Below are 61,544 nucleotides of genomic sequence, written 5' to 3'. Positions count from 1 at the left end.
GGAGGGCGGTTGTGTGGTTTTGTTATACGCCCTAACCAATCAGTGGTGGTTGCCAGGAGTAGTGTCATGATGATTGAAGAAATGTAAAGCAGTTTAAAGCAGCATTTCTTTCTTTTATGGCCAATTGGAGGCAGTCGAACAAACTATAAACACAACCCGGACACATTATCATATAATCTCACACATCCAGCAGACACAAAGCAACATTAGCTGTCCTTTGGAGCGGTGTTTGTGTCTACTCGACAAATCTGAGTCCTATTTTCACTGCCATTTTGTCTCTGCTTTGGTCTCCACCAACTCCTGAACAAAATCTAGACTCTTAAGCTGCTAAATGCTCCTCTCTGTTCACCAGTTACTGTCTGTTGTAAGTCAACTTACAATGACCTTGCATTTTTGTGGCAATGTTTCTGTTGCTTTTTTTAATGGATACAGACATTCTTCTGGCTCAGGCATAGAAGGTTCAAGTCCCTATTTCTAACCCCGCCTACAAAGCTCTGATTGGCGGGTTGTTTTACAGCTTGTTTCAGCTCACAGCTAGCAAAGAGCACAACACCAGAACTTTTAAAATCTTGAAAGAAATTGTAGATTCGAGCAGCAATTCAGAGGTCTGAAACCTGCCAACGAAAACTTAAACAAAAGTCCATATTTTATGCATCACACCGTCTCTCCAGTCTTTGTAATTCTTAACACAACAAGGACATCGCTATTGCAACACACTGCACACTCTAATTTGACCTACATGTCAACACATTCAATTATTTTTTTACTGCACTCAGACGAGCATCGCACTCTCTGTGGCAGGCAAAATGTCTGTTATTTGGAGAAAATGGCAAATAAGCCACTTAATCTGTATTCTCAATGCATCTCATTGATTCCACAGGGACATACGCTAAAAGAAACACACAGAGTCACTTCCAGATAACCTCCAACACCTCAATAGTCTCCTACAATGAATGTCTGCCTGACGCAGATGAGCTGGCAGAGACCTGAGCAACCGACTGGAGGGCGGCATCAGACCCGGGAGCGGTTAGAATGAACCTACGGGTTGCCTGTTTTGCTGGCGTGAACAGTGTTTATTTTGATTCTTTCAGTTTCCAATGTGTTGGCTCGCCCGGCTAGTCACACCTCTCACTGGCATCCACTGGAAACTCCATTATCTGCTTCATTTGCTTCCTTAACAGAGGGATAAAATCTCATCTGCCTCAGTCGGAGGCGAGACACAACGTTGCTCTGTGGAGAGTGTTTGTGTGTGTGTGTGTGGATGTGTGTTTGTGTCCAGCAGGGTACCAGACAAAATACACCCACAGCTTGTGTCACAAGTTTGTATACTTGTGATGTGTGTGTCTTTGTTGATGCAGTCAGTGATTTACAGAGCTGCTCGTGAGTGGACATCAGTGATCTGGGGATAGTTCAACTTCTGGTCAAAGAAAAATGTATTTTGTTGTATTTTTACATCAAAATCCGCATTAAAGCACCCGCTACTGCTTAAATATGCTGTGTTATTGTGAGATACGTCACTGTTCAGACGCTAAAGACACACTAACTTCTGTTTCACTTGGACTTTTAAGTGAGCGAGTGAAGTGGAACACGTCTAGTTTAACTATAGTCCCTCCGAAGTGACCTCCCGTCATCAACGGAAAATGTCATTACAGGTGATGCTGCAAAAAACATGAGCACCTTTGTGTGATCTCGCTCCACGCTGCTGCCCCCAAACATCTGCCTACATCCATCCTGCAGCAGTTAACCTTGTGAAACTGTGTGTGCATGTGTCGAAAGCGAAGACGAGCGCTTGCTCATGACACAAATGGCTTGAAAAAAAAAAGTCCCAACCTCAAAAAAAACCCTGAGTCATCTCTGAAGGGATCCATTTGTGTCACTGCACAATTTCAAAAGTCCTTTGTGGAAACACTTAACGTTTGCTTTTTTATGCTTGACACATGCTGGGCTCTGTCGTCAATGTGATAATAGCGGAAGCTATTTTCTGGCAATAACAAAGTCAGAGATGTTTGAATCGTACAGGACTGTGGTGAACAGATGCACACCCAGCCGACCCGTTCAGTGATTGGAACTGCTTTAACATTTATCGTTGCCTGAACGTCGCTCGTTCTTTTCTTTTCTCAAACAACTGTAAGATGATTTTCTGAGAAGAGCGAAAAATTCTTTTTTTGTGTTTCCACTTGATTAGATCAAAGGTGACCTTTTCACAATAACTTAATGCTGGAATGTCCCGTGTCCCACTAATGTCCTTTATTGCTCTTCCTCGAAGCTCTTGGCTCTCCTACAGTGACTCACACGTGTCACAGGAATACAGTCCAAAATATTTGTACAGTTTTTGGAGTGTCTTGGGGCTCAGTTGGCCCCTCTCTGCATGACTCACTCGACATAAAGCATGACGGGATGATATTGCAGCCTCTAAACTGTCCCCTGTCCACTCTCTTTGCAATTTAGAGGAGGATTTGTGGCCGCTTGGCTCGGCTGCGTCCTGGTGTCAAAGTGCTAAAAGCTGTCAGACGGGGCTATGAGTCAGGGATGGCGTCATGAAGGTACCGCAGTGGTCTTCAGCCATGTGAATATGTGTGCGGTGAGGCGCCGGGGTAATGGGCCGTTTTATGGCCAAAATATCGGTGATGCTATCAGAGGCTTTATTTCCACAAGGTGATTATGGAGGATGGAATGATATGAGTCATGAGCCACTCCTGGTTTCCTATTCCATGATTATACAAAACTGCATCATCTGCATACATTTGTGTTTGAACTTCAGTAAAAAGTAAATGCATGTCATTTGTATGGACACCAAACAGGAAAGGGCCTAATATGGAACCTTGGGGCACACGGATGTTATCCTTCAGGATCAGAAGAGCAATCCGCAAGATATCTAGTGAGAAATCTACAGCTTAGCGACTAAAATGTCATGTTTGACTTAAGACGTTAAATTACAAAATAGGACTAAATGGCTTGCTAAGAAAATGTATTATAGTGTATATATGTGTGTGAATGTTTTATACTGTATATTTTAACACTTAAAGTCACATTAAGACAGTACAGCTCTGCTCTGCATGTGTTACCCTGCAGGTAATTCCTTGTCTGCATCCCTCCTCAGAGACCCATGCTGTAGCAACAACACAGGGGCATTACTGCTGTTGCTGTGGTTTGCCTAGCACATCCTCACCTCTCTCTCTCTCTCTCTCTCTCTCTCTCTCTCTCTCTCTCTCTCTGTCTCACCCCAGAGAGGTGAAGCATCATGGGGAAACACAACAGCAAGCTGGCTCCGGAGGTTCTGGACGACCTGACCAAGAGCACCGAATTCAACGAAGCAGAGCTGAAGCAGTGGTACAAAGGCTTCCTCAAAGACTGTCCCACTGGCATCCTCAACCTGGAGGAGTTTCAGCAGCTCTATGTTAAGGTGAGGGGCAGAAGAGAGGCATGAAAAGAGGCATGAAGTAGCAAGCCGGAGCCTTTGAGACGGCACAGCGACAGAGAGAGGCTGGCTGATTTGTCATTGATGCACAAGGGTCAAAGATATTTTTTATCAGTTTTTCACGTGCATATGGTTTGTACATCAGGTATTAATCTGTCGAAACTAAATGAGACCATTTTTCAAAAGTTGTTTAAGAATATCGGGCTTGCAAACTCTCCTGGCCCCACATAAGCGGCAGGAAATGGATGGATTAAGTTCCAACTGCATTAAGAGTTCAGATGCATTTTGTGCACAAGAAGACTAATTGGCCCTTTCGCTAAGCCAACGCTGATCCAGCAGATATTGATATTTAGTCCTTAGTTTGGGTCAGACAGTGAAAGAACCCTGGCCATAATGCATTTCAATAGCATCTTTCATGAAGCACAATGTAACTGTCACCTTATTTTTCTTTACGCTCCAGTTTTTCCCGTACGGTGATGCCTCAAAGTTCGCCCAGCATGCATTTCGGACATTTGACAAGAACGGCGACGGCACGATCGACTTCAGGGAGTTCATCTGCGCCTTGTCCATCACCTCCAGGGGAAGCTTCGAGCAGAAACTCAACTGGGCCTTCAACATGTATGATCTGGACGGGGATGGAAAGATCACACGCATGGAGATGCTGGAGATCATCGAGGTATTGTTCTTGTGAGGAGGGAGTGTGAGATTGTGAGGTTTTACTGGTTCTCTTCATAAATCCTCATGAAGACAATGTCTCACTTTCTCCCCCCCCCCCCCCTGCAGGCCATCTACAAGATGGTCGGCACTGTGATCATGATGCGTATGAACGAGGACGGGCTGACCCCGCAGCAGCGCGTGGACAAGATCTTCTCCAAGATGGACAAGGACCACAACGATGAGATCTCCCTGGAAGAGTTCAAAGAGGCCGCCAAGTCCGACCCCTCCATCGTCCTACTGCTGCAGTGTGACATGCAGAAGTAGAGAGAGGGATGGGTGGAGAAACAGAGGGAGGGGAGGGGAGGGAAGAGTTGAACTGAAACAAGAGAGGGAAGGAGGATGTGAGAACAGAAGGGGGCTCGGGAGGAAAGAGAGGGTTGCAGTTTTGGGAGGAGGAGGTAGGGAAGCTTTATTTTTTCCTTTTTTTTGTTTTGAAGCAGCGATGACAGCAGTTGTGACGCAGTGGACCTCTGATTGATGCCATTCTTTTCCTATAGGCCGTCCCGCCGTGCAGTACACTCGTGCAGCACCTCTGCTTCGCTCTAGCTGGGTGTCTTAATAACTAATCCAATCTGATGATCTGTGAAAAGAGGACATTCCCTCAGCTCCTTTGTAGTTTTTTCTCCTTGTAGGATTTCCACACTGTGTTACAATATACTGCAGGTGCAAAGGTTAGAAGACGAGCACGTTCATCTTATTCCTCCCGACTGAATGGTTGGACAAGATCTTAAAAAGATTGAATTGCAAGGATTGATACCACTATCATATGTTAAGCTACAGCCAGGAGACGGTTAGCTTAGCTTGGCTTAGCATTAAGACTGAAAACGGGGAAAGAGCTCGCCAGACTCCGTTCAGAGGTAAAGAATTCTGTCCACCAGCACCTCTACAACTCCCTTATTAACATGCGATATACGAAGTGTAAAAACGATAAATTGCATTTTTACAACGGGGCTTCGTGGAGTCAGTGCTCTCCGCCAATAAATAGTTTGGCTTATAACCCCTGGTGCAACTACAACTGGTCGTTTTTACACTTTGGGTTTTTCTTTAACTTCTGGACAAGAGCGTGGCTAACTTTTCCCCCATGTTTCCAGTCGTTATGCTATGCTAAGCTAAATTCTCCTAACGTTTCCTGGCTCCAGCTTCATATTAGTGTAACAATATGAGAGTGATATCCACCTTATGTCCAAAATGTTGAACAATTTGTTTAATGTCTCACTCTAGTGTAATCTCTGGCACCCAGATACTAATGTGGAAACACAGCTGGTGTTTGGATGCAGTGCACCATGGGATAGTTTTTAAAAAAGGAATGGCATTAAAACCAACAAAGGGCCTGTTGTTTGGTCCACCTGGTCCAGGTAGAGTTAAAAAACGGTTTGTTGATAGAGAGAGAATTATGTAAATGACAATACCAGAGGCTTTGTGTGTGTGTGTGTGTGTGTGTGTGTGTGTTACGGTGCCCACATGTTTGTGAGTGTGTGAGTATGTGTGTGTGGACATTTCACGGGCGAAAAAATACACTTTGTGAACCCAGATCAAACTGGCCTCTCTGCTTGTGTCTGTGTGTTTGCGTTCACTTGTTCCATCAACAGCCAAATCCACAACCAGTCGCATGACGCCTAAAGAAAAGCGTTTCCGATAGATCACAGCACGGTGTCTGTGCTCACGCGTTTTCCCATCCGTGTGTGAGGCGGGCAGGTGACGAATGTCTCAGACGGCCGCCTCCAGCAGCATGGTGAGGCATACTGATGTGCTGCTCAGTGGCTTCTGGCTGCGCCTAAATCAATATCTTATCAAAATGATGACTTTTTCTGTTATACAAAGGCCATGTAATTAGGTTAGAGTGAAGCCGGGTCCTTCGCTTAATGTTCTCTTCATGTCTCTCTTTGGGATTAGCTTTATTTTAATGCCAGTTCAACCAGGAAATGAACATTTGACATTTAACTTCACATTACTAATAGTATATAATAATTGTTAAATTAAGAAGACGAATGACATGAAATCACTGCATCAGCTTGTCTTAATTAAAGCCCGCGTGTAGATTTTAATGTGATTATCTTCACATTTTTCTGCTGCCATTAGTTTTTGCTTGCAGTAAAGAAATGTTGAAAACTGACTGATGTGTTGTTTTCCGTGGAGTGCATTTCTATCCCAAAGTCAGAAATGTGTAAACATTACACACTGCAGCTTTAAAGCCCCATCCAACTTCATCTTAAGCATTTCTTTACATACTTTTTACTACTAAATCGGCAAAAATCAAGGTTCAAGGTTGGGAAAATAATATCTTGACTTCTTATTTATTAAGAGTTCAACATCCAAATTCTTATTTTCAGGACTGTGTGGTTCTGGTTTAATCAGATTTGAAGAAAACAATCTTTATGTTTTTTTTAAATAAGGTCTGTGGTTAATGCAAGCTTAAGAGATTTTATGGTTTTGTTCTACGACATAAAATCAGTAATTACATCAGTAATTACCCACTCTTTTGAATTTTGTGAAGCGTCTTCAAAGAGGCGGTTGCTAACAAGTGGCTAACGTTAGGTTTTTACTTTTACATTTACTCTTTACTAATCATAAAAGTGGTGTTCATTTGTGAAGATCATCTGGAAAAGCGTGAATGTATCGCAAATAATTGTTTGCCACACGGGCTAATTTTCTGCAATGATCCAAAATCCGATGATGAAACGTTGTTGGATTATTGTCGAAGGAACCAGTGCGATGAGATTCAAATCTGTAGAACAGCACAGTGAAAACAGCAATGTCTCTGTTGAAACAACCAAAACGTGGACAAATAGTCGTGTTTATGCAGAACTCAAACTGATTGATCAAATGTTTTCAATGCCTTTAATGTATCAGAGATGCGACCGGTCTTTAGCTGTTAGATCACAGATCAGAGCTTATTCTTAAAAAAAGAAGTTAGTATTAGTTTTGGTAATTATTTAATTAACATGTTTAATTAGGAAAGAGACCTCTAATGAGTTGCTACACTATTACTGAACGTTGGTATACATGCATGAGGCACATTTTAACTGTCTGCACCAGAAAAGAAATTCAGCTTTGTGTTTTCTGTCGGGGAACAAAACTCAACTATTCTGTCAACTCTGACATTTAAGCAGAACCAGAAAAAGGTAAAACGTAAAGAATAATATTAAACCTGATCTCGTTTCTCCAAGTCCAGCGATTTGAGCAACCGAAGGAGCAACTAGAACAATGTGGAGCGGCGATAATCAGGACAGTGACACAAACGGTAGTTCTCGGAAAGGCCAAACCTGCCGCCGCGATTCATTATCGTTTCACATGAAAAGCTGATATGGACGTCTCCCCTCTTCCTCTCTGTCCTGCTCTCCCCTCCCCCTTTTTGTCTTCTTCCTCCCTAAATGTCAGAGAGGAAGCGCTTTGATAATAGGTGGAGGGAGAGCAACTTTGCTGAACTCAGCTCAGATCTAAAAAATCAATTTGAAAAAGAGCAAAAGGTTGAAGAGGAAGCCTTGGGTGCTCTCTGTGTGTGTGTACATGTGCTCACCTGTACATGCATGTTAATGATGGCAGATAACTAGAGCAGTGTAATGCTAGCTGTACATTCAATTGAAAATTGTTATTTGTAGTTTATAATCTTACAAACTACTAATACTAATAATCTGAAAATGACCTCTTAGCCACAAGAATCTTCTGAACAGATAAATGATGTCTTTTGTTTAAGATCTAATGTTATGTGACTTATACAGAGTGCTGCAGGGATGAGGGTTGTTTTATAGGACAAACCCCAGAAAATAGCATCGCACTGGTTCCTTCAACTCAAATATGGGATTATTGCAGAAAATAAACTCTGTGCAAAACACAAATTTATGACACTTCAGCAAGATAATCTTCACAAATGAATGAACTTTCATGATGTTTAAAGCCTGAATGCTTCCTATTTAGTGTACAATTAAGCATATTCCTTATTATGTTTCAAACTATTGTTATCACTATTGTTATTGATGGTGTTATGTCAACACTGTATATTCACAGAAATAAATACACACAGTATTGGCTGCAGATTTTCTGTTTGCAGAGACCCAACTTTCCTTAGAAATGGTGATGATCGACATTATTAGGTCGTAGGAGAAATAATGAGTTAAAAAAAGATAATCAGCGCAAAGAGAATCAGACAGAAGTTAGTTTGTGAACAACTGACCAGCCTACAGTTAGTATTAGTGGCTAATAACTTCCAGGTCAGTCAACTCGTCAACAACTCGTTTACTGAATCCCACGAGTCTTGTATTAATAATTCAGACTCGTTGGGTCAGACCGTTGCGCTTTGTCTGGCAGGATCAGTCAAAAATTTCAAATTTTCATGACATCTCTGCATTGCAGCAAAGAAAACATTCGACTTCCCTCCTGTCAGCCAATCAGATTCATCTCCTCCTTCCCACCCGGCCAATGAACATGCTCCCTCCCCGAAGCTGAAGAACGAGCCTCCTCTCTAATGTAATGATAAAACTCAATGTACATTGACGATACGAGTGTAATCGTATTTATGAATATAAACAAATATAATATGTAAATGTTCCACTAGCTTAGGTCTAATTTCATACGATGACACAGCTGTGTGTGTGTGTGTGTGTGTGTGTGTGTGTGTGAGAGAGAGAGTGTGAGCCTGAGTAATAACTGAGTGTGTGCTGTATGTCGGGACACTTTTGCGGCCGTGTGTTTTGTATTTGTATCATTTGTGTAACAAGAGATGCCTCAGTTTAGTTTAACTTTGTAAAAAGTGTGTGTGTGTGTCACACCGAAGCACTGAGTATTATTATCCACACCTGCACTTGCTTTTCGTGGTCCGCTGGTATTCGGTTTTGTAGCGTCTCCAATAAGAGACGCGTCGCTTCGTTTGCTGTAGCCTACTGTTGCAGTTCTACTCACATAGGTGTTCACCAGATGACGGGGGGGGGGGGGGTTGAGAGGAGAGGGGTGTCACCCAGTGGACGGAGGTGTAACGTCACGCCTCACAACAACTTAACTAGTGTTCAGCTCCCTTTGTTTATAATAGAGGGCCTCAAAGATCAAAACTGACAACGTTATTATGTGATGCAAACAACCTCATTAGTCCTTTCAGTCTTGTGTTTCAGTTTGAGGGAGATCAATTCATCTTTAAATCTGATTTTTTTTTAAATTATCTTTTAAATTGACAAACATCATATGTAATACATGGCATCTGTGTCTCTCGCCGTTAACTACCGTAAATATTTTTTTTCATAAATAAGGTCCCACGTTGTTCAACCGAAGGGGGCGGGGCTTCACCTCTCTATGGGCGTGTTGCACACGTACGTTAAAAGAGCGTCGCTGACCAAGCTGCGTTATAAAACTCGACTCATGGGCGCTTTTAGTGAAGAGCATCTCACTTAAATGGCAAATGTCTTTTTGCACGTACTTAAGAGAAAAACGAAGACATAAACTTAAGGTTGACACAACTAGAATGAACGTCTTGCATATTGTTTGCGGCGTACGAATATTGTCACCCATAAAGTATCGTGTTCTGACTCACAATGTTATCGCCATAGACTTGGTTCATCAGACTATTTCACGTTGTTTGATTAGAACAGATTGGCTCACAAAGTGGCTTCGCCATGAGATGATCTCTCACACTCCTCCGCTGATTAGCTTCTGTCCGTCCTCATTAGCACTGGTCCAGAGCGAGAGAGACACTTTGACTTTCCTCTCCAAGATTCCACACACAAATGTACTTTTGTATTGTTGTATTGATTGCTTTCACATCTGCTGTTGTTGTTTTTTTCATGCAATATCCAATTCAAAACTACTTAGACTGAATTCAATATTTACTCCTTAGATTGTATGTGCCAAAGATGGGATTGAACTGAGATACGATTGCTGTGGTTGTGTGAGGTGGAGTTAAACATGAAGTGATGCAGTGCATTAGTCCTCATGAATATGAACACGGATATTTTACTTTTATTTTGACGGGGGGGGGGGGGGGGGGGGGGGGGTCATATGTGCTCGGTTGTGCAATATAAATCTATTCTTCAACATTTCTCTATGATGTTCATGTAAAGGTCTATTCGTCCAGTCTGATGATTTTGCTTTTGTTCTCTTTTTTTGTTTTCAATATTGTTATAGCTCCTAGAACAAAGACAATGTCATTATTTTTGTTACATAGAATAAAACACATGGATGTCGAGAGTTGTTGTTGTCTCGTCTTGGCCCGAGTGCCTCCTATGATCGCATCTTCACGCATCTAAACACACACACACACACCCGCACGACAGTGAGCCAAGAGTATGAGTCACCATCCAGCAATGATGTCACACTGCTGCAGTGATGTCACCAGTAATGCTGTTCTCATGGTAACCATGCTGAGGCCGCAAGGCAGGGAGTCGAGCACATGAACACACTGTCACGCCTGCATTACTACACGTATTTAGACGGAAACGCGCGCGCGCGCGCACACACACACACACACACACACACACACACACACACACACACACACACACACACACACACACACACAGAGAGTCGGGATTTATAGTGAAACTTAATGACTGCGCAATTTAATTTTGCCTGTGGTATCTGTGGACGCTCATTTACTCAGCTGGAGAGCGCTGGAGAAATAATTGAACACAATGAAGTGACTCGTGAAGATTAGGCTTTGCCTTTGTGACTCAATATGGCCGTTAACTACCCATGAGGGACGGAAACAGCAACAGAGACTTTTTGTTCTGAATACAAATGAAACCTCCTGTTGCTTTGTTAAAGGACAACGCCACTCAATTTATGCTATAATTTGAGTTATGTGTGTTGTTATAAAAGTCTAATAGACCCCAGAAACACTGACAGCACTTCCATATAATGAAATCTAATTTGCTTAATTACAACTTGTATTAATTCATCAATATTTTACGTTTCACAGTTTTTTTTACAATTGTAGGTCTTTGCTTTCAGGGTTCAGTTAATTCCCCTGTTAAAATGGCCATTTGGCTAAGCCGTTGCTTTCCAGTGCCCCTTCCCCAGCCAGCCGTCACGGATCAATATGAGTCTATTCTGAGCCTGTTCTGTATCAGGCTTCAGCCCAGTGGAAAACCAAACATCACAAATGTGCCCACAAAGGCAGAGCGGTGGAGAAACAGTGAATCACACTGCAGCAACAGAGGTCATGCTGCAAGAAGTGCAGTGTGCAAGAGCGGCCATGGGATGGGGCTGTAAGCTCAGCAACACTCAGCGTTAAACGTCCCGACATCCTGCCACATGCAGAGAGGCCGCGCACTTGTCAGTCTTTAATTAAGTTCATTACGACGTTATTGTGTCAAATGAAAAACAAAAGAGAAAGCACCAAGGTGAGACAGACACGGAGAAATCTTACATTATTATTTGGGGGGAAAGAGGACGACAGACATTAGCATTCAACTGCAAAACAAAACATTTACCCAGTGAGTCATCGTCACACATATGACCATGCAGACGGACGTGTTCACGAGTACAAATGTAAAGTCACAATATAGTAGCCTACTACTGTTACCACTGCTACCGCCACTAAATACTTTATTCATTTAGTGGTGGAATGTAACTAAGTACATTTACTCAAGTACTATACTATAGGATTTCCATTTTATGCTACTTTACTAGTCCACCACACTTCAGAGGCAAATATTGTGACAGCTTTAAATGAACAGTGAAGGTCTGAATTCGAACACAGGCTACGACATCCAGCTATTATTAAAACACACATGCACTAAATAATCACAGAAACTGCTCCTTAAAATATAACAGTGTAATCACTGAACACTACTGATTAAAACTAATAATATGAATCAACAAACATCTATTATACAACTACAAGCAGACTAAAAGCAAACAATCACGAGGTGAGGAGTGTGTGTGTGTGAGTGAGTGTGTGTGTGTGTGTGTGAAGAAGGGGGGGAGACACAGGAGAGAGGGAAGGAGCAAGACGGCTACGCAAAACTCCAAAAAATGGCGACGTACTCTCGTGAGTGATTACTCCACGCGAGACTTAACAACGGCTGAGGAGAAATTAACAAAGAGAGAAGCAAGAAGGCGTACGTATTCAGACGAGGAATCACGTCATGAAATACTCCACAACGGCATTTGGACCTTTAACTAATAAAGTACAATTTACGAACACAACGAAGCACAGCAGTGTGGAACAACACTATCACAGCAACAACAAGCACAACAGTGCACAACAGTGCGCCAACTTAACGGAAGTTGGCGTTCTGTAAAATACACAATAGCACTGTAAAAGTACAGTTAAACTTAAACCAAACAAGGTTACAAACACACTACGACCTATCTCTGCCCAGACAACAGCCTCTTACTGGAGATTGCTTTGTAAGAGTTAAAGTGTTTCTTTCAAATTTCTATCTCTATTCGGGAACCGGAGCACCACTGGTTTGGCGAGCTACGTGGCAAACAAATCTTCCGTGTGACAGGGGGAATACATTTTGTACAACTGGCAAATGTGAAATTCATCCAGCGAAGTGAAGACTATAAGCTAGGATTTTTTATTTTTTTTGAAGCATCAACGTCGTCAAATCTCACACAGGTGAGATTTTGACGCCTGATGGTGGTTGGTGCGGTTAAACCAATGCAATGCAGGCCTCTTCCTTTGTCAGCCACATGGTGATATGAGCATCTGTTTTATGTCACAAAACTCTTTTTAATTAAAAGAACTTAATTAAAGGTGATATTTATTAGTCAAGATATCAGAACATTTCCAGATCAAATGGAACGCAGCATGACATCCGCACGCTCACACGATAACAATAACTACGCTCAGTTTAGCATGCTACTGTGTGATACTTTACACCAAACACAAAGTCCAGCTGAAGATAGTGGGAATGTGTTCCTCTTTGCTTGTAAAGTATTGGAAAAAGAAGTGACCTTGACGGGACTATTTTCATCAGCACTCCCCGGCAGGTTGATGGCACAGAGAAAAGCAGGTAATCAATAACACGACATAACCACTACTCCAGACTATGACAGCATGTTGATCGTCTATCATCGCCATCCGTAGAGCCACACCGCTAGCATGCTAAAAAAAAAGAGCAAAGTAAATCACATTAATATCATTATTATTATAAGTGTTCATTATTATTATTATACTTGTGTTGTTGTTAGTGGAAAATAATACAATCAATACAGTAACATGCATGGAATAATTAAGCAACACAATGATAGAAGCTCCACTAGTGTTCATTTTCAAAATGTGCTGCAAAGGTGATGACGCAATTCAGAAGTGGCTACTTCACGACTCTGGTAGACTCTGGCCAGTTAACTTTCTCTTCCGTTTTTATAAAAAATCTGGTCACACTCGTTATTTTTCACAAACTACATTTGTATAAAAAGTATATCGACGAAGCAGAAAGACATGTGGCTGTTGTAAGCGCTGCTGTATTCAACATGCATGAGTGAGGACACTAATGGCCCTGTGTTGAACTCGGTGTACAACCTTTGTTTTATATGAAGGTTAAATCCATTATCTGCTACCTTTAGGCTAACTTAACTCCCCATTCCCCGATTAACCCCTCCCGTACTCACCCTCATTCTCTCAACCTACTATCTTTACCAACGGACACTAGTTTTTACTTTCCTCTGCCTTCTACTTATTTCCTTTTTGTTACATTCCAACCACTATAAATGACTAAAAACCTCATGTGAAAATGTATACTTCACCGTTCAGATACGAGTGAGTATAACAACAAAATATATGTCAGTTAAAATCACGTACAAATTCAAGTCAATGTTCAAAAAAAGAAAGGAAAGAAAGCGTCACCTGATTTTCCCCTTCTTTCATCATCATCTCACTTATTAAAAAAAAATATGATTACACTCCAGATTAACTGCCTCATCACAAAAGCTATTTTTTGCTGTGTACTTATGTGTCCTATGAGCCTCTTGGGCAAATTGCACCATCAACAAGGGAAAGCGAAGGGGGGGGGGACAGCGAGGGGGGGCGGAGCCATGCTGAATAAGGAAGCAGGGCTGTGATTGGCCAGTGGGAGGACGGAGGGGCAATGAGCGAAGCCAGGAGCAGAGAGAGTGAGAGTGTGACAGAGAGGGAGGGGAGGGGGGGGGGGGGTCACTGAGCGGGGAAAGAGAGAGAGACATTCAGAGAGAGCAGCAGATGGACTGCTGCACAGCCTGCAACACACTTCCACATAGGACAGACTGCACGTGTGACAGTGTGTGTGGGAGAGTGCTTATGAATGAGTGACGGTGGAGCAGCAAACATCTTGCATGGCATCTGGAATTGGACGCAGTGATCAATAAAGAAAGGATACAGACAAGTGAAGAGGAGACAGAAGAGTGAACGCTTCTGCTCTTCACACTTCAGCAAAACTACTGTAGTGAGGCCGTCATCAATGGGAGTATCTCGATAAATGCCACGGACTGCAGCGGGACATTTTGCTTGTTGAGCTTGTTGACTTTGCAGGAGACGAAGATTGTGTCTTCATCAAAAGGTCGAGGAGTCGGGAGAGGTTGGAGGGGCGCCCTTGGGACCAGAGAGAGGGTGATTCTCTATGGTGACGATGAGTCTGGACCCTGTGCAGGTGATGAGCGGGCAGGTCAAGGAGCTCAAAGTTTCCCCTTCGTCCAACGGGGACAGCAGAGGATCATGGGAGGAGAAAGACGAATTTGCTCAGGACCACTTGGGCCTCGCCACCACGACAAAACCAGTAAGTCTCACTGACCGGTCGTAAATCTCCTTCCACCTGCACCTCTGTCTGTGTTTGTTGACAGTCTGGATTTTGTTTATGCCAAAGCTAGAATGTCCAGCTCTCTTTACTGGACAACAAATTCTGTTCCAAGATACTTCTGTCCTCCGCTCTTCTATCCTTTTACTGCTTTCCCGAGCTAGTCTTTTTAAAGTCGGATGTTTACGTCGTCCACGTGCAGCTCAAAGTGTAGCTCATGAATGGGGTTAGGCGGGTCAGATAACTTCTTTGAGGTCAGAGGGGTTTGCGTCAAACATCTCTTCTAACCTATGAATGGAATGGCAGACACATACAGTATGGAATCTAAAAGTAAAAAAAAGAAAGAAAGGAAGAGATGAATGAGCGGAGGAGCCACAGAAATGCAGTTGTTTTGGAGAGTGGCCATTCGCTTTATTCAGAGCGCATTAATGAACATGAAATTCATGATTTTAGAGGCTCAGCTAACAAGCTAACCAACAGTTGTTATCCTTATTAATCATCTGAAACACTGGACTTTAATCTGAAGGCTCAGTTCCATTTCTTATTTTTATAATTAATTACAGTACTTGTCATAAATCTATAGAAATTGGTCTGTATTTCAGATTAATAAAAATATATAAATTCAATATTTTGCATGTAAATGACTGAATGCTACAGCACTGTTCTACCGGACTGGATCTTACTTCTGACACGTCAGTTGTTTTTCAGTGAAAGTGACTTTAAATCTAATTTAGCTTACTGTAATGCATAATGTGAACAATTTCACGACTTTCCGTATATTTAAATTTTGTTTTTAACCCACCAGTAGGGCCATAGTTTTCCAGCAGATTTACTTCTGAGAGACTTCTGAGAAGAGAAAGTCCAGTTTGCAAAGGTTAATATCAATCCCAGCTGACATTCAGTGGTCGGGTTCAGTGTTGTTTATCGCATTGCAAGACGTCAACATACTGTACAGGACACACCAGCATTTCCAGGAACTCAGGGGACAGCATGCTGAGCAGATTTATTGCAATTGGGTTCCTAAAAGTAAACAGATGAGTGACAACGAGGAAGAAAAGAGAGAAAGGTAAAAATAGAAAAACATCAAAGAGTGAGCAAAGTACTGAGCGAAGTGAGGGCAAGGTACTTTAAGCTAAAAGTAGCTAAAATATGAGTAATCTCTGCTGCTTGAGGATTAGTGGTGTATTTTCAGACTGTAAGCATCCATTACATGACAGTTTTACTGCTTAACTATTCATCCAAATATTACTGCTCGACATGATGTAATAGAGATATGGCCTAATGGACAGTGCAGACAGCAAGTGCATGTAGAATTACGTGGCAGTCTGACAGGTTGTAACTGAGCATAATGAAGGCAGAGATGATGTTCATGTTAGTCCAAAGTCCCATTAATACCACCACATTAAGCCTGATGTTTTTTAGGATGATGCATACTGTATTTTTAATAATTTCCAAGCTTTTGATCTGTGTTAACACTTATCTCTTTCTAGAAGCTACATATGTCCAAAACGTCATTTATTTAGGTATTTTTACATTAGATCCCCAGTATTTTCTATAGACTGCACATACAGTATGTTTAATTGTAGCCTGATGTACACTAATTAAGTGGAACAACACATGTTGGCTTAGTATTTCTATTCTAGCAAAGACACATTTAGTCGTGACTTATTATTTACCTCTAAATTACTGTTTTACAGTAATTTGGGAATTTTTCTTTTCATGTTCATGGATAATATGGGATGTAAATGGAATGTGTTACATTGCTTTAGTAAAGGGAGTTTTTACTCAACAACTAAGACTTCATTCATTAAAAAAGAAAGGCATTAATTCACTACTTCTGTCTTTTCATTTTAATTTTCATCATTTGAATTAACATTAAACAGCCAGGTCATTGTAATTAAGTAGCATTCATATCTAATTTAATTAAGTATAATTAAATTAGCCTCCTCTTGTCTAGCCTACATTAAAGGTGAGGCCCAAGAAGGGGAAATTACTCTGTAGGTCAACAACAAAGTAATTAATAGAATGAGTGGAAAGAAAAGAGCACTGCTCAAAAAACAAACACACAAGCGCAAACATGTAAGGTGTTTATGGATTTATAAAGAGAACTGTACACAGCGCTGGAGGCGGGGCCAAATTCGTTCCTATGACGTTGCTCTGTGGCGCATGAAGCAAAAAAAAAGTTTGACTTCCATTTATTAAAATTAACAAGATCTCCTGCCGATCTTCTGCAATGGCCCATAGAGCCGGCGGCTCGCAGCTAACAGTGGATATGAGGATGAAAACATGTTGGCACTAATTAAGTAGTTAATCGCTCTATTCAGGTTCATTTATTTCTCTATAAGACACATAAATTAGCATTGCTGTTACTGGCAGAGTCACAGTCACCCTCCTGTGTTCCCATATCTGCCAAGGCCTGAATAGACTGCATCATCACTGGCCTTTTACTTATCTATAAATATCAGCCCCCCCCCGTCACTCTCTGCTCACACTTTAACCTGTTTATTTTCCCCTCTCTTATGTTTCACTCTGATATCTGAAACGTGAGAGAGAGCACGTCTTTCCTCTTTATAATCTCGGATGGATGGCAGGGATGTCTCACAGCCTCAGATGTACAATGCTTAGACAGTTGACTCATGGATCTGGGTTATGCACAAACACCAGACCTGCTGATCTGGCAGAGCTCTGACAGGATTAATATCCAGGGGGAGGAGAGAAGAAGGGGAAGGTTGAACGACAATTTCCTTATTTTGAGCTTTATGTAATTCCCAGGTCCAACATAAAATATACTAACAAGGCCAGTCTTCATTCCCAGCGGGTTTAATTATATCTACTTGCCTAATCAATAAGTAGGAGATGATCATGGTAACTGTGGGTTTCCCCTTGCAGAGGAGCCTTGTGATCGATGCATTCCCAGTTGGTAAGAGGCTAACTGAGAGGGCAGGCTGTTAACACTACCAGTATCAAATCACAGCAAAGAACTGGCCTCTGGGATCACACCCGGACTGAGTGACACGTTATTCATAGAGTAAACTGACTCTAACGGATAAGCTGCACCAAAGGTCTCGTACGTCTGCAGGACTGTGTGTGAGCAGCACTCTTAAAGACACCTAAAGGTGCCAAAATTCAAAAGTCAGAGCATTGATATAGCAGCAAACAACTATTTGAGATATAGTGGAGTAATGTCTACCTGAGCAGAGAGTGAAGTCACACTCCCTCTCTGTTGTTATACAAGTTTCTCTGTGCTTTGTTTAGCATAGCCGGTCCGGTTGCGCATGCATGTAAATCCCAGTGTAGGTGCCCCACTGGCTATTTAATCAGCAATACTTTGCCCTGCGCTCATACGCGGTTACTGCTGATAACGCCATCCGGTCTCGTAGCGTGGTCACGGAAGCCTAATGCCCACCCATTCGCTGTTTGTGCACTGTTAGCTGCTATCCGCCGGCCCAGCTGTTGCCATGTTGAGAGCCGTGAGGAGCCAATCTCTCAATCATAGTGGAGAGGCTTGACTTGAAAAAAACAGGAAACCTATAAGCCAGTGAGGGGCTGCTGTACCGGTACTTGATTAACTGACACGTCACCTTTTTGTGTCATATCAGTTGAATAACTCACATCTCAAACGTCCGTAGCAATAACGTTACTCAGTGTATTTATTTGCACACTATCAAGTCCATCCACAGTGTTGAACTTATTTCAATAAAAACTTGCATATCAAGCAAACACATGTCCTGTTATACACACCACGGCTGCACATGACGGTCAAAAACGGTGTGCTTCTTCTGGTAAACAACACACCTGCTCTGCTTTTACTGGTTCAGCTATTTATATTTCCCCCGTACTCCACGTACCACCTACGAACAACAAGTGAACACATATTACTTCATATACAGACACATAATGAACACGATACGAAAATGGCTCCAACACATAGATATGCTAAGAATTGAACACTTTACACACTGCAAACTACACAACACATTGTGTGTTCTATGTCAACTGTCTTCATACAGGTCAGTTATGTAAAAATAAAAAGATTCTATACAAGACGGAAATTCAGATGCTGTATATGTGGGTGGGTTTTGGGATTGGAGGGACTGTCAATGAAGCTTAGTTGTAAATAAGTGTTCTCTGAATAAATAAAAACAAACATGTCATTCTGCTAAGGTGACAGGGAGACGAGTCCGGAAGGTGGAGGGAGGCGTGTTTTTTGTAAGTATGTCCCATCATCGTGAGGTTACCTAATGACTGTCACCACTGCTTTTTCACCTTCTCTTAACCTCCTCCGTGATGGATGTCAATGTGCCTGCATGATCACGGACACGCCCACTCTACTAACCAACAACCTGACCCGATGCATCGTCACGTGTGCCGTCATGTTGATTCATATTGTACTGGATGGTTACAGGCTGGACTGAGCTAATGCACCAGAGAGATGAGTTCTTAGCACTTCAGCCACAGAGAGACACGACTCTTTGATTTGTGTTCTAATGCTACTGTTTTTTTAAATCTTTTTTTTAAATATTAGTTGACATATTATACTGAAAATAAAGACATTTAAAAAAGATTCTCCAAACTTTTGTGTAATGCACGCACTGCTCTCATTCGAGCGTTACAGCCAGTGTGCGAAATAACCAGTGGCAATCTGGGGCACCCGTCGTCCAACACCAACTCCGACACGGACCTTGGCTCGGCTTCTTCTCGGGGCCCGATGTCCGGCTTTGATTCCAGGTTCTCACGAAAGGCACTGGATCAAATTTGTCCGATGGGGGTCCATTTAGGTCCACAAAAAGCCGAGAACACAGGCTCGCTTCGTGCAACCTGTTGCATCTCTGAGTGTCTGCGTCATTTACAGCCGAAAATCGTCTCTCACACTCACTATTCATATTCATGAATACATGTTTTGCCCTTATAATAATGAAAACTGCAGGGCATTAAGTTTTTAAAAGACATTTTGGTGACTAATAATTGTCTTAAGATTTTAGAGACCTTTCAGGGGGTCTCAATTGTCAATCAAGGGATCTCGGACCACCAGAGACCCCCCCCCCCCTGTATTTCGCACACTGGTTACAGCTGACAACGCCCTCCCAACTCACGGCATCATCGTGAAAGCTAGCATCCACCCTTCAGGTACCTTCAAGTAAGCTAGCTCTGTTAGCTGTTAGAACTGTTAGCTGCGAGATGCTAACTCAGCCTGAGCTATGTTCAGAGGCTGCAGCAATGCTGCCTCTCTAGCCGCTAGCTCACATAGCATTGATTGTGTACCGGTTGCATTAAGACATCTGTGAGGACCCATTGAGCTGTTGACACACTTATGCACTTGGAAAACGTGAGTTTCCAAATTATGCTAACAAGCCTCATTTCAGAAAGTGAACCCAGTGTGCTATTGTTACCACTGATTTCCACTTATAAAGCAGTTTTTTATGACTACATGAAGTTTGATCCAAGTGAAAATGTTATAATTAAATGAGCATAAGAACAAACAACACATTTGTGTATTTTTGGCCTGTAATTATTTTTACCCTTTCCAGACAACCTTCACATACATCCAGGGGAGAACCTCTCTCTCTCTCTCTCTCTCTCTGGTGACAAAATAACACCAATCTTGTCAGTGTGTGGTTTGTACCATTTGTACCATTATTTTTCCATACGCCTGTGTTTGGATAGATTGCCATATGAAGGCAAAGTCTGCAGGAGGGCGATGTGCGTCTTTGTGTGGCAAAAGCTTTGTTTCATGTTGCTCCATGATCAAATTGATTGAGTCTAATGTGAACATTCAAAACAAATGTGTGCCTCACAGCCAACTGTGAATACAAAATAATGTATGACATAAGACGGCGCTCCAATTGTTTACAGTAAGCATGTATATGAGTGTTATCATCTCATCAAATTTTACTTTTAATCTGATTTGGATGTGCGTCATGATTAATCCTGTGTGTGTGTGTGTGTGTGTGTGTGTGTGTGTGTGTGTGTGTGTGTGTGTGTGTGTGTGTGTGTGTGTGTGTGTGTGTGTGTGTGTGTGTGTGTGTGTGTTAGCAGGTAGGTAGGTGACAGTGAATCCTTTCCCCTGTCCAGCCTGTGGCCTATTTACCAGCACGCAGCCATGGACACTAACATGCATGTGTTTTATTACACAGATTTCTGCCCCACTGCACAAACACACACAGACTGGACGTAGACACATATTGACTCAAAATCATGCGTTATCCATTGCTGTTATGTGCTTTTGCCTTTTTGGATTGCACACATTTTCTTTTTTCCAGTAAAGTATTATACAGCAATGAAATGAAAGTCTCCATTATTTCTATTATTAGATATATTTAATCATTTCATTACTACAGGCAACGTGCATGATTTAGAGCCAAACAAAGGATACTTGAACTCATATGTGACACACTGTACAGCACATTCAACCACACATTTAGGCAGACTTGTGAACACTGGTAGAGGCCTCACACACACAGACTTTCACAAGCACATTATTGTCCTTTAAGTTAGCCCCCTCTGCCCCCTCAACGCTCTACCCAACAACCAGGCATCATCTAAGTTCAGCTGCCAACTGTGGGCATTAATGCCCGCTGCCCCCAGAAGAATGCAGCCCTCCCCTTTGAAAACTGGCACCCGAGTGTTAACACATGGCAACCTGAGGCCACGTTGCAACAAATGTTCGTTAGAGTTCATGGACACACTCTTCACAACGCACTTCTAGCCCAGCATGTCAAACTATAGTCGCTAGTTAACGCGTAGTTCAACATTGAGAATTGCAACAAAACAACCTGGTTAGATTGTGGAAATAACAATTGAACTACACGCTAAACATGCATAGGTGTCAGACGCCAAGGAGAACTGACCAAGCTGTGTTATTTGAGGAGTTGGGAGTGAGAACGTGTTGGGACGTACATGCAAAGTACTTCTTACCCCCATGATTAGAGAAGACACCATTCTACTCACGATAGCTCTCCGTTCACACAGTTTGTTGACGTTGTAAAGTCAACAGATAACAGGCCTGACAGTAAGTGAAATGTATCATGAATTCTGCCCCACAGGCCTCTGACACCTTTCACTTCTCTTCCCGGTCATCGTCTCAATGGGTCATTACTGCTCGCTCATCCTCCCTTTTTTCCTGTTCTTCTTTGTCCCACCATCATCTATCTTCTTCTAATTTTTCTTCAGCCAAAGCCCGAGAACGCAGTGACCATTGCGGTTTCTTCTCGGGTCTTGTTTCGGACCGAGCGGGAGCAGAAGGTGTTCGAGCAGAAAGGCGTCGAGGAGTATCTGAGATACCAAATCGAACACGAGAACGAACCCTTCGCCCCTGGACCCGCCTTCCCTTTTGTCAAGGTTAAAAGTCACACAAACATACACTCACTGACAAAGCACGTGCAGTACAGAGATTAATCTGCAGACTGAGTATTTAAATGTTGTGCTGTCCAGCTTCTTTAGTTGACTGTTGCTGTATCCTGACAGGCTCTGGAGACGGTGAACACTCGTCTGCGGGAGCTGTACCCACAAAGTGAAGAGCTGTTTGACATCATTTTGGTGACATACAACCATGCTCACGTAGGAATCCGGCTCATCAACACCATCAACCATCACAGTGAGTTAAGATCAGACATAATCACAAGGATATGGCCCTCACTCACTATCGAATGATACGATGTGGCAGGCAGAACAGCGGCTTTAAATAGCTTCCTGTAGTGGGGTAACAGCCCATTGATAGGTTAGTAAGATATCAGATCATTATCTCACTCCCCATGAAACTGCACATGGATATTGAATGTAAATGGAACAATATGTGAGAGAAAGATTTAAGACATCACAACTATAAAGGCCTTTACACACTGTGAAAAAATACAATTGCAGCACTTTTTCAATAAGAGATTGACAAGATTTCACAGTCTGTCTGAGGTGAACTGCTGTATAGCCTAAAGTACTGTGAGACGTTTTTGAGTTTCTGTTTCGTGAAATGCTTTGAGTGAACTTGAGTTCCCTCTGGTAAAACGCTACGCAGTGTTTTAGTCTGGTGCTTTTATTGTGAAAGGTCTGTGCTGTCTTTGTGAAGGTTGAAAGAACTAATAATGTTTGACATCTTGGTTCGGACTATAACACTATAGCGTACCTTTTGAATATGTCCGTTCCGAAGAACGTGATTGGCAGAAAAATTGACCTCGCTCTAAAAAAAAAAAAGAAGCTTTTTCACTGAGTAAAATTTGCGTTCTGTGTAAAAGTATTCATGACAACACCAATAGTTTAAAAACAAATACTGATGTCTGAATTAATCTCATGGAAAAAATGGCTCCTGTGTCTGAAGGCCTTAAGATGTTAAGACATAACTAGACAGGAGCTGGATACTGGAGCTGATACAAAAAACAAAGTGTGTGAACAGCTGACTGAAAGGGTCCTTCCCAGGGAAATCTCAGACCCTCAGACCCTCAGACCCATCTTCCTCACAGACCACTTCCTGTTCAGGCCGGGGTGAGTTTATGTCCTTCGGGATTGTAAAACTAATCCAAGAGGCCCCAAACAAAAACAGGCCAAAGTGGAGCCACCAAAGCTGCACGCTGCCTCCCAGATGCTTCCATGTTAGATCTCGCTGGTGGCTCTCTGCGTGAAGGGGCCTTACCAATTTGACCTCTGACCTTTCCTACAGCGCGAGAGGAAAACATGGCCTCTCTGATGTCACAGGGATGAGAGTTTGTTGAACATGCTGTGTCAACTAGCAAAGTGTCTCGGCATGTGACAGAGTCATAAAAATGATTGAGAAAGAAACACGTACTTGTTCCTTAGCTTTTCACCTTTGAAACTGAATGGGGGCACGTCAGACGAACATTCAAATACTAATTTATCGCTCATCACCTGCTTGCTATTTTTAACATTTGCAGGATAAGGGATAAAGTTTCTCATTGCATTTTGGTGACTGGGGACAACGATATAGTTACGACATGGCTGTGAATGACAAGCATAAGCGCCTGCAGGCCATAACAAAAAAGGGAGATTCACCATATGAACATTTAACAAAACTAGCTTCAATTCCACAAATTAAACCAAATTAAAATGTTAACCGTATGGAGTAAGGAAATCAGTGGTGTCAGTAGTGTGTGTGTGATTCATGAGTGGAGGATGTGTGTGTGTGTGCGGGTGTTGTAAAGGTGCAAAAAAACAACCATAAAAATAAATTAAAGCAACAAAACTAAACCTAACAGGACAGAAGCGAAGCTGCAGCAGCAGCAGAATGCCGGGTCAGGCGGAGAGAAGCAAGCTGCCAGCTGCATGCAGTCTTAAAAAAGCTGGTGTTCCCAGTTTCCCGAACTATCACCTGCAGCAAGAGCACAGACTGGCCTCTGCGCAGGCACCTCTTGTCACCAATGTCACTGACTGTCTCGAAGCAGGTGGGAAGACTCTCTTGTGACGGTGCCAAGTTATTTTACTCATCTAATTTGCATGTATACAACGTAGGAGGACCCAAGGGCCAAGATGACTGGCAGGTGCTGTAATGTGCTCTGTGCGCAGCAAATTGAGATGTCACGACGTGACATGATCGTTCCCAATGGAAATCTAAAATTGGAGTCACAACATCACCTCATACATGGCTACTATATGCATAACATCCCACACGGACATGCAGCTAACTGCTATGATTGTAAAGTGTTAAACTGTACAACGAAGCTGCTCATTCTTTGATGTGACGGCGGTGTCTCTGCAGTCCTGCTGATTTCCTATTACCATGTTTCAGATCTACCGAACAAGCAAATAAATCATACAGAGATAGATGATATGAAGACGGTTTTGCAAAGGGAAAGAAAAAAAGATACAAAGACATCAATGGTGAGGATTGTTTCCATTGAGGGACTCCCACGCTCCCGCGCCAGTCTTAAAGGCAGGAGGACACTTGGGAGGTTTGAAATGATGCGGTGCAGTGAAATGTGGGGGCCAAACCCACCGTGGTCAGACTACAAAGCTAAATAAACCATAAAAGAATCTGTAGAGGACAGTTGGTTCTTTGAACTCTGTTTCTCTTGTTTTTTTTAGTCTCCATCACCATCTGCCTTTAGCCTGTTTATGAGTCATATTGTAGCCGCTTGTCTTTGTATCCACAAGTCTTAGTTCTTTTAAAACCGCACTACGTAACTTTGCATTTCTGCTAATAGAGTTTGGGGCATTTGTCTCGACAGAGTCGATGGCTAATGGTACAACCTACAACGATTTCATTCTATGTGATTAAATGAAATGGCAATAGGGGAAACTACTACTCTGATGAAGGCAAAATAGCTAAAAAAGGTTAAATATTAGAGCTTTTAGTGAACTGCACTTTGCTGTGTCTGCGTTCTCAAAGTTAGAAAGAGGAACCAGACACCTAGTGTGCAGAGTCACAAATGTAAAAGCTCAATCACTTCAGTATAATGTCTATTTGTAAAAAAAAAGACACCGGGCAAGCCGGTTAAATGAGCAAAAGGCGAGCTTTGAATAACAATAAGCTGGTAGCAAAAATCAAAAGAGACAGGAAACAAACACTGAGGGTGAAGGCTGCAGCAATACAAAGAAAACACACTGAGGACTGACCGGTACGACACGAGGAACACAAGAAACAAACGCCGACACTGCAGAGGGAAATCCTACGCACTAAGTGTACACAAGGGGAGCCGGTTGATTAGACACAGGTGGAACAAATCAGGGCAGGGCAGACAATCACAAAGACAGGAAGTAAAACAAAGAGGAGAGGAGACTATGACATGATGAATACTTTACATTTGAGTCATAAAAAGACCATTTCCCACCACTTTCCGGCCTAACTTCCACATTTTATTCAGGCAGGCAGCATTTATTTATACCAACAGAACATCCTTTGTTGTTGTCAACATTAGCATTTTCATAAAGACCTCTACACCTCTTTGTCTCAATCCTCTGTCAGTTGGAAACTACAAAGCTGTGCTTCACAAACCAACATCTGGTCAGGAGCGGGTGATTCCACCTAATTCCTGAACTGCTGCTCAGATACGTCGCTCACATCACAGATCCATGAGAGTAGCCTAAAGTTGTCAGCAGGTACAGCTTAATGACAGCATTTTGTGCGATCAGCTCTATTCACAGTTAAAACGATCATACATAAAAAGGTACGTTTACTCGTCATGATTAGTTAACTTATCCTCACACAACGGTTCATATGATATCCTACGAAAAGTTACTTCTCGTTTTACGTGCGTTTTCCTACGAAAGCCAGCAACATGTGTCAATTTCAGCTTGTTGCACGCATACGGCCTTTGTAAAATAACCTTCAGTCTTCACAGGAAACTCAGTAAGGTTTAGGCAACAAAACTAATTAGTCAGGTTGAGGAAAAGATCGTCGTTTGGGTTAAAAAATAACCACAGAAGTGCTGTAACTAATTCAAAAGTTACGTAACAAAAATCTCTACGTTGACTTCTCGTTTCACATGAGGAACAAACAGCGGTCCCCAGGCTGACAGATCCCCGGTCGTTTGGACCCATCTGTCTGTGGGTCTTTATGCTTCCTCGTACTTGATTACACAGATAACGTACCAAAACGTCCCATAATTACATTTCTGTAGGTATTGCTACGAATGCTGGATGAGACCAGCCTGGATTACTCTGTGTTCGAGTCATCTCTTGAAAAAGTGCAAAAAACCCAGACTTCATGAAGAAACAGCTGTCTACAACAATGGAAGCGCACGTTGTAAACCATAATCTAAAAGGCAACATAAAGTATCTTTGCCTGTATTTAATTAAAATAACATACTCTGTCAAAGAGTAAAACCCAGCATGTAAGGGATGGTCTATTGAAAATATCCTATTGGTTGCAGTTTGGGAAGGATCCAGCTGTTGGTGTTGGTGTGTGTGACTCATACTGAGGATATCTCGGCTTCTGCTGCATCAATTCTGACCATTATTCTATCAAACATGTCTCTAACAGGTCCCTCATCTCTATGGACGAACAAAACTAAATTGATGGAGAGCCCTTTTAATGTGGAATAAGTCTCAGACTTGCCCAGTGCCGCTTCAGATAAAAAGCCTTAACCTTGCCGTCTCTCTCTTTTCATAACCAGCACATCAATCTCCCGCCCACGCTTACCTTCTCTTTGACTAGATCTCCATCTATCACAGGCGTCATCTAATTCTCATTCTATGCAACCTTCAACTCTTCTCAAACTCATTTTATCACATCGACCATCCCAACATCGGTATTTATTATTTTACTCCTGTGCCCGGTTCTCATTTTACCTGAACGGCTCTGTAATCAACGGTTCTAATTACCTAATATCAGTCTGCTCTCGTTCTCCGCATGCCGTCTCTCCGCTGCTGTTTGGATCTGTACTCAGCAGCGAATTAAGAGACTGCCTCGGCCAAAATGCGAGCAGAAACTCTACCGCCAGTCCTTCTCGGTCCACTCTCCCCCCCCTTCTAGTCAGCCCCCCTGTTTGGACCCTCTCCACATTTTAAGTGCTTGTAAGTTTATCCTCTCACCCCCATCTGCCCCTCACTTCACCCCCTGTGACTCCTAAAAGTGTGATTAAAAAGTTACAGCTCACAGCAGGAACGAGGATGTTTCTGTTTTTGTTTCCGGCACTTTGTTTCTGTATCTGACGGTTTATAAAAATACAAATAAATACATGCATCAATATTGTATTAGTTCTGTAATGCTGCCAATGTAAACTGGATGTTGGCTTTTAAGGATGGACTGACACTTAAAACCTTGTTGCTGTGTGTTGCTCTTGTCTCCAGACTTGTTTATTGAGAGGTTTTGTATGACGGGGGGAAGCAGTCCTATTGGCTACCTGAAGGCCTGGCAAACCAACCTCTACCTGTCCGCTGACGCCGACAAGGTCAGGGAGGCGCTGGCTGAGGGTGAGCCCACACACACACACACACACATGCGCACACACACACACACACACACACACACACACACACACACACACACGTGGAAGTCTGATTTAATGTGGTTTGTGTCACTTTATAATAAAAGGTGCTGATCTACAGTAGAGCAAAGCTAAAAAATAATTTCACTGCAAAAATGTCGGGCGTTAACATGTTGAACACACTGCACTAGTGAGAGGTTTAGACAGGTTGCCTTTAACCAACAGAGACCTCTGGAGTATTTCTAAGGATTTAAAAAAATTGCTTTAAATCCTAAAGTTGCAAATAGTGAGTAAGAACAAAAGTTTATTTTATTTTATTTTTTAAGTAGCGGTAATGTTTGAAAGTCTTTCCTTACTTCACCCACATACAAAATACTCTAGTACTGCCTTTAAACTTCAATGTAAATGGACAGAAGTATGGTGCTACATGTATGGACACCACAGTGACTGTCATCTACTCCGATGCTGCAGTGACATTACCATAAACCATCATGGTGATGATCCCCCCCCCCTCTTTGTGTTTCCTTGATGGATTCCTGCACATCATCACATCCCAAATGTTCTGGCAGCGGCTCTGAATATGCACCGATATTTGAAAACACGGACCGCTCTGTGCCAAAGAAATACAAGATGTCACAGTAAAAACGCTGACGAGACGCAGGAAACAGAATATGTTGATGTGAAATTCGTAGGGACTTGAGGTGACAAACGCTTCTGAAGGTTTATATTTGTTCAGTGCAGCACATTTCATGCTGCGATATTACTTAAAAAGGAAAGAGCAAAACAGAAATAGAGCGGACCAAGTGGACACAAATAGAGAGAATGAACCCGTTTCTAACTAATTCGAAAACAAGATTTGTTTTGAGCTTGTTGACGCAAAAAGATAATTTTTTTTGTTTTCTAGTAATGAAAACCAGAAAATAACACAATGTATCTACTGTGTCACTCTTTAATGTGTGTAGAGGGCTGAGGGGAAATTAAGTGGAGTGCTGATTGATCCCAGCGGGACCACATACCTCTCAAGGAGACATTCTTCATGTGACTAACACGCTTGATGTCACTAATGCAAGTGACTCTGTGGGGGGCACACACACACACACACACACACACACACACACACACACACACACACACACACACACAATGATTCAAGCAAAGGAAGCGTCCTTGACATTTTCCTTGAAAGGTCTTAATTAGCCGTGAAGCCATTAGTTCAGACTTTCTGTGAGCTGAAGGCCAGAAAGCACCACAGCTGTTCCCGGTTTGTTCCGGCAGCACGATGAAGTGATGACGCGCAGAGAAAGCTAGTTTTACTGTAGCTTATTAACAAGTCGTGTTTCTGCTCACTTGCTTCTGATCCAGCCAGCACGTGATTGTCTGCAGGTATCAAAGCACCTTTAGGTTTAAAGTATTGTGATGGAACACATCAGCGCTGGTGTTAATATTTACATTTTCTTACAAACTTTGTGAAAAGCTGGAGGTGTCATATCTATCGATGCTGCATCGAGGCTTCTGTCGTACGGAGGTGGCCTGGTTTCATCTTTCAGCCTCTACTTTTTTGCATCTTTCTAAATGATGCGGTTATGTCACAGTCATATGAAGTATACTAAACTATATTTTGGTTGTATTTAAATGAAGTGCAAGAAATGTCTCCGTTCACCTGATTCTTATCAAACTAGCATGTGATTGTCTGCAGCATTCAAGGTATTTATATGGTTTAAGTTAAAGTGAAGTAAAGCAAAGGATAAGTGAAGTGAAATCATGTTCAGTAAATTAAAGTGCAGTGGAGTGAAGTAAACTGTAAACCCGCCACTCCCTTCAATGAATCTATTGTTGACTCTATTGTTATTGACCTCTCTGTGTGTTTATGTTCAGGCATCGCAGCAGCCACCATGTTCATGACGGAGAATCTCACCGAGGTGTCGGAGTCCCAGCTGAGGGTGGCATTTGATGGCGACGCCGTCCTCTTCTCTGACGAATCGGAGCGCATCTTCAAGGCACACGGGCTGGACAAGTTCTTCGAACACGAGAGGGAAAACGAGGACACGCTATTGGATCATGTAAGTAGTTCTCACAGGAGGTCTGTTGAGACATTATAGATAATGTGCTGACGCCATACATATGTTTTATTAATTTAAGCTAAGTAATCATAGATAGAATCAGTACAGATTGGATTTCACCGTGGCCTTAAATTGCCAATTCTGTGCAGACCGAATCACCTGTAAATGATTAAGCATATGTTCTCCATATAAAATCTGTTTCATTAACTGTTTCATTGATTATTTTATGGATAAATTATGAAACATGAACACATTGGGAGTCAGTCAGTTGGTGCATTGTTATAATCGCTTTATCATAATCGCTGTCTTCCTCCGGGACAGGGTCCCCTGAAGGGCTTCCTGGAACAACTGGGGAAGCTCCAGAAAAAGTTCTACGCTAAAGGCCAGCGCCTGGACTGTCCCATCCGAACGTACCTGGTCACGGCTCGTAGCGCAGCCAGCTCCGGGATCCGGGCGCTGAAGACACTCAGGGCCTGGGGCTTGGAGATCGACGAGGCCTTGTTCCTCGCGGGGGCACCCAAGGGCCCCATGCTGGAGAAGATCAGGCCTCACATCTACTTTGACGATCAGATGTTTCACGTGGAGGGCGCGGCCGAGGTGGGCACCGTCGCTGCCCACGTGCCCTACGGCATCGCACAGAAACACAACCAGACACGGAACACCAGTGTGAGGAAGTAGACAGCAGATAGTCATCCAGCCCCGAAAACAGAACAAGAGAAGGAGGAAGGGATGGAGACACGTCGCAAGAGGAGAAGCTGAGAGCTTTCAGAGAGTATAGAAAGATGAACTTGTACTGAATTGTATGTTGGGAATGCATCATTTCCATGATGAAGCAATTGTATTGTAAGTTTTGTTTAATAACGATGTAAATTGTGTCAGCTTAATGGTATCATGTTAGGAGTCTGGGTAGAAGTAGATGATAACCTCAGCTTTACCTTTCAAACCCAATGCTTAAGTGTTTTGTCAAGTCTGATCTGCTTTTACTCTCACTACGACTTCTTGTCTTCATAAAGAAGACACAGACTCTACACATGTGTGTCAGCAATAAATGAGCCATAAGCACAATGCGGAGATATTAGAAGGTTAAAGGTTACAGTGACAACGTATCCTCAAACTACGGCTCGTATGAAATTCTACGAAAAAGTTACTCCTCATTTTTCATGCGTTTTCCTTACGAAAGCCAGCAACACGTGTGAATTTCATGCATAGAGTAGCTTCCATCTTCACAGGAAAGTTAGATTTAGGCAACAACACCAATCAAAACCACTTGAAATGAACCAAGGAAGTGTCGTTATTGAAGTCGGCAAGTTACGTGACTGGATCAACATTGGCTTCTCTGTTCACATGGAGGAGGACGGACAGCGGTCTCCTGGCTGATAGATCTCTGTTTGTTGGACCCACCAACCCCCCCCCCCCCCCCCCCAGTGTGTGATGTAGCCGTCTTTAAACGTGCTCGTTTATTATTACATCCGTAACATACACAAACATTTCTTGGGATATCTACAAATCACGGCACGTCATTTCTTTTTCGTATGCTGGATGACACCAGCCTGATAGTGATGTACTGTAAACTCAAGAGTCATAAGTTAACGTGTCAGTGATTGTTTGTTTGCAACTATACACAAAATGTGTTGTATAATACGACATTATGTGTGATTGTGTTAAAACCAAAGCAAATATAGAAAGACTCAGTTGGTGCCTTAGTTTCAATGAAGACACAATCTTTAGCTAGCGGTCCGTCACTTTGGTCCAGAGGGAAATATCTCGTTATCTTGGTGGATTGCCATAAAGTTTAGTAATACTGACATTTATAGTCCGAAGAGAATGAAATGAAATCTAGTCCCCTGACTTTTCATGTTGCTTCACAGGTCACGATTGTACAAAATGTAACACCTCAGTTCAAGGAAGGAGGCCTCTGAAATCGGTTGATTTCCATCCCCCCTTTAGAGCTAATATTACATCCTTCTGTGCAGGCTGATGTGTTTCCTCACCAACTGAAGCATCACCAGTAAGCTGCTCAACAAGCAGCCGTCTTGACTTTGCTGCCCTCTCCTGTACGTCAAGGCTAAGCACAGAGTCACACCCTGCACAGGAGGCGTTGACTGATGTTAACAGTTTAACCAAGTTAACTACATCTGACAACCAATAGTCAAAGGGCAAGCGGTACCTTGTTTCAGTTACAGCGTGATGTCCGTTTGATTTTTTTGTCTTTCATTTTCAAAATGGCCGCGGTGGCCTTTTGAAAATGTCAATCCAACCTCACATCACTCCATCACTGATGGCGAGCTCTTGGAAAGCTTCCACTCTGAGGAAATTTAGCGATGCTTCATTTCACCCACTCAGCCTTCTGAGGACCTTGAAGCTCAGGAAAGTGACAAGCGACCCACCAGATTAATCCCACAGACAAAACACTTCATTTAACAAGATGTGTCTTTTGGCGAACGTTTGCCCCCAAAACGTCCACTGAGTTTTCACAAAGAGTTTCAGCAGGATCAGTCAGGCCAGTGTGGACTTTACATTCAGGGATAGATTAATGCAGAAGAACACTAATAAAGATGTCAAATATAGCTCTTGTTTTACAAGATGAACGCATCATTTCTGCATTGGGAGTCCCCGGCGTGCACTCCTTCGCTCTACCATTGAGCGGCAGCACTGGAATGATAAATGACCATGAGCTGCAGCGACTGCTCTCCATTCACATGTTTTTATTTAGGATGAAAAATGTTGGGAAATCTTCACTTGGTATTGAATGATCATGCGCATTAAAGTTGTCTAAAATGATTAAATTGTATCTTTACATCTTTTCCTCTTCCATGCCTTATTAATGTATTTTTATTTCCTTTTTTTTTTTTTTTGGTCACATCCTTCCTCATCTTTTCCTCATTTACTTGAATTCTCCAACCTTTCACAATAAGCAGAATCATATTACTACCCACACTTCCCCTCCCTTAGTCACGATAATAAATATGTTAATGTTCCCAATCGTTCCCAGTTTAACTGGATCTTCCCCCGAAAGCGGCAACATCCAGTGCCGGTCTACCTGGAGCCATGCTGCTAACGGCACCACAGGGACAAGTTCTACTGGTAAACGCTGATGGATTGACAGTCGTGTGGATTTTATAAGCTCCAAAGCAGTGGGTTGATGTTGCTGGCAACACACAGTATAGAAAGCAGGGCCAGATAGATGCGATATGGCCAGCTGGCGAACTCTGCAAAGCCCCCAGTTCTTAATGACACACATACGCAGGGTGCCAGCTGTATCTATAAAGAGACAATGACCAACAGCGGGAATGGAGGATAGTGTAAGAGGATGGCTCTGTGCTTCACTGTGCCTGATTGAGGCCATGACAACCCACCATCCTGCCTCTTACAGATATGCCAGTTGGTAGATAAATGCTGGAAGGTGCTCAAGTGAAGAAGAGATAAAAAAGAAACCGTGGATCGAGGGATGAGTTTCATTTCAGGCGTAATACCTCGCGCTCCCCTTCCAGGCAGAGATCATAAGATTGTGATGGGAGGACAATCATGCAAGTTCAAGGAGAGGAAATGAAACTGAGTGAAGATGAGAATTATTTAATAGATTATGGATGCCGTCCACTGACAGCAATTGATGCCTGAAACGGGGACATTACTGTACGTAGCAGACCATAAGCTCAGATATAAGCTGTCTCACTGCCAGATGTGACCTACAGAGCAGAGGCTGAAGGGGCGGGTTGGGGGGGTTGCAGTCGGCCTTAATCAGAGTTGAATTACACCGCGAAGAAACACAATGAGAGAAAATAAATCACAGCAAGAAAAGTGCACTCAGAAGAGCGCGTCTGCAACGACTTGTTTTGTGTGATTGAATGAATACAACCCACAATTAGCTAACCCCCCCCCGCCTAGAGGATAATGGGCTGTAAGGTGCCGTAAAACACACTTCATTCAAACTTAAAAACAAGCGGCAGTGTGTGCAGACAATCTGCGTCGTTCATACAATCTGACCTAAAACACGCTGCCTGCCCACGTATAGCGAGTGGCGACAACGAACTCAGCGGTGAGGAATAAAGCAATAAAAGTGCACAAACTGTTGCTCCAAAGACACAGATATGAAGAGTGTGTTTTTTTTTATGCTCGGTTACAAAGCAGAGTGACACCCGTGGAGGGTTTCCGATCTGTTCCGAAACCCTTTTCTTTGTGTGCATAAGCACTTATAGCTTTTTTTTAAAAGACTCTTTTCTCAAAGTGCTGCAAAGTGTTTAATTAGGCATCGAGCTGACAAAACCTTTCAAGGGGCCCTTCTCTCTCTCTCCAGTTAAATGCAAAGGAAGACAGAGTTAATAGCCCTGCTCGTGCATGTTCTGCTAATTTGTTCAAACTCCTCACCAGTGTAGTAATGTGGATTGTGTTTGGTGCAACTAATAGTCTGCAGCTTAAAATCGTTTGTGTGTTTGCCTGTCACTGAATATTAATGAATCCTGCAATTGCCTGGATGAGAAGCAGCTTCAAACAGACCTCACCAGCTATTGTGTTTATTTGTCTTTTTTATTTGCGTGTGTTTTTGTGTCGGAGCCTGACAGCAAAACAACAGCTCCAACAGTTGATACTGTGACTCATATCCACGAAACAATAACAGCTGTGCTTTGTTAACAAGAAGCTCCATGATATTTGTATGTTTTTTAGTATTTTTAGTATATTTTGGCTCTATAGTGATGTTTTGTCTGTCAATCCACCACTTCGGTCAAGATTACAATGTTTGAATGCATTGCCATGAACTTTAGTACAGATGTTCATAGTAAATATACAATATAAGCATTATAAATGCTTTATATCAGCATGTTGGTGTTGTCATTGTGAGCACCACTCTGCTGAAGTACAGCCTCACAGAGTCACTTTGGCTGTTGACTCTTACTCAAACTGCTAAAGCAATGAAGAAATAAAAGAAAGTTGCAGTTGAGTTCAGTATCATTAAGCTGTAATGATTTCACTGCTGGAGTTTGGAGGCTGTAAGGAATTGTAATGTGGTGATTCAGTGACAAACACAATACTGAGTTGGTTACTTTCTGTTCATCACGTTTTAAATGAGACACTCCGAACTTCACAAATAGGATCTTTAACGGCTTAATTGTACTCGGAACAAAATATCAAGAACATTTCGCCTGAGCTACAGAATCTATTTCTGATATTTTAATCAAATCCTCACCGTTAAACTGAGGGAACACCCTGAACCTGGTTCTAGAAAGACCCCGTAAACCCCTCTGTTCTGTGCACAGGCGACCTCAGAAAGTCTACAGCATGTTGTTTAAAATAACTTTGGGTCGGTGCAGCAGTGTTTCTCTACAGTTTGACGAGAGACAAACCTGCAGGAGAGGAATCTCCCTAAAACGCTCTCAAAACAAAGGTTTTCTTCAGTAAGGACTCCCCCCCCCCCCCCCCCCCCCCATGGTGGTATCCATTGCAACAGATTAAGGCGATCCCTGGAGGGAGATAAAAGAAGAGATGGTAACACAGACGTGTGTGTGTGTGTGTGTGTGTGTGTGTGTGTGTGTGTAAGGTAGTAAGCCACTGAACTGCCTTTACAAAATCTCTTTTATCACCAAATACACTTCGACTGTGTTTCCATGGCTACCTTATTTGGGATGCTGAAAGGTGGAAAGAGAGCAAAAAGGAGGGAAACAAAGAACACATGGAGGGGAAAAGAGAAAGAAATGAGATGAAAGGCGGGGAGAGCACTTCCAGCTCTTCAGAGATAGAGGCGATAGGAGAGTGAGTTAAAGAAGAAGAAGGAGATGGTTGAGGAGGAGGTGAGGGAGACGCTTTACTTCACCGGGCTTCATCTCATGGACGGTGTTTTCCTCACATGAGCAGAGTTTAGTGAAGCCTGCAGGTCTGTAATCTGGACTATACTGCAGACAAAATGGCCAAAGCTCACATTCAAGGTTCCAGAAATCCACTCAAAGATTTCCCAAAAGCGAATTTCATTTAATAACAAGAATAACGAGCAGAGACATGAATCAAAAGGGGAAAAAAAAAGAATCTTGATTGATTGATAATTCATTTAAATCATTCATTTATGCTAAGCTAATCAACTCCACACACACGCACACATGAGAGTGGTGGAACTTTCTATCTGTTATTAAATAAAAAAAGAATAATTGTGTTTCCAAAAATGTCAAACTATGAAAAAGGGGATATCATGATATTAATGAATAGGGACAATGTAATTATTAAAACAAACGTCATGAATACAAATCCTGTCAGGCACTTAATCGACTTAATGCTATTCATTATTCCTCTCTCATGCAAATGGAACAATTAAAAAGGAGGAATTAAAATAGCATAATTTGTATTTGTGCAATGATTATTGCTTTACGTCCCAAATGTGCATCCCACGTTATGCTTAGCAGAGTTTTAAAAAAAGAACATTTCCTCTAATTAATGTGTTTACCCCGAGTGCAGCTGAATCTCAGAGGTGCTGCCGGCAACAGCAGGGAGATATATTCAAAGAAAGGAGCAGCCATCCGCACGCGTTGTGTCACAACTGTAATTTCTTCAATTATGTTTTGTATGTGAAGCGCTGGAGTCACACACATGAGCGAGTCTGACAAAACTCGATGCAAAAACGTGCTCGCTTCAGTGGCTTTAAACATGGTTTCAATAGTCAGCTGCCACTCTGCTAATTACTGTGTTTGAGACGTTGCATGACTTTTTATATCAGCTGTTTCCGTGTTGGCAAACGTTTACTTTTATCTTTAACATTTTTGACAGAGAAATTATATATTGTGATGTCGAGCACACGCACCACACTTTCTCACCCGTCATTATAAACCTTTATATAGACTTTCAACAAGCGTTTCACATTATCTGAGACGCTTTACCTGTGCTGTCTGTCGGCTTGGCCTCATGATTTCCTGCAGTAATCGGACAGACAGACGGACAGACAGACAGGCTCGGCTACTGTCAGCAGCGGTGGCTCCGACCTCTTGTTGACCCCGAGGCGGCTCGCTTTAAGTTAAAATGTCACATTGTTATAGTGTGTGGAGTTTTTCCATGCAGAGAATTTTGTTATCATGAAATGTTAATAATTTAGTGTTATTATAAAGTATCATCGTAATGAGAACATGGTAATACGGAGACTTTAAGAACCTGTGTGCCACTCACTCTCTCTCTCTCTCTCAAAATATAAAGGTATACAAGTGGATAGTTATTTAAACAAACACACATGTATATACGTGTGTGTGTCTGTCAGTTATGGCATGTTGATACACATTGGGCAGTAATATATACCTGCATCTCCTTCTCGTAAAAGCATTTGTAATTGCATTAAGGTCATTGAAATCTGGGATTACAGAGTTGGAATGTTTCTTATTTTATTTAAGTGCATCTCAGCCTCACCTGTCGAACGTTCTTCTTTGCTGCCACTGTCACACAAACGCTTGCTCGTGGGGGGAAGTTGGGTTTCTCTAAATCACAGAGCACAATCTAAACCTGCTCTGTATGAAAAGTGTCTCGAGATAACTTCTGTCATGATTTTGCACTTCACGAATAAACTGAATTGAATATTCTTTTAACTCGAGCTACAAAATCAGAATCTATACCGAAGTTGATACCAGAAAGTGTAGCCGTGTAGAAAAGTGTCCGTGTTACGGTTGAATTATCCTTTTTGGAGACATGAGTAGGACAACGTAGTGTGCAGTCAATCAACACCTCCCTTAACTGTGACTAAAAAAGAAATATACCATCTGGTGTTGTCTGCTGAAACGTTGGCGTACAACTCGGGCTAATTAGGCTTAAGTGCTTTTCGCTATCTGCTGTGGGTTTTAGAGAGCAGTGAATTTCTTTGTGTCTTTGACAATAAAATGTAGAGTTTCGTCTCTAATGGCACAGGAAAGGGTCGGCTCCCCTCGGATGATCTAAAGCACTCTGGATTTGCAAAAGGCAGCCTCACTGCTCTGGTATACGGCCGCTCTAATCACTGATGAAAGAGATAGTGTTTCCTCTAATGGCCTTAATGTGCACAAATTAGAGCAATCTATATGTGTGTTTGTGCATTATGTGCACACAATAGCATTGTATGTGTCTCAGATGTTGCGTGTGTGTGTTGGGGATCTTGTGTGGTTTTATGAGCATGTACAGTGTGTGTGTGTGTGTGTGTGTGTGTGTGTGTGTGTGTGGTCTGACAATTAGGGAGGAGACTGACAGAATGGATTTCCTGTCTGAGCAATAAGAAGACACAGTCACTCTGCACACATGTACACACCATAACAGACACTTAACACACACACATTTGTGTTCCCTATCCTTGTGAGGACCAATGATTTCAGGCAAATCCAGTTACATGTAAAAAAGAAAAGTGTAATTAAGACAGCTGGGGAGTTTCTCATCCGACCGTGGAGACATATAACTTATGAGTATGGACTGTTTCTGTGTCCACGCACAGGACATTACTTCCTGGTTAAGCCTTTTATGAAATACTGCAAAAGCCAAACTATCACAAATAGTTGGAAAACTCTTAACAATAAAAACGTCGCTGACACTGTGAAGGCGTAGTTTTGTACAGAACTGAATGCAACAGCTTGAACGAGCAGCTGGATGAAGTTAGGACTGAACTAAAGTGGGACTCAGTTACTGGTATTAATACTAAGCTGAGCTAATAAACTCCCAGCTCAAGCTTCAAATTTAGAATTCTTGTCATCTCTTCTCATTTTACTCTCGGAAAGAAAGCAAATATGAATATTCCTCCTAAATCTAATGCTCAGCCTCGAAATAACAAAGCGTCAGTGAGGACCAGGCTTCACATTTAACAGAAGTATCAGAAGTATCGTACTTTCAACAGTTCAAGTCACATTTGATAAAAGAATTACAAAAATAAGTCAAAAGAAAAAGTCGAGATAGGAAGCTGCTGGTGTGTCTGAGGTTGCAGGACAACAGAGCTCCAGAGGAGATGCTCTGGAAAAGATATGCATTCTTGGGACAGAGAGGTTGAGTGGACTGGTTATACTGGGACAGAGAGGCTGAGTGGACTGGTTGTACTGGGACAGAGAGGTTGAGTGGACTGGTTATACTGGGACAGAGAGGTTGAGTGGACTGGTTATACTGGGACAGAGGGGTTGAGTGGACTGGTTATACTGGGACAGAGAGGTTGAGTGGACTGGTTATACTGGGACAGAGAGGCTGAGTGGACTGGTTGTACTGGGACAGAGGGGTTGAGTGGACTGGTTATATTTTGCTTTGAGCAGAGACGTTGAACCTACAGCAGATGGAATCAAGTCAAGTACTTTCTATTTATTCAGTCCCAATGTCACAAATCCCAAATTTGCCTCAGGGGGCTCTGTACAGCATTGACATACAACTCCTGCCTTCCTTTTTGACCCTCACTTTGGATACGGTAAAAATCGGGGTAAACATGGAAGAAACATCAGGAAGAGAAACTGAGGAGGCATGGACGGACAGACAGACAGGAGCACACACAGGAGAAACCAACATAATACAAGTACAACACAGGCAACCCATAAAACAAAACGATGTGACGAATGTGAAAACATATGAAAGAGAGACGGATCCGGGAGGATGTGAAGTAACTTCGCCAAAGAGCTGGAGCCTGAGCCACACGACCTCCTCTTCATCAGATGAGATGACGGGAGAGGACGGGCCACTCAGACGCACACATGATTCACACAGAGGGGAGAATGTGAGGAAGTGACATCATCAGAGTGACGTTCACACAGGTGAGCACAACAACAAAGTCACTGAACTCACTCTCCGCGTGAGAACGTCATGCATAGTGTCATTGCGGTGTGTAAAAGCTGTATTCTCTCTCCTCAGCTTTAATACATGTGTGTTTATGGCTGCAGCGGCTGTGGAGTTTATATTGTATTGGTGTATTGGTGAGGTTTAATTATGCTGTTGATCCTATAAAAAAAGTGTTTAATTTATGGAACTTAATGTTGGACAAATGCAGCTATTTGAGTCAGTATCGTCGAATCCCGTTATATTTATAATTGTTTGAGGGCTCATGTTTCTGATGCGTAATATTAATGTAATTAACATGCGTTCCACTTGTGTAAAAGTTGACATTAAACGCTATATATTTTGTATCCTAAAGATGTTCTTTAATTTAACAGTAGTATTGTGAAACAGTAGTATTGTAGAGTGTTTTTCTCTGTGAAGAGCTTTTCTCCTCACAAAGATAAATGAACAAAAGATGGCACAGACAGACGTGCGCACACAGTTAGTGGCATGAGTCACAGAGCAGCTGGATACGAACACAACACAGATAAGAAGAGGGACATAGAAGGGTACAGAGATTTACTTAATGCACATTTCCAGAAAGGTTGGGGAGGTTTACAGCTATAATGATGGAATCAAAGATAAAGAGTTGAGGAGAAAAAGAGAGCAGAGAGGGTGGATTACTGAAGCGCTGATGGTGGTACGCTTCCTCTGGTCAGTACAGCTGGGCGGCATTTTTTATCCCAACCAAGCAGATGAATCAGCCAGCTGTCACTCCAACGTCAACAAACCAGTATAACCCACCAGCTCATTCATTTACATGCATTCACACACAATCTGGAGTACACCTCACTCCATCACTGCCACATTGTGTCTTTTCTCTTCCCAAAGGGCCACCTGGCAGTACAGGGATCCAACCATTACTGATGGCCTGTCACACTCATGGCAACACACACACACACACACACAGCAAATGAGCAGATGCACGGCTGTGCTGCAAACACACACACACACACGCAAACACAGTCACTCCCTACGTTATTGAGGTCAGCGGGGTCTCTGTGCAGAATGTGTTTGTCGAGCTGGAAACGGTCTCTCGGTGTTTACTGGCGCTCATGTTTGTGGAGGTGGTTTCATTCTGCAACTCCCCACTGACACCACGTTGTTTTTTTTAGTCATTTGTAAATGAATGCATTTCCTAACATGACGTAATATGCCAATTAAAAAAAAATTGAAGTTTCACTCAGTTTAGGAACAGCTACACTGGCAGTTACAGTACTTGGTGTAAACTCGTCTCTATGCAAGAACTAGTGAATCTGTTGCAACACATTTTACTTTGGGAGTTTACACAAAAGAAAATTGCATTTTGTGACTATTTCAGAAGCTGCCATGAGAGACTGTGCTGTGTAGCATGAGCCTTTAGTGTTGAACACCTTCTATGACAGGAAGTGTTTGGCCCGGATCCATAATCTGGCCCCTGCTGCACATTCCACCTGGGTGGTTGAACACACATTGAGATAATCACTAGCATGCACTCAGAGCCCAAGAGCACATCGATCAGCAGCGGGTTCAATGTGTGATAAGTTCAATGCACAGGCTCGTAGAATCCGTTCTAGCTCAGTGCTGAGGTGTGTGTGTGTGTGTGTGTGTGTGTGTGTGTGTGTGTGTGTGTGTGTGTGTGTGTGTGTGTGTGTGTGTGTGTGTGTGTGTGTGTGTGTGTGTGTGTGTGTGTGTGTGTGTGTGTGGGGGTGGGGGATGAGGCATTTGTTAACTGAACTTTGACTCACATTAGAAGATTAAAGTGGAGGAGTCGGTTGTCCAGTTTCATTCAAAGTGATAAAAACGATATATAGTGATATTAACTCTGCTGACATGTTTATTGCTGTGGTGCACTATGTTACGTACTATAGTGCATCAAACACATGGATTAATATGTACGTTAGAGATATTCCTGGCATTTACTACTGTAATATTAAATGCTTTCTTTTTTATTTACAAGCATTAGGCCTACTTACGAATAGTTAAATATGTATCTGTAATAAAGTAAGAATTTCTCACAAAATGTATACTTATATAGTTTAATGGAAATTTGTGAATTTAATGTGATTTTGTTGTTGTTGTATTTTACCACTTGTCAGAACGGTTTTCCACCCATTAAATGGTGCATGATAGATATGCTGGACATAATTATCGCGTTTGGTTAGTCAGGTATGCTAACATTTAAGTTCAACCCTCTGAACTCTTTAAATAATCTCTCTCTTACTACACTTCAGACTGCCTCAGGCAACAACTTTTGGAGATGTCCATACACCTCAGTAAAAAACACATGTAGATCAATATGTTAATGTCCTCCTGTAAGCAGGATTTTTATTTTAGTGTGAGTGAAACGTTTTACACACTCACCGAATCTGCAGAGTATCACGGGAATAACTGTTGATATATTACACCTACCTACTCATGTGTGTTAAGTGAATTATGGCCCCATTAACTGTGTAATGTTGTTAATGATGTTAGTTAATAATGATGAATATAAGACGGGGGAGAGAGCCAAACTGATTTTCTAGCCCATGGTGATGATCGTCTAGACCAGCTTAAACAGGGGTTAGTTGTTGAAGGTGTGAGTGGTCTTTAATTAGCAACTAAACACAACATTATTAGCAGAGGTGGGTTACATTTATTCAGCTACATGTACTCATGTGAGTAAGTAAATTGTCATGAGAGACAAAAAAGTAAAGACCGAATGATGCCGACGAAAAAAAAAGAAAGAAACTACTTTCTATCATGTGGTCATGACTGATTATAAATCACCCACAGATGGTTTCCCTCGGGTCGAAGTGAAGAAGTGAACACACCTGTCGCCTATTTAATAGGCAATTAGGAATGAAACACGCTGTCTGTGATGGGAACTGGGACTTAGGAGATCTATACAAATCAAAGTTTAAGGGCATTTTAATATGTTGACACTGTCTATATTTAAGAGACAGATATGTATATATATATAAGATGCAGTATATTTATTTATTCAATTATTTTAGTTACTGGCTATTCAAGTATTTTGATTCAGGAAATACTTCTGTACTCTTACTAGTTATATGACGACTACTTTTGCTTTTACTTCAGTACTTTTGTTTAGTAACAGCTACTAGAGTACATTTATTTATTTTATTGAGTTTCCTTTTAGCAAAATGCTCTGAGGGAATTTAAGCCATTTAAGCCATTTAGGGCATTTATTGTTAAGAGTAAAAACTGAGGCAGTGGATCTGGTCTGTGCAGTTTTTGTCAAGGTTGAAAGAACCAATAAAGTTTGCAGTCTTGGTTTCGGACTATAGGCAGCCTCCTTGTTATTTTGAATATGTCCATTTAAACACAGTGTGATCGGATGGTGCCTTTATTCACGATGCAAAAGCTCAGAAAACTGACATTGCTACAATACATATTTTTAGCTGCATAATATTCGTGTTCTGTGTGAAAGTATTCCTGACAAAAACAACATACATTGATGTGAAATCTTATTAATAGCACAAAAAAACAAGCCCCGGTAAACAGATGCTTGATTACATACCAGACACGTTCGAAACCTACCTGGCAACAGTCGAGGCCATATTGCCCCTTCTGCTCTGCACGTCTAGCAACAGATTAAAACAAACCTCACATCATCCCACTGCCTGTGGGAACGATCCTCTCGATGGCCCTTCAAACAGAGAGAAGTGCTGCTCTCAACTACGTACCAGGGTTTGTTTTGCTGTGTGATCATCATCATGGCTTATTTGAAGGAGCGGTTCTGTCGGCTATTGAAAAGAAAAGTCGGTGTCAATTGTATCTGTGCACAGTGAGCAGAATGTCACCGTACTTGTCAGTACTTCAAATCGGTGTTTGTTACACACTCTCCAACACACTCTTGTTAGCAGGAGATTATATTTTATAGACAGTTTAACCTTTGAGATATATCCCACTCTTTAAAGCAGACCAACACTTAATGTAGGAAGGAGTAGTTCCCTTCGGCCTCTTACAGGCTCAGATTATATAAAATAATAACCAATCTTTCTTAACCAATCAATGCACAATGACGACCATGTGACCTCAACAATACTGTGATCCTACAACATGGAAAGTATCACTACATTTCGGAGTAGTCTTGCCTGGAATTACCAAACTGAGATATCCCTAGAGTGGTGCAGAAATGAGTCATAAAACCCCAAAATAGGTCAGAGTTTTTGCACTTCATTTTCCCTCTTCTCAAAGTTAATGTTTTTTTTATAATGCTAATATTATTATTTGGTTTTTCTGAACAAAACGTGAAAGTATCATGAACTTGTTTTTGCCACAGAGCTTATTTTCAGCAACAACAATCCAAATCCCCCAAAAATCCCACCGGCTGTCTGTTGAGGGAATCAGTGTGAAGATAACTTCTTGGTTGACCTTTAATAATCCCTGCAGCACTATTTAAGCCTAAAATGGAATGGAATAAAAGGAAATGCTGTAATACTAAAAACTGCTTTTGCAAAGTTGATTTTACAGTATAAACCAACACCTAGATTAATTACCTTGTCTAGTGTCATTTATTTGTATCATCATATACATTTACTATCAAGGCCCTAAGCAGTGCAGTGCATCTCTTCACATGTAATGTTTTTGGTTTTAATTCATATAGACACGACAACCCTCATCAGGCAAGGTCTGTAAGCCAAATATAGGTTAGAAATGATGTGCTGGCAGTGTGTGTAGGTTCACCACCAGCATTTACTTTCATTATTCTAAGGGCAGGAGTGACAGACTACATCCAATGGATTTATTAGTAGTCTGCTGTAATAAATCTGCTTTAATAAAATCCTGTAGTTATTTAGTTTGCTTTAACGCCACAAACAAACCACACCAGAGTCATCTTGAAGCAGACCGAGACCCATCAAGCGGTTTGGTGAGGCCTCCAAGGTTCGATAAAAACAGACCGAACTGTTTAGGTGTGAAAGCGACCTAACAAAGAAATCCATATTTGCTTGCAGCAAGAAAAAGTTCAAATCAAACTTCAACCTAACTGGAACATCTGAGTGACTGTGTGTTTTACTAGTCAACGCTGAGTTAATGTATGCAGCTTGTGTAAATGTAAAGCACAGCGTTGTCTGCATGAATGTGAAAACGCTGTCTGGCCCCTGCTGATAAATCAATGACGACCACATGCCTTCATCACCATCCTCCCGGCAGCACGGCCCTTCCCCAGCGCAACTTCTATATTTAGATCCAGGACCCAGAATACAGCAGCAAAGTAATCACCCCCATCCTGTGTGAGTGATGAACTGCTCCCAGCCTCCCTCCAAAGCTCTGCGGTGTGTATCAGCTGCCAGGTTCCAATATCGACAGATCTTCACTTCATTGTCTGCAATCAGTCGCAAACACACACACACACACACACATGGGTCCACAGATATGTTAACGGTATAACATGAAACATGCATGTGGGTGAGCATGTAAACACACACACTCACACATTCACACATCCTTCTATATTTGTGAGGACACTCATTGATGCATTCCCTAGTCCCTTACCCTGACCATCACAACTAACTGCCTAACTTCAGCCCTTACCCTAATCGAAACCTCATTCGGTTAGGGTTCAAGTCTGAACCCTCAAACAAGCCTTTGAAGAGGTAAGGACTCTGAACACTCAGTGGTCCCCACAAAGATAGATGTAAAAGTACACACACACACACACACATCAGGTGTGTTTTCATCAATGTTGGGGACAATTCATGTATTACCTGGAGACCCTAACCATAAGCGCTACCAAATTCTAACTTGTAACCTAACTTTAAACCAACAAGTCTTCACCCTAAAAATGAAATAGTCTACATTATGGGGACCTGCATTTTGTCCCCATAAGGTAGGTCAGTCCCCACGATGTGAATGTGTTAACAGATTTATGTTCCCACAAGACAGGTAAAACACACACTCACTCACTCACACACACACACACGTTTCTGCCTATAATCCTCTCAGTGATTGAGCTCATATGCTTTTGCCAGTCTGTATAATTAAGTGGAAAAGCTTACATTTCATACAACCTTATCTTCACATAACATAACTCCATACTGAGTATAACTGAAACGTATGTATTTAAACAAATTTACTTTCATGAATACTTCATACAAAATAAGTTAAACACAGCAGATGTCTCAATATTAGACGAGTGAATAAAGAGCTACTGTACTGTGGTGTAAAACATTAAGGGAATATAGTAAATACTCTACATCCTTCTCCCCCTTTAAGATGACTCAAGATCTCAATCTACCCAAATTCGGTTTCCACAGTAACAGTCCCCTCCTCCGCCCCCCCTCCCCCCTCTTTCTCTCCGTCTCCAATCTATTTTAATTAAAGCGTGAGAGATGCCAAAGGGCCAGTCAGCCAGTCTAGTCGTTGACTCTGTCATCTCATGTTTGCTTTGACTCACGCAGACCGCTCCCTTCCATCACTCCGTCCCCACCTCCTCCCATATGTACCGTATGTGTGCAGTGCATTCCCTTTGTTTACTTTCTCTCTCTCTGACTCGTTCTGCTCTCACGGGCCCGGTCCCAATCTCCACCAGAAGGCCTACATGCTGAAGCCATACGGACTCAATTGACATCACCTGTGTGCGTAGCTGTAGTGCTTGATGGTGTGAGTTCATGAGGTCTCCAAAGGGTATTAAAAGGGATGGATGGGGACCATAGACTGTATGTAATCTGTATTATCTATTTTACGCTAAATTGGTTCATAATTTACTAAATGAACATCATGCCGTATTGAAGAACACTTGAAACTAGTAATTGAGACCATAAACTTCAGAGTGCAATGTTTATTGAGGTAATAAATCAAGTGAGAAGTAGTATTTTCTCATAAACTTCAATACAATCAGACTTATTTTTCAACCGGAGGAGTCGCCCCCTGATGGCCATTAGAAAGAATGCAGGTTTAAGGCAGTTCTGCATTGGCTCGACTTTTAAGAGCCGGAAGTCAAAGCCTGATGGGGACAACCCATCGTGACGTCACAAGTCGCTTGGAAATAACGCATTGCCATTCAAAAAAAGAAAGAGGCAAACCTCCAGTATTCGACAATCGCTGCTGTAGGACTTTTGAGTCTGTTGATGTCAAGAGACTGAATGCCAGATATTATTAACATTATCCAGGCTTTGCAGAGTGGACAACAGCTTAACATATATTATTTCCTAATTATTTTGCCTAAAACAAAATGAATTTGCTAACTACAAGCAATGTGTGTGTGTGTCCTCTATATATCATAAGCAGCGTTTCCACCATGAAGTTCCTGGTAATTTGTTTGTCCCGGGATTCATTTTCAAGTCACGTTAGATAGTGCATGAAGCACTTCAACGTTTCCTCTGTACCATTCACTTTACTCCAACCCATCAAGTTTATTAAAATAATGAAAACAAAGCACAATTTAAAGAAAGAAAAAAACATAATTGACACCCTGAGCATGAACATAAGCTGATAATGACAATCACATGTTTCAAGCAAGCTGTGTTTTGCTTTTTAACAATGTGCCGTCCCCTCCCCCACATCCCTGGAGGTTTGATATCAGACCACTCATCTGTCACATCACATTCTTCATGCAAGCCAGTTACAGCTAATTAATGTGCAGAGAGAACAAATTGGAAACATTTGACCTCCTCCAGCTTAAAAATAAGTCCCACGATCCTTTGGGTTTGTCAGAACTGCGTAATGGGATGTCCCTATTTCCAGTGCGTATACGTATGTGTGCGCATGTGATAATTACTGCAGTGCAGAGGCTAATTGGGCCAGTGCGTATTAATTCATTAAAATGTCTCCCTGCTGGTATCCACTTCCAATCTGGGCCTCATCTGTTGGAAGGGTAGGTGTCCTTGCAGGTTCCTGGGGGAAATGCAAAGGAATTATTCTCAGGTAATATCCAGAGGTATCGAAATGTCTGTCACAACTGAGCATAGATAGATAAAAGGTCATAAAACTTTGTCATATGCACATCTGTGTGCGAGAAACACATCTAAAGGCCACTCGGGCCCATAGGAGCTGGGCCTGGATTGGGAATGTTTGTCATAGCAAACTGCTTAGTATTGACTTCTGGCAAAGACTGAGATCCTCTGGTTTTTGTCCGATCGCTATCCAGTGTGTGTGTGTGTGTGTGTGTGTGTGTGAGTGTGTGTGTGTGTGTGTGTGTTTTCAAGCTATCTGAGGCCATATCATGCAAATAATAGATACAGATTATAGATCACCATAAAATCATCCATAGTCTGTACCATCCGGAAAGAGTCACAATATGTCATGTCCATTTAAAAAAAAAGAAAATTGTTATGAATTGTTATTAATTTGGAGAATAAATAATCAGAGCTGTGGGTGAAAATGCTGTTTACTAGAATGGAAAAGAGGGTGGAAAAAGAATGTAGATTAATGGGTAGAGAGCGAAAATGAAAGGGTGAGGGGGGGACATATAATGGGAGTCGTGACAGAGGAAAATGTCTAACAGAGTAATTTATGACAACATGATGACGAGGGGAAGAAAAACCAAGAGAAGGGGGAGAGGAGAGGAGCGTTGGGTGCCTCAGCAGGTGCAGGGGAGGGAGTAGAGCTGATGAGCCAAATAGCAAAACACTGTCTCACCACATTGTTACGCATCTGTAAAGATGGAACAGAGAACGTGAGGGATGAACAGACAAACTTGAAACTGAAACCTCACATTCGTACTTACACATATAAATGAAACCATTCGTACCACCTTGTGTTAAAAAGAAAAATCTGAACTATCCCTTTAATATTAAACTATGCGTGTGAATCCAGCATCAGGTTACAAGACAGACGCAAAGGTGTGAAGGCACCACAATCTAGGTTGAAGGAAAGGAGAGACATTTTAAGTGGACATGAGGAAAGATTGAGGCCATAAATGGAATGATCAGTGAGCCGATTAGATGCAAGTCAAGCAGGTGTTCACCCTCTCCTCAGATCTCTCCTTCACTCAGTGTGAAGTCGGCAGAGGAATCAATAATTGGATGACTCATCCAGCCCAGCTCTACCACTAACACATTCTGGGCAAGCATTCTTCATAGCACTCCTCATACCCCTCCTAAAAAACGTACTAGTAAAAAAGTGAAACTTTGAAGCGGGGTATCCAGAATTCATGGGAAAGCCACGGTAATTAATTGATGCCGCAGTGAGCGCGGCCTAGAATATTTTCATCTTTAATGGTGCCACTCGGGAGCGCACTCAGGCAAAGGGTGCATTACTGCCTATCTATAATTGATGCGTCCCGTTCACCACACAGAGCCCTGGCTGGGAGGACGGCGGAAAGGGATCCTCCAGACTCTCCCGATTTGAAATAAAGGCATACAGTTGCGATGTACTATCTTTATCTACAGATTGTAAAGCCCTCTGTGGCAAATGTGTGACATTGCAAAAAAAAAATTGCAAAAGCCCACCTTTAACTTTAACATTGTCATTAATCACAACCCTGCCTCTTCATAAACCTCAATGCAATTTGTTTGCCCACAGCACCCGATGACCATAAACTGCTCTTGCAGATAGGGTTGCACATATTAAACCACAAAATTCTGCTTTGACTTTCAAAACTCAACTTTCAGTTGTACTCTGTTGGGATAAGACTGAGATAAGAGAAGAGGGCATGAACTGTAACAGTTCCCCGACTGGATTTGAACTGCAGGGTTTGAGTTCAAAATATTGTCTGTTGTGTCTGTGACATTTCTGACCAGATTTGAATAGTTTGCACAGAATGCTCCAAATTAAAGTTTTTACTTTTAATGGTTTTAATGTCCAGTTCTGAAATCTATCTAAGATTTGATTGATTGATATGAAAACAGAGGACAAAGGCAGGGCTAGGTTATTAAAAAGCAAATCCAGTTACCTTTTACACCTCCATACATGCAGTTCATCAACTTAATAGGATATCTTGTAGTCTGGAACTTGATTTTTTTACTTTCACACAGCCATTTCCATAATTTGCTGCTCACTTTGCATAAAGTGAAGACAGAAAGAGTCTGAGACAAGAGCGTATATCTTTTCATCATGCACTGTCAAGAAAGAATCACCCAAAGCATTCAAGTTGAGTAAAACCTCAAATACTCAGTTTGCCTCATGTGTATAAAATAACTTCTAATAACCAAATAAAAACATTAGGTCCAACAATATCCCATAAACCATGCTGTTAACAGATTAATAACATGGTTAAACATGGATCCTGTTATTCTTTCCTGGTTCAAACTATTTACAGCGACTTGAATATTTTGCCTAAAGACTGATTTTGAATCTTCATCTCCGCCTGACGACGCATCTTCCTCTGACACTGATTTAACTCTTCCTCATCGTTGTGGGAACATTTGATAATCTAAAAATAAAGGCAACACACACCGCACACACACACACACACACACACACACACACACACACGTCACCCACATTTTTGAGGAACGTTTAATCCGGCAGAATCCCAGAAAGTGTGAGTAAAGTCATGTGTGCTCTCTGTGCTGGTTTGCTGCTGTTAGCACATCCGTATTCTTTAAGGGGCTTATGGGGGGAGCACGCATGTTGCCCAGGCAACAGACAACCTCATCCACCCAACAACACGCACGCTTTCCAAATGAGAAAAACTCATCGTGTGCGATCGTCTTGCACACTCGCACAAATACACACTAAGTAATCCTTTCATCCTGACAGACTCATAAACACACACACACACACATCACTAAGGAGTCTGCCGCGTGGTAAACTGGCTACAACAGTGCGAATGAGTTGCTCTTGTAAGGAACAGCTGGGCGACCTCGTCCCTGTACGTCACAGCTACGGGCGGATTGTGCTAATGGTCACATTTTAAACAAGACAGTGAATTATTTGAGTCTGCATTATAGGAAGCGGTTATCAAACGTAGAACGTTATTGCGTTTTAGCCGATAGCTGTAGTGTCTTTGGACTTTTATCTACCTTGCTCTGAGCATAACTTGATGTGTTTTGTTGCTGATATATTGTTTTATTGACACACTTTACACGTTACATGTGACGAATAAACAACACAAAAATGCAAAATACATGCCTCAGAATATTTTGCATCACATCTACTAATACCTGCAGCGATGGCCTTGTGGTTACTTGTGGTAGGCTTGGAGCTATTTCGTTGAAAATTCAATTAAAAACTAATTTATATTGAATGTGCTGTGTGACATATGTGATTTTATTGAAAACAAAGAGAACTTCCTTATAAAGCAACTCTAACGTCATGAGTATCTAACTATTTTCTTATCACCACCGCGTATTTGTCAAGCACTGGATCAAAAACATCACATGGTGTGATTTCTATACCTACATAAAAAAATGCATGTTTTCATTTGATATAGATTCAAAACAGTCTTGCTTACAGTGAAATGTGTGTGTATGTGTATGTGTGTTTGAGTATGAAGTTAATGTTCTGCTGCAAAACAATGAAACAGCGCGAGGAAGGAGAAGCTTTAACCATAAAATCCAAAGGTTGTAATGCTCACCATTAGACATCAGATTTGTCTTCTGTCACTTCCTGTTTCCATGGTGCACAGATTTCCCGTGATATGAGGAGAGAATCCAATAGTTCATGATCCATAGCGGAGACCTCTGGGAGTCACTGCTTTCACATTTGCTTTGTGGATATCAAATTAGAGGTGTGCGGGTGAAATGATTGAATATGAGGGCTAGGACACACACACTAGCATTAATCAATAAAAAAGCTATTTCAGATCCAAGGAGTGAAATATCTTCTGATCTTCCTGTATTTTCAACACATCTATGTCACATGATGGGTGGGGAAACCGTGAATCAGTCAAAAGCTGTGTTTCTGTTGTCAAGCGAATTTTAAGTGAACTAATTAAAGAAATGTAATTGCGTCAATTGGGAAAGTTGCAATTGTTTCTTCTTGTCAGCTAGTATTGACCATGTTTCATGCTGTCAGAAGACAACGTGAATACAAATATATATCCGAGACGATGCCAACAGCAGAAACAGCTGATCAGTCATGTGGGTTGAATGTTCAGTATGTCAGAATGTATTTAAATCCTTTCAGCCCATCAGCTCTTTCGCCAAAGGCAAAAAAAAGCATGAGCAAGCCTTTATTTGCAATCAAGGACGTTTTACAGAATTTTCCCGTTTCATGCAGCTTTTCTAAGGCGATGGAAACACGCCCGCTGATTACTCATGTTTTTATTTCCCACATCACAGACTTTTCTTTACTCACCATAGTGATCAATGCTGTCTCGAACGGGCAAGAACCACGAGTGATCAGACAGATTCAAAACAAGCTTCCAGGTAAACCAAATTTATCTCGAAGAGAAGATGAAGCTGAACAGTAAAATGAGCCAAATGTTCGTTGTAACCAATTACTGATTGATTGGTTTAACTTTAACAAATCCTACTTAGCCGTAGCTGAGTGCTCTCATGCAATGAGGATGAATGTTTGAACATTACAGGTGCACTTGATTGAACCTATACAGTGTGTATGATGCACTTACTATTTCAGTTATGTCGTGCTTTAAGTATTGTTGACGTCCACTAAGCAATATCCAAGAATGAGTTCCGAAGACAATAGTCATCATCGATGGAGATGAAGATATTGATCACTCTTCAGGCTTTCAAAGTGGACCAGCAGCTGGTGGACAAAGAATTTCAATATAATGACTTTAAGGTCACCAGTTATCTCATTAAGTCTCCTTACCTCTGCAGAGGATAAACAATTGCCAGAAGGTCTCAGCTAATTTGTGTTTTCTTCTTACAACCATGAAGAATCAACTTGCTATTTCCTATTTCATTTTATTTCATTACTCTTTGTTTTGCTTTTAAAGCTGGACGGGAAAATAAATTCATGGATGTTGGCCTTTGCTTTGCCTCATTTGGGATTTCCATTACTCTGTTTCGTGGTTTGAATCACACATACAAATGTTCCAGGACGACCTGCCGCTGTGACAGCAGAAAGGCAGGCGGTTCCCTGCTTTGTATGATGATGTGGGGAGAACTCGAGTGGAGCTATCAATGACGAGGTGTAGAAAAGTAACACCTGGTGTATGGGGACCAGACATCCTGGCTGGTTGTCCCAAGTTACAAGTCTTAATCTATGCAGGCAATCGGCTCAAAGTCGTCTGATAGACTTTTTTTTTTACAATCTCATCAAAAACAAAATTAAACTCACCAAAAGCAGCAGCTGATTCAGCAGCGGTGTTATCACTAGCGGCTCATGCCGGCCGGGGGGGAGATTAACAGCAGTGAGTGAGGAGTCAGCTGCAGTATTATTAAACAGGCAATAAAAGGTGTTTTAAGAGAGTCTAAGTCATTGCAACCACGAGAGGTCCTTCAGCATGCAGCCACAAACGGGAACCCAAAATGTTATACAGTGTGCCGCATGAGAATGCGAGATTAGCCGTGGACAGACACGGAGATGCACACACACACACTCACACACACTCACACACGGACACACGCGACCTAACGCATGACCCTCCTGGCGGAGATTAAAAAAAACATCTTGTATCAACAATCATAGGAGTGTTTTGTTTCTTAACTGACAATCAATCTGCTGCTGTTCTGAAAAATATGCACTGTGGTATTATTTATATTAAAGGAAGAAAAGATAATTCAAATTTCAGTTCAACTCGACCGTTGTGTTGCTCAGCGTGTGCAGCATAATAAGGGGTGAGATTCTCGGTGAGTCGATGAACATTCATAACGTGATTTCTTTCTTGTCTTTGATATGTTTTTGAGATTCTGTGTTAAGAGAAAATAAAAGTCATGACTTGTACAGTAGGTGTTACGCTCTCCTTCGTCTCCAGCTCCAGATGAGTCACTCCCGCTGCACTCAGCTCATCAATATTCCAAAACCTCGCCTCCCCGTGCCAGCGGGCGCGGGCCGCATTACTAATTTAACTTTTTATTTTCCGGTTTTCTCTGCCTGCCTTACCTCTGCCTGCTGAGATGAGTCAAGGAGGCTGGAAGGAGCATCTTGATGAGCCGATGTTCCCTGCAGGGGATCCAAACCTCGCCGCCGAGCCCTTGATTTAGCGTACCAATCATACTGTCTGCTGTTGGAGGAAAAAAGGGCTAGTTCACATGTGAGACAGCTCTGTGAAGGTGTACTTTGACATTTTGAACGGGAGTGGATGTGTTCTTGCATGGCCTTGTATCGTCTTGTTAATTAGCATCTCCAGCGTTCGGGGATTCATCACTCCAACAACCACAAAGGTCACTCTCAGCTTCACCTCGTTGGTCTCTGGTTGCGGCATTATTGGACATTGATCCTGCATTATGCATCCTTGAGTTGCTGAGAGGTCAGACACGGGGCTGTGCATGTTTTTCAAGGCTGAGACAAAAACCTTGCAAAGATGAAAACTAAGATATCTATATTGATCTTTTTGGCTAGTTTATATTCATTACATGTGTTGTGGGCTTTTTTTTTTGCATAGTGCCAACAAATGCTTTTGATATCATGAGTTTGTGTGCTTGTAGCAATAGGCGTGTGTGTCTGTCTGTGTGTGTGTGTGTTACGTAACCACTGTGCAGACTTGGTGTATTCTCCACTGACGCTGGGAACCAGCCCTGGGCATTTCTCCATTTCTCATACAAGTCGTGGTGCTAGTGAGCAACAGCTGTATCAAGCACTTCTCATCACATCATTCTCCATGATTAATTATAAACTATAGTGCAGCGCCCGTTTGGAACAGGCCGACCGCTTGGCTCCCGGTCCCCGATGTGCTGCAGCGAAGTGAGGAAGAGTTTGCTTTGTAACTTTAGTGCATACGGCATCCAGCAGCAAAAGGTGAAGTGCAGCCAATGAGACTGTGAAGCCCCGCGGAGGACGACAGGCTCGAGTCCAAAGAGCCTCGAAGCTCCGCCCCCTGTTATTACACACACTATTCACTTATTCGTCAATATTTGACGTGTCCAAATTGCACCCAAAAAAACTCCAGCAAGGGTTAAGAAGATCTAATGAGAGGTTCTCGAGCTATAAGAAGAACACACAGACAGAGATTCCTTGTTTTATAGTTAGATGTATAAATGTACCAAATTTGAATCAGAAACATAATTACATTTCATAGCTAAATCTGAGCTTTACTCATTGGAAAGGAGTTTAATTGTTATATTTTCTTTAAGTTAGGGTTCAACAAGCTTTAAATCCAGCAGTATACATTTCTGAAGACAGCAAGATCCGGTCAGCCTAAAACTACGTCTACTTCACCTGATGAAGTAGCTCTGTTCATGCATTTCCTCATTTTTGTTTTTGCCCTCCGCATTTAAAATTGATAAATGGAGAAGCTAGAAAATAAAGAGCCGAGCCAAGTGTTGTCACGAGGAGAGTGCTTTCAAAGCCAGAAGGCCAAAGTGAGAGGCCTCGTTACAACTGGAAACTTTCAGCGCGACGGGAGACGCGCTCGCAAATGAACACTCTCCCGATCTTATTTGCAGCTTTGTGCACAGTCACTCGCCTTCGTCTGAGACATGGCACTCTTCATCTCGGCACCAAATACTCTGCTTCGTTAGCGGGAAAGGAAAACAGAATTTTTTTCACCTTGGTCCAGAAGACCTTGGACCATCTGCCAATTTCATGATTAGGTTATGATGCACATGACTGTTGTGGGGATGGAAAGCAATCTTGTGTGGAGTGGCTTCTCTCGACTCCCTGAGGAGGAAAATGGGCTCCAAGGATGCACAATATGCACAGTTTTAATCAGCACGCCACATTTATTTCTTCACCTGAGAGAAATTTCCTGAGGTGACGTATCTCACGATGTTTTACTGGAAGTGGAGTTATCTCATTTATCTCAAGTGTATATGCGAGTACACATTTCATATCTGTGCGGCTGAGACGCTTATTAAGGACGGTCATTCATCATCGTGATCGTCATCATCGATCCGGTAACAGCTCCCTGCTCTCTCTTACACATTCATTAAGTCCTCCGGTGTCGATCTCACAGGTGAGAACATCCTCTCCTCACCGCCAGAGGAGATTAAGTGGGAGCATTACAGTGTGCCGTCAAGGCATTAGTGAGAGTTGCGAGGTGCGTTAAAGCTAGCCGTCTCCGTCTGGCTGGAGTGTTTAAGTCTGTGAAGCCGAGACCCAGAAGAATTATGCACCACTGGAACTGGGATCTGTGTTCTACAGCAGTATTGTGTTTCACACAGTCACGACTCGCTATGCAGGGAGTGCTTGCCTGTGAGATTACAAAAAAAAGAGAGAGTCCCTCTTCGTCTCTGAGAAATACTTCCAGTATAATCCCTCTATCTGAACACAGGTGATATCAGCTGCTGCAGGATTAGCTGTGACACAGTGGGCAGGTGTTGAGGGAAACCTGGTTTCCCCCCCTGACAGATCATCTCTTCAGTGCATTATTTTTTTTAAATCCACATTCTCATTACTAGCTCATTCTTTGGTGAAATTACCAAACTGACATTACTTAAGACATTACCAGATAGAATTTAACATCATGTTTACTGCCTTAAGAATGTTGCGTTTCTTATATGGAAGTCTGGTATATTAACATACATTCTTACCTCTGTAAGAGTCTGTGTGTGTGTGTGTCATCATGGTGAAATATGTGTGCCTGGAGACACCTTCAGTAGTGGGAACTACAACAGAGGAGGTTTTGACTACTTTGCCAGAGGTTTATACGTCTGTGGACAGGAAGTGGAGAAGATTGGCCTCCCCAGTCCACGCCCCTGGCCGCCCAATTTGGCATCGCTGCCGATGCGATCCCATCGCATGATGGTTTAGTGGAATATATCTGTAATTTATTTTACAATATTATAATTGTAAATATGTTTTGTCCTAATATATATCGTTATGTAATTAGAGAGTCATTAAATTCAGTCCTCATAACTATAATTAGAGAAATACGATCTATTCCTGAAGAAAATGTCGACAAAACGATCTCACCTCAAGGTCAGTTTTATTCTGAGCTGTCAATCATCTCACATGATCTTCATTAGCAGATGTGGTTTGCTTGGTCATTATGGAATAGACTGTTACACTAAATCCAGCGGGTTTATCTGATCTAAGCCACAAACGTTAGCATGTTTTGGCTAACCAGCTAACTACCTTCTTCCAAGTCTTTTTTTTTTTAGAAGATTCTTGTTTTAAATCAAGTCAACTGAAACCAGTGTAGAGTCAGCTGGAGCATTTTAAGCAACCTTTTGGGTTCAGATGGATTCAGGGGGATTCACAGTAACCCTGCTGTCAGTCTGGACACATCCGTCTCCACTGAACCACTCAGATGTATGTATGTGGTGGCATCAGCATGTCAAACAGCAAGCCGGTCCCAGCTCAACTGGACCTTCAGCAGAAGGCCTTGTAGATTTAAATACGAGACCTTGTCCTTGGACATAAACCGTAACATAACGAAAGCTTCAAACTTCTTCAAACACCAGTATACTCTTATTTCCTGCTTGAAGTGAATGGGAACACGTTCAAACGGGGTCAGACATTGATATGAAGAGTTTTTTAAAATATATATGATACAGTACATTAATACATCATTAGGAGATCATTCGAGACCCAACATGCAATATGTTGCAGATGAGCCTGTGTTAGTGGAATTTTGTCTGTCTCTCTCTCTCTCTCTCTCTCTCTCTCTCTCTCTCTCTCTCTCTCTCTCTCTCTCTCTCTCTCTCTTGAAATGATATCTGCTCTTCATTGAACTCTCCAGACTCGGAGGCAGAGCTCCCCTGCAGAGTGAGTGTCTGTGCTGGATACGCCAGAGAGGTTCAGGTCCAACGCTGCTGCCATTGTAGTTCCTGAAAAGACAGATATCCAGTTACATGTCCAGCTCATTCATGGATTTTCCACATGTCATGGAGCTCGGGTCAAATGAAGCAGTGGAAAGAGCTCTGAATGGCGCAATGAATACGTTTTACTCTCACCACCTGGAATAGTGAGTCAGTGTCGGGGTCTTTAGTTGTATAATTTGTACCACACAAACAAACTAAATTGGTTTATTTTATTTCCTGTTGCTCTGTTTTCCAGTAATGGATGGCAGCTGTATCCTAGCAACACAACTGCAGGGATGCAAATCATGATCTGGATGCAGGTGGACTGCCGATTGTTTCTACGGCCCAGATTCCAAAACGTCTGGAAAATGTCCCACCGAAAGCCCATAGCCCGTTATCTGGAAAACAAACGGCCAATGCTCCGAAAATACACACTGTCCCTGCAACAAACATGACCCACCCTACTCTGCCTCTCATTGGGTTGGTTAGGTTTAGGCAGGCAGAATGAGATTGGTTAGGGTAAGAATATCAGAGTAAGCCAATCGAGCGACGGAGTAGAGAGGGTCTTCCTTTCACCATAGAGGCCAAGGGCTGAAACGCTAACTGTGGCAAGCTAGAAAACATCAGATATCAGCATGTCAAAGGATTATTTTAGCACCCTATATCTGCCAGGGATACAATTCATGTTTGTTCTGTTACATCGTTTACATTTGACTTTGTTTACGTACTTATTTTAAGCCCAACCATGATGGATTTTAAGTGGTTTTGTGCGTAAACCCAAGCAGAGTTTTAACCACATGTTTATTGTGTTTATTGGTAGCTGCGCTACCGAGGGTGTTAGAAAGCGACTCTAAGGAGTCGGGGTTGGGAGCATCAGTAGTTGGAATGAGAATGTTTGTTGCAGGGCAAGTGTAATGGGCTGTCAGACGAATGGGCTTTCTGTCCAATGGGATATCTTTCGGACTATTCGGACACCTGCATTCACATTATTTCGGACACCTGCATTCACCATAACTGTTGCTGTTTGGCTTCGGCTCATTGCTGGCTGCAGGAGCGCACTGGGAGGTGAAAAACAGACCTCGGGCACTTCTACTCGGTAATAAAAGTTGTCTCTGATAGTGAAGCCTGCCAGGCAGAACATGTAATACTGAAGAAGCTGATTGTAATTCACAGGAGAAAACATCCTTTTTTTTCTTATAATATGCAGAACAGACAGTAGAGGGAGTCGTAGAAAGCAGAATGTAGGACGTTAGTACAATTCTGTCCTCCGGTGGAAAAATCATCCTCTGGCTATTTTTAAATTGGCACAGTGAGCAGCATGCAACTCTATTGTGTTTAAAGGCACAACACATTGGCGTCATCTAAAATCCTGTAAGCAAAAGCATATTTTAAACACTGTGATGATTGTTTCTTGCTGTTTTACTGTATTACCTAATTCATAAAGAAGCTCATTTTGTAACAAAACTAGGAGAAGAAAAGATGACATTCCACACATTGCCAGTTTATTGCCTTGTCCCATGCGTTCTGCTTATTGATATGTTTATACAAATTATTAGAAACCATTAGAAGCCACTGTATACAAGACAATGTAGGGGTTTCCATCACACAGCTAAGAGTGTTTTAGCAGCAGTCAAAAAGTAAGAGTCATTATTAAATAGTGGGTTATATGTATATGTATGTTTGTAAGACACTTGTCTCCAGAACCGTGCAATGTAAAGGGGAAGTCTGCATCACAGAGATGGACGATGGTGTTACGCTTCGGTGCCGACATGGTCCTTTTACCAACGGTCAAGTTGAACATCTTATAATGAATAATTGTGTGGATAACCAAGTCTATTAAAGCCGGAAGTAAGTCCACAAAGTGACTGTTTTGAGTTTTGAGTTATTAATGAGTAAAAAGCATTTAATTAGCATTCTGTTAGGTTATTTTTCTCAGACCGGGCTGTTTTTAGCGCCTGCCCGTGAATTCCTGTATTTAAACACCTGTGAGTCCCTCAGCGGTGAATGACATTGAGAACGACGGAAAGCCGAAACACTCCCCATCAATAAATAATGAAATGTACTAATTGTGGCTCCTGTCATTTAAGAGTGCAAGACTTTATCTGAAGCGGATCCCAATGCTTTATCCTACTTCAACAAAAGGTCAAACAGTTCTAATGCCGCTCTCCTTTGAGGGAGTCGAGCTCGAGCACACGCAGTGCGGGAAATCTTTCTAGAATACGAAAATGAAGGTCAGTTTTCTGGGCCGCTGTATTTCCCACAGTGGCCATCCCGCCTGGGGAAGAGGAGATGGTGGGTGCAACGCAACACGACCGCTGCGCGGTTACGCAAGACCAGAGAAAGTGCAACAACAGCATTGAACCCCTGCTCGGAGGAGGGAAAGTGCCAACAGTACACAAAACGCCTGGGAGACAGAGAGAGGGAACAAGAGGAGGAGGAGGGGGGGTAATTCAATCACATCAGCGTCCTCATTCACAGGACAGAGAGACAGAGAGACAGAGTTATGAACAACTAATGAAATAAGCAAAAGCTGAGTCAGATATTTGTCCCTGTCTCACTCTCGGTTAAACAACAAGAGAGGTGAGACCAGGGGAGGGATGGAGGTGTGTGGGCAGAGAGAACACCAGCAACAAAGCCGGACGGGCGAACACAGTTCCTCTGCTACAGTAACTCCTCCACTCCTGTAAGGTCAAAAGCTCATGCATATAAAAAACACAGAGAGAAACTCTAGCATTGCAACTTCCCATCCACTCTCATCCCTCTGAGCTGAGGAGCGCACGCATGATCACCCACATACACACCATCAGGCCTTGAACACACAGCTCTCCAAGCCCCATCATCCACACGTCCATGATCACCCCCCCTCCCTGCCTCCCTCCCTCCCTCCCCAGGTCTGTGGGATGATCTCCAGTCCAAACAGACGTCAACCCATATCTCCAGAAGAGAACAGTGGTTCAAACGTTCAACCTACAAACTGTATGATACGATTATGGTTAGAGAAAGAACTGGCTGTGGCAAATAATCCGCTTTGTTTAAGGTTAGGCAGCTAATCCTCTTAAGGTCAATGTTAAAGAGTAACGACACACTTGAATGTGTTTTTTAAGTCATAAACTTAACGATATGACTGCACTTTGATGAAACACATCAACGATGGTTTGAAAATGGTTCAAAGGTTTTTTAATCAGTCCTCAGGTCCATTCTGAGATGGAGTCAACGGTTTGGGACTAATCTAAAGATGTTAATGTCCACTAATCAGACCACACGGATGTCATTTTGAAAATAATAAAATACTCGTCTGTGTAGAGAGCTTTAATTTAATATAATCTCTCACCACGGCTTTCTTTCATCTGTCTTTCTAATGAAGTGAAATGTGTCCCTTTACTATCTTCTAGATAAATAAGTATCTACTACGACACTTGCTGTTTATTAACATATTAATACCTATAGGTCATATTAAAGGGTTCATTCTTTGCGTCAAGGTTTCACAGCAGAGTCAAATACAAAGGAGATCACCAATAAGAGAGAGAGAGGGACCAGTTCAACATCCCCACCCGAACATCTGGCCAGATACTTTGAACGCAGTGGATATGAATCCCATGGCGTGCATGGAAATTGTAATCCCACTCTGACGACCCTCCAGCTGCATCTCATTCTGCATAATTGTGTCCAACCCTGCTGCGAGTCCTTCCCCTCTCCTTCATTTATACGCCAGTGTCTAATATCTTTGCAATAACATTCATCTGTAAATTATTCCTTTTAATCGGAATACAGAACTTTCAACTTTATAGTGGCGGCAGCCTCCAACCTCGTGTTCACAATCTTTCCAATCACCACATAATCATCTTATATCATCGTATAGTAGGTGCAGCTGAAAGGCAGCTGGATGAGAAGTGAATTTGGAGAGGAGAGAGAGAGCACACGCTCGCCATGACGTCAACAGAGTACGTGTTGCCTAAATAACTAAGGGCTAATGAGACGTGATCATCCCAGGCCACAGCGGCTGATTAAGAAGCTGACCATGCATGAAACCTGCTTCACTTTCCTTGTCTACAATCCATCATGGCAGACATTGTCTCTGGAAATTGTTTCTGCTCAGGGCGCCTGCGTGCTCCCTGTAGGAATGTGTCGTTTTTGATTTTTCCTGTTGGGGCAGCACTGGTTACGCAGGCCGGCTGTCCCTTCAATGAGCCACCAAACTTAGTCCGACGAGACCACCGACTGTGAGTCATCTCCAACCTTTGGACTTAATAAAAAAAAAAAAAACTTCCTACAGCTCCCTCAAGTTCTGTGAGGTGTGACGACGTATATGGCTGATGTCTGGCTCAGAT

The 61,544-nt window shown here is 42.2% G+C and overlaps 2 protein-coding genes across 3 annotated transcripts; both read left to right on the top strand.

Annotated features, from left to right (window-relative positions):
• Positions 1-3,241: 3,241 nt before the first annotated feature.
• Positions 3,242-4,399, top strand: LOC306708582 (visinin-like protein 1; the record flags this gene model as incomplete). 2 transcript variants are annotated; one of them, XM_079176445.1, is made up of 3 exons in its annotated part: positions 3,242-3,403; positions 3,879-4,094; positions 4,202-4,399. In XM_079176445.1, the coding sequence occupies 3 exons, from the start codon at positions 3,242-3,244 to the stop codon at positions 4,397-4,399; spliced, it is 576 nt and encodes a 191-aa protein (XP_079032571.1). The 2 variants fall into 2 exon arrangements, with proteins under 2 accessions (XP_079032571.1, XP_079032572.1); XM_079176446.1 differs by lacking the exon at positions 3,879-4,094.
• Positions 4,400-14,272: 9,873 nt separating this feature from the next.
• Positions 14,273-32,570, top strand: nt5c1aa (5'-nucleotidase, cytosolic IAa). Its single transcript, XM_079175473.1, has 7 exons — positions 14,273-14,820; positions 19,003-19,047; positions 22,009-22,176; positions 22,303-22,432; positions 27,571-27,693; positions 29,583-29,767; positions 30,089-32,570. Exons 1-7 carry the CDS (start codon positions 14,665-14,667, stop codon positions 30,443-30,445), a joined length of 1,164 nt encoding a protein of 387 aa, XP_079031599.1. The 5' UTR covers positions 14,273-14,664; the 3' UTR covers positions 30,446-32,570.
• Positions 32,571-61,544: the final 28,974 nt, after the last annotated feature.

This window comes from Pholis gunnellus (genome assembly GCF_910591455.1).
Source record: "Pholis gunnellus genome assembly, chromosome: 16".
NCBI lineage: Eukaryota > Metazoa > Chordata > Actinopteri > Perciformes > Pholidae > Pholis > Pholis gunnellus.
Note: the sequence above shows the minus strand (reverse complement) of the source record. Positions and strands in the feature narration are given on the sequence as shown.

What these genes read in the sequence shown, in the direction of transcription:
- nt5c1aa (XM_079175473.1), top strand. Translation starts at nt 14,665, where the DNA reads ATGGTGACGATGAGTCTGGACCCTGTGCAGGTGATGAGCGGGCAGGTC. An exon ending in TCGCCACCACGACAAAACCA is followed by an intron (nt 14,821 to 19,002) that starts GTAAGTCTCACT and finishes CATTCTGCTAAG; the next exon opens with GTGACAGGGAGACGAGTCCG. An exon ending in CAACACCATCAACCATCACA is followed by an intron (nt 22,433 to 27,570) that starts GTGAGTTAAGAT and finishes TCTTGTCTCCAG; the next exon opens with ACTTGTTTATTGAGAGGTTT.